The following is a 71,719-nucleotide window of genomic DNA, read 5'->3' as shown; positions in this document are numbered from 1 at the left end:
TGATCCAGCAGAGTTCTTGAGAAGCACTGCAATTAATTGATCAATGATTCACAATGATCTTTAAGTCAAAATTTGAACTTAAACATGAATTATCATTATGAGGTAGAATCCATTGCAATTGATTATTCATACCTGTGAATAAGCCATAAAATACTGCTGAGAGTAGGCCAGAAATGTCCCCAATGATAGTATGCTTTTGAGTACTTGGTAATTCCAATTTCAGAAATTGAAACAATATAAAGGGAAACATGCATTTTAACATCAACTATTAAAAAGAGAAACATATACATGTACTTGGTACATCCATTTAAACAAAAATTGTTAATTTTTTTTAAGACAAACTGATATCAACTATTTTTTTTTCCTATTATCTCAGCCTGGCAACAACTTGAATCTTTTAACATGTTAGCTAAGATGAACAAAGATGGAGGCGTTACTCAATCACTGAATAAAAGAGACTGCATAATGCCGATACAAAAGTTGCAGTATTGGTCTATTCACTATGCATATTAACAAAATTAAAGGCTAAAACTCCTCAGATAAACTGAAATTGATTTTCCTTGGGGAATTATGCATTTGTGCACTCTAATGAAGTGGACTAAAGGATTGCAGGGTTGAAGTACTGTATGAAAGAGGCTTTTTCACCTTAAAATGAAACTTTGAACTTACTCAGAGATGCTGATAAGCTCATCTGTTTCCCAAGTTTTTCCAATTGTTGTCATGGCAACTCCAGCCATGCTGATTAAAACAGCTGCTACTTTGGTCATATTTACTGAGTCCTGGCCAAGAAGGGCTCCAAAGAAAAGGGTAAAGAGACCTGACATGGAATTCAGAACCGTTGTACTAGCAACACTAGTATTTGCAAGTGCCATGTCCGAAAAGTACTGCATGATATCAATCAAGTATAGGGAACATAATGAGTGGAACATCTTCAAAAAACTCATGATCATGCATGAATATCAGAAGAATCTTTTCTCTTTCTACTTATTTACTTTTGGTGGGTAGATGAATGAGGCAGGGAGAAATATTAAGAAATGTTAAGAAATAGACTTTAAATCTAACTCAACTTCATATAACCGACTTATAAAGTGAGATATGCACTCAGTTACATACTACGGAATCACCGTAAATGTGAGATCTCCACTAAGAAACATTATCAAGATGTCATATTGGAACATGTATTCACCATTCTCTGTCAAACTTTTGGGAAAATTAAATGAGGCATGTTACCTCGTGTGCAAACCATATTGGAGTGAGGCAATTTTCCATGAGCTACTTTCATTACTCTGTGCAAGCAAGGGAGTTTCATCTTTCTCTTTCTTGAACAAAGACATCCCTTCTTCGATTTCTTTGATGTCATTGTCGGTGATCAAACTACTTTTTAGATCAGTTTCTGGTCTTTGGAGAATCCCATCTGTTCTAACAGATATATAGTCCTCATGAATTTTTCTGAACAAAATGTTTAGCAAGCTGCAAATCCACTTTTTTAAAACAAAAATGGGAAAATAGATCACCATCACATATAGACAAAGTAATTGAGTGCAAAAGGTTGTTTATACTCTTCAAAAATCCTCTGCAGTAAAGTATCGTAATAAGCTTATTATTATAAGTGTATAACAAGTCTTGCTGCATAATCAAACTATTCCAATGTTAATAGTGAAGTAAAATCAAGTTTTAAGGAATAGAAGCACAATAGAGGCTACACTACTACAGCATAATCAAACCACTCAGATGTTAATAGTCATAGCTCATTTGTCACAGATTTCTCTTTTTCTTTTCTTTATTATGCTTTGTTGTTCCATTTCTATGAATTCAATCAAAACTCTAGAGTTGTTCCTTTCCCAAATGCCTTGTCAACTTGTTATTCTAAGAATAAATAATACAGGTAATGACAGTTCCTTATACTACATCCAATTACAAACAGAAATGTTTATTAATTCATTATATGAAAGTCAGGCCAATGACCATTTCTCACTTGTGGTAATGCTCAGGCCAATGACTCAAACATTCAGCTGGTTGTTTGAGTCATTTTAATTGAATCTACATCCATAAGAAAGTTATTTTCTGGAAAGAAACATTACATTAATATTAAAACTCAGATACTACTTACAACTGATATCATGCACTTAAGAATAACAGTAAATTGGCCATAATGTTTAAGCTATTCAAACAAAATACAATCTTTGTTTTGTGTATCAATTTCACAATTATACAAAATAAGATAGATGTGTGAAGGAACAACTTGCAGTTTCAATAGGTTATAGATTCAGATTTTGTTTCCCATTGAGAAACATGAAAGGAAAAGCTGAGTTATTTCTGCACAACTAACCCAATTAAGACAAAAGCTCCAATAAGTCCCAACCCAGCATGGTACCTCCAACCCATTATAGAACTTTGTTATTCATATCTGTGAATAAGCCATAAAATACTGCTATGTTATGGACTTCTGGTTCTTCTCCTGTCTCTGGTAGCCATCTTCTGTCCATAACTCTCAAGTATGTCTACCAAATCAAACAGTCTCACCTCTCTCACCTTCTTCCCCACATCCTCAAACTGTTCTTCGTTCGAAAAGCAGTTCAAAAACTTGTTATAATCAAACCTTGGCACCTCCATTCCTTTGTTAATCACCCTCTCCACATACTTGCTAGCTTCCTTCGACTTCCCTGTCTTCACCATACCCCCAACAAAAATAGTATCAAAATTAACAAGCGGATCAGACCCCTTCCTCCTCCTCCTCCCCGAATGCCCTAGCAGCAGCATTATGTATGTATGCATATTCGGTTTGCAATCTCTTCTTACCATTTCCCCAAACACCTGCGTCACCTCACTCGCCCTTCTCAGCCTCAAAAGCCCCTTTATCAACCATGATACACGCTCAAATCCGGCGCCTCAATCTCCTCAACAACTTTATAAGCCTCTCTAACTCTACGCCTAGTCATAAGTCCATACGCAACATGCCCCAGAGTGGAGTTATCGACTCGAACACCCCTCTCGCGCATTTCCTCAAAAACTTCATGCGCCCATAAGTTGAAACCCCAAGTTCATCCATCCTCTTGAACCTCATTGTATCAAAGAGCCTCAAAGCCTCACCATACTAATTCACCTTAAAAAAGGTCTCCATCATTTTCTCAACAGCATCCACATCAGGCTCAAACCGCTCATCCCCCATCAAGGTCCAAACTTTGGAAGCCTCAACCAAATCACCCTTATCACAGTACCCTCCAACCAACCACTTGTATGTCACCCCATCAGGCCTAACCAACTCCCTCAACTTGAAAACTGATTTACAATATAATTATAATTGCAAAAGAACGTCATCAGTATAATAATTATTGCTTAAGAACTTTGTGCAACGTTCATCAATTGCAACGTTAACTTTACAACGTTTCTTTTTTTTCCAACTTTGTGATGCAAACGGTCAGTTTTGTTTGCAACATTTTATTTTTCCCTGACTCTATAAACAGAGCTCTTACCTCATTTCAAAATACACACAAAATATTAAGTTTTTTCTTCTATCTTAAACATAAATTCTTTTTAGTTCTCTTTCTTTTTTTTGTTATTTTTAACTCTATATCCTTTTGAGATCTTTGAATACTTTCAAGAAGTTCCGTATTTTAGGAGACTTGCACAGTACATTACGGATAAGTTTTTAAGGACAGTGAAACTATACGTCTCAAGATATACTATTCGTGATTTTGTCAGTCTTTCTACAACAATCTTAAGGACTCTAGTATTCCTTCAAACTCAAACTAGTTGAAGATTGAAATTACACGAACAAGGTATGTCGACACACTTTGTTTGCATTTTCTAATGAATTGTTCAATGTGTACTGTTCCTGTAAAAGACATTTGGGATTAGTTAATTTTCAAATACATTGCCGAAGATATCGTCACACAAAGATTTGTCATAGGCAACTACTACCGTTGGGAGATGATTGAAGACAAGGACATAAAAACTCAAATCAATGAATACCACAAGATGCTCGAAGATATCAAAGCAAAGAATATTCTTCTACCAGATGAATTTGTTTTAGAACTTTTGATCGAGAAATTGTCGCCATCCTGGACAGATTACAAACAACAGTTGAAAAACAGACACAAACAGATGTCTCTACGAGAACTCATTACACACATAATTATTGAAGACACCAACAAGAAGGAATCTCCTACTGCAAGGGCCAAAGCTTTATCTACAAAAGCAAATATGGTAGAAGTAAAACTTGTGCCCAAAAGGTACGAACACAACCCTGATCACAAAAAGAAAAATAATTTTCTTAAATCTCGTCTCAATGAATCTAAATCCACCTTCAAGAAGAAAGAAAATTTTTTTGTATGTAGAAAGTCGGACCATCATGCACCACTGTGTAGGGATAGAGTAAGAAACGACAATCCTCCTAGGGCCAATATAGCCGAAGAAAATGACATTATTACCGCAGTCGTTTCACAAGAAAATTTGATTACCAATGTGAGCAAGTGGGTGGTAAACTCTAGGGCTACCAGACATATCTGTGCAAACAAAAGTGTCTTTACCTCTTACATTCGTGTAAGAGATGGAGAAGGACATGTGTATCTCGGTGATTATAGGATAATTCCTATCCTAGGAAAATGAAATATTCTTCTTAAGCTCACATATGGGAAGAGTGACGTTCTACATGTGCCCTCTATCAGAGTTAATTTAATCTCTGTATCAATACTGGGAAAAGCGGGGGTTAAAATGTCATTTAAGTCTAACAAGATCATTATGACAAAAAATAATGTTTTCTTGGAGAATGAATATTGTGATCAAGGACTCTTCATACTGAATGTCTCTGAAAATATTAATGAACCAAATTCTTCTGCTTATATTGTTGACTCGTATGATATATGGTATGCTAGATTAGGACATGTGAATTCCTTGTATGTTTTGAAATTACAACAACTAGGACTAATTAATATGCATGATAAATAGAGTAGTAAATGTGATATATGTGGAGAATCTAAAATAACAAAGAAAACATGTTTTTTTTGTAGAATGCCAAACTAAACTGTTAGGGTAAATTCATATTGATCTAAATGACTTGAAACAAACCATGTTTAGAGGAGGTAAAAATTATTTTGTGACCTTTATAGATGATTATTCTAGACACACCAAAGTTTGCTTAATCAAGCATAAAGATAAAGTCATTGATGTATTTTTAACCTATAAAGCAGAAGAAGAAAATCAATTGAATAAAAAAAATAAGAGAATAGATTACATAGAGGTGATGAATATGTGTTATTTAATGACTTTTGTGTTAAAGAAGGATATATCCATGAAGTGACCCCACCATATTCACCTGATTCTAATGGAGTAGTTGAGAGAAAGAATAGAGCTCTTAAGGAAATTATGAATGTTATGCTTGTTAGTTCTGATGCACCTGATAACCTTTGGGGAGAAGCCTTGGTTACTGTATGTCTTTTACAAAATTGAATACCCAATAAGAAAACTAGTAAATATCTAAGAGTTCCATGTTTTACAACTAATATGAACAAATAGGAAAAACCTTTCATGGGGAAAACTTAGGGTTTTACAAAATTAGAGAGATAGGAAAGAAATTGGAACCAAAGAGAAGATGCACGACCTTTTCTAAGGTTCTTGGCAGCTACTCCATGCTTTAATTGCGCTTCCTCTTTGCATCTCCATCTCCAATTTGTGACCCCATCTTCCTCCTCAATTCAAAAGGGGCAAAATCACCATTGATGGAGATTGAAGCTCAAAGAGGAGAAGGGAGAGCTTCCCAGCACCCAAAACAACCTTCAAAGGCCTCTCTCAATTGCTCTATGTGAAGAATGAAGTATGGGAGGAGAAAAATCTCGAAAACCTCTACGAAAACATGACTAAATACCCATTTTTTGCGTTTCTAGACTGATAGACTCACCCAATGAGCATCAATTATCGTCCAACGAGCTGGTCAACTTGCCTAGCGAGAAAGTCATCTTGCCCAATGAGAAAGTCAACTCGCCTAGTGAGTGAATAGTGTTGGTCAATGCGTGAACAATGTCAATCAGCGTGTAAACAATGCCATGTGAATAGTGAACAGTGCCATCAAAATTATTATGTTTGCTCATTGTGTTCGTAGTACTAAACGTGACTTTTGTGGCACCTAGTGCGGATATTCAATTAAAATCCATCTTTTGTTATCCAATCATGCTTTCTTGAGTTCCAAATTGTTTTCCTCCGCCAAAATTGTTTTCTTTTTTCTTATTTAACACTCAAAGAGAGATTATAGGTAAAAGAAGCATATACTAACTACAACACAAGAAAATATGAAAACACAATAAATTTGAGAATAAAACAAGGTTAAAGCTATGAAAGAGTTAATTTATTCACCAAAATATACACACAAAAACGCATAAAATCAACTGTTATGAAATAGTAATAAGAGTTTTTTTTTTTTCAATCTTAATTGTTTTCCATAATATTTATGTATTTATATTATTGAATCTAACCTAATATCTATTGGTTTATAGTACTTTTTAGTGTTTAAAATTTTAAAGAAAAGAAAAGTTTATAAAAGTATTAGACCTAAACTATAAGATTCCATAATAGTAAATATAATATTTGATGGATGAAAAACAAAATTAGAAGGCCTTAGCCATACATGTCTAAAATGTGTAGGATGTTTATGTCAATTAGGACTAAGACATAACTGTATTAAACTATAAATTATCTATAGTATATTATACTATAAAAATTAAACTATTTTAGAAAAATGAATTATATTATTTTGCGGTTTAATTTAAAAAAGCTGAAGTTTTCTGTTAGCAATTCAGTTAACTATTTCAAACTATGAAAACATACAACGGTAACCAAAACAAACTATGGCTCTACCTAGCATTGGAAACATACAACGAAATTGTGTGTTCTTGCTTGCTTTATAACACTCAAAACTTAAATAAAATTTAATTGCATAGGTTACATTAAAAAATTATCAAGAAAAACCTTAGTCAAATCTATCCATGTATAAATTTCAATAATATAATAATTTTCAGTAAAAATAAATACTGAAATGAAAAATAATAATAAATTAGTATGATATATAATTATGGAAAGTAGGATATACAAATATAAATTAATACAAATGACTAAGTTACATATTTTATTTTATGAAAATAATAAATAATCCATACCAATTTGTAAATAGTACTAAATGTGTCTTTTCTTTTTTTCTCTTAAAACTGTTTTGTAATAAGTTTTAAAATTTAATTTAAATTCTTAGAGTATTTTTTTTTGTTAAACTAACACTTAAAACTGTTTTTTTAGAAATTCAATTTAGAATATTTTTTTATTTAAAATTGTTTTTCAATAAGTGTTATTTAATAAGAAAACAAATCTCAAGTGAAGTCGCAGTTTGCTTTGATCATTGTTATATGTTTTTGCCGTTTAAAACAGTTAATTATTAATAGAAAAGTTCAGTTTTTTTTAATTGAACTGCAAAACAATGTAATTCCGTTATAATTTAGTTTTTATGTATAATATAATATAGATAATTTATAGTTTAATATAGTTAGGTTAATTATTACCCACCTTATCTACAATATAGTGGTAAAGGCATGTTTGTTTTGTTTTTTTATTTTTGATAAGCAAATACATGTTTCTGGTTATGGAGGGAGAAGGTTTTGGTGTAAGAAAGTTTGGTTAGTATATGACAAGTGTATTAAATTATCATTCACATATATTATTTCCATTTTTTTTTATCTTCCGCAGGCATTTCTTTACATTCATAATAAATAAGGAGTAAGATTTCTTATGCACATTAAAAAAAAGCAGTTAAATGTCAGTTTATTTCATCTTCGCAATGCAATAAATTTAGCACATGTAATAAATGATAATGATTCTAAGTAAGGTTTTAAAAATGTTAAAATATTTTTAGTGTATAAATGTTTAAGTGAAATTGGAATTATTTTTTTTGGAAACTTTAATATAATTTGGTTTTCAAACTTTATAAATGAATATATATCATTCTTTTAATACAATAATGTTAAATTTTTTAAAGTATCAAATGACATTTCAGACTAATGTTGTTTATACCATTTGAGACATTCTAGTTTGTTCAAATATTAGTCTAAAACATTATTTAACATATAAAAAAATTTAACACAATTAGATTAAGAAGATTGATTATATTAATCAATCTTTAAAATTTAAAAATAAAAATATATCAAAATTTCATATATAAATGAATTTCTATTTCATTTCGGGTGTGTTTACTTGAGGGAGATGATTTTAGAGAGAGAGTATATAAATTTAAGGAGATTTGAGAGTAAATTATGTATTTGTTTTTTGGAGGGATTAGAAAATGATTAAAAATGAATTTGGAAGTAAAGTTTCTAAAAGTTTGTGTATGATTTGATCAATGTGATAAATAAAAAAATATTTTAATGAATAGAAATTGAAAATTGTCCCTTAGTGGTAATAGTAATATAAAATAATATTTATTGATATAATATTTATTGATAAAAAATATTTTAATTAGTAAAAAAATCAAAATAATATTTTATTTAAGTAAAGTCAAATTATTTTGTTTAAAATTTAATTTTTTAACAATATAATTTAATCAATGTATTTTTGTTGCATAAAAAGGAAGTTGTTCCATATACTTTTTCGATATAAAGTCAAGTGACTCAAGTGTCACTTTGGATCCAAGTTAACATTATATCCAACTCATCTTGGTTGTATTGGTTGCTACATAAAGTTGATTACACAAAGCGGGAATAGATAAGGTTTTGTAACCAAATACACAAAGCTGGAATTGGTTACTCAACCACATTGGAATCGATTACGTGGTACCTTTGCAAAGTTGGAATAGGATACGTGTGGCTTGGAATTGATTCCATTTGCAAGTGGAATCGGTTACACTTGTAGTGGAATCGGTTATTCTACTCTTCAACCTCTATTCATTCACAACATCTGCATCTTTTACATTGGACCATGTTAAAGACATAAATTTAGAATCAAATATCTTAACTTGGAATCGATTTCAACAAGTGGTTACGTTTTCGTACATACAAAGTTTGAAATTATCAAATTATAGGAGGACAAAGATAAAATTTCGTATTAAATCCCTTCAAATCTTTGCATATCACTGAAGAGTTTTTCTCCAGTTTTTCATAGTAAAGTTACCAAAAGAGAGATGTATCCCTAACATGGAAAAAAATTGATTAACAAGAAACATTCAAAACTATATCAACATAAAATTTTCAAAGGAGCATCTGAAAAATAAAGATGGAAGACAAATACTCGAATTTCTGGTAGTGATCAGAAAAATGGTTGCCTAATACATTTTTTTCTCAGAAAAAAAGGTGCAAAAAATATCCTCAGTATCAGTTAAGCTGTACAAGAATATTCTGCTAGGTAGCTTCTTTGTCTAACCAGCTCGTGAAGGTCATGAACAATCTTGAACACAGCGTCTGGCCTTGCCAGCCTCAATGCATTTTGTGACATTTGTTGTAGCTCGTAGGCCTTAGGACCAAACCAATCGGCAACAATTTTTGCTATCTGTTTAGGAGATTTAGAGAACTTTCCACATCCATTTTCAACTACATAGGGGACATTGCCAGCTTCCTGAAAATGAAAATCCACCATTTTATCAACCATGAAGAGGATTCACGTAAACTCAAGCAAAAATCCATAGTTTCTACATTTTTCATGGAACATATGCAAGTTCAGACAAGTACACAGACGCAGTAACATAATCATAATGTTTACTCCCTCTAAACTAGCTATCAAAAAAGGATTTGTTAACATACATTTGTATATTTTAGGAGTATTTTAACAAGTTATGCCTTGGATTTTTTAATATAAACTCATGGTATAGTTTGCTAAATTACTTCTTTTGAAAAACAAGCGTACCTTAGGCAAATCCTAATAGGGTTGCTAAAGTACATTCACTAGCCGGAATTTCAACAAGTTATTATCTTTCGTTAAATACACTCAGGAAATTGTTTAACTTCTGGTAGCAAACAGTGGGAACACGTTTAACAAATCCCTATATGAAAATGCATGGATAGAACAATTTAAATAAACACTTGTGAGAAAGATTCCTTCCACCTCTTTATTATTGCCAACTAAGCCCCTAGTTAGAGCTAATATATCTAATTAAGTTCTAGAACCCAGTCTCAAATTTACTCCAATAACACAATTGAATCAGCTGGATTTCTAGTACAAAAATCACAAGGTTCAGGAACCATAGCCATAACCAGAATACCTGTCCAGCAATGTAATCATTCAAAATAATAGGGAGGCCTCTGATCTGGGCTTCTGCAATCGTCCCTGGACCCGCCTACAAAAAGAGCAAAACCCATCAACTGCTGCCATAATTAGGTAAGAAAACCTTAAGTCAGGATTGAGGGATCAAACCTTTGTGATGATGCAATCACAAGCTCCCATGCATTCCTCCATTTTGGTAACAAATCCCTTGACCTAAATATGAGTAAATTAAATCAGGGGCGACTAGACAATGCTGAATAAATAATTGCTATGCTCATCAAGAAATTGAATTGCCACCGACCCCAAACAAAAAACTTAATAGGGAAGTTTCACACCTGAAGTTTTCTACATTATCTAGTGAAAAGAAAAACTAATATTACCCAGGGTCCTATGTATAAGACCCTTTTTAACTAATTCACAATAATTAAGAAAACTGCTTGTCCTCAACCAATGGCTCCCGTGCAATAATATTTCCAGAGCGACCATGGTTCAATTGGGTTGAACCGATGAATGGTAAATCAATATTTTCACTAGTTCAATCACCAGTGTAGTTTTAAAAAACATTGCATATGAACAATCTGATTCTAAGGCTAAATACCTAGCTCATCGTGCAATACACTAGCAAAAGTCAATCACCATGGAAAGGTAACAAAGTTAACATTTAAGCCTATGGAGGAAATACCAACGATGATATAGAGGGTGCAACAAAACTAGAAAATATATTGGAATTTATATTTGAATAAAAAAAAATTAACAAGGTTCTGGAAATATTTTAAGGGTAACAATACCTGCACAGGAACCTTCCAATTAATAGAAGTCAGTTTGTTAAGAAGTTTCTTATTCCGTCCACAGATCACTAGGATCTGACCTACAGGGGCCCCAATATTCTCGTCGTATAATGAATCTCCAAGTGCTCGAGCAGTAGCCTCAATGGGACCCATACCTTCCCCTCCCCCCATCAATAATACAGCAGGAAGATCCTCATCCATCCCTAGATCTCTCCTTAGTTCATCCTACAACATAAAGTAGAGAAGGCCAAAAAATTCAATACTACCTAATGCACTAACAGTGATGTAGTGTTCCTTGTGACTTCTATTTTACAGGGTTAATTATCTCAACCTTTGTTGGGTTCGTTATTAGAAGTTTTTACACCTACACCCTTCTATTTTGATAAACTCCACCTAACACATTGCTTTGTTATTTATTATAAGACTTTGTCTGTAGTTTCCATAAAAGTAGGGGAATTAGGTATAAAGTCTCAGATAGCTAATGGAATTAGAACAGAAGCACAGTAACAAGTAGGTACTCTAATTTTCCCAACAAAAAGACTGTCCAAATATTAGCCTTAACCTCATAAATAATTTTTACTAGCCCAAATTTAAAACATCCACACTTCAACAAGCAATTAACTGAAACCTGAGACCATTTGAAAATAAAGTGTACTGAATTGTATGTTTGATGAAAAAGGAATAATAAAGTGTACTGAATTGTATGTTTGATGAAAAAGGAATAATATTGAAACCAAATCAGATCCAAGTTTGTATAATTAAAGTATACATAATACATTCTTATATATGCATCAATTAGTTACAAGTATAGCTGTTATGATGTACACTAATTGAAAATTATAATACTTGACTACAGCCTGTAGTAATAGAATCAGAGAACCCACACAGAACACCAAAGCTGATAATTTTAGTTTATCATACTACACATTTGGCTGTCGCTTAAACAAAATCAAGGGAAAAACTTACACTTTACAGGCAATCATTAGAAAATGTGTGTAGCACTGTTGACATGAAAATGGCTATTATCTACTTTCAATGACTTCAAAACCCAATATAAATTACTACTCCTACTATCCTATCACAGGATTTCAAACAGTTCAGAGGCATTCATTTGGTAATAGTATATATAGCACATCATCCCGTGTCACAATTACAGAATTGTTAGTAAACTTGCCAATAATTCAAGTAATGGCTATAAGAATGACACCTTTGGCCGGACAGGCTTAACAAAGGAAGGCCGGACAGGTAGACCAAAAATCTTTATTTGGGATTGCTGCAATCCTGCTTTCAATGCCCTTTGCGCAACATCTGTCGTAGGACAATAGCATCTAGTTACGAGCTTATGAAACCTAAAGAAAACAAGAAATAGGACGTCAAAATAAAATTCTAGATAGATAATATTTTTTGAAAAGGAAATAATAAAAAAATAGAACTAACCACGTTGGATGGCATGTGCTTAAATCTGTGATAACTGTAGTAAAAACAATCTTATCTAAAAGACCCTTTGACCTCAAAATTCGAAGTGGAACGTGCTGCATCAATGGATGCACACTGATTATTATATCTGGCTGATATTTCATTAGACCTTTAGCAACCTCACTGTAAAAAGAGAATGGATGGTTTAACTATGACATGCGATGTTATACTGTATTTGAGATGAGATATAAAGGGCATTAATGAATGTGATACTGCATATGCGCAAGGAACCATATTGTGAAACAAAAGATGCAGAAAAGTTAATAAATATTGCGAGCTGTAAGTAACCAGAGGTCAATCTATCCAGATTACAGAATATCATTTACAGAACATGAATACCAAATTAGAACCACCCTGAAATACAACCATACTATCTTTTTCTTGAGAGAATCAAGTAATATAAAATTATGCTTTAACCCAAATAAATATGGAAACAGAAATAAATGAATCAAAACAAGCACAATCTATTCCCACAACTACAAAAATAATGAAACTATTATTGTATAACTTATAAATTTAATGATCAAAAGAAAACTTCCAACTAGAAAGACAGGGAGAATGCTATACCAGTATATGCATGGAGCCTGGACTAGCACATATGCATCATTTTGCATACCTATCAACTATATTCAATGAATGCATCGGTTTTCTTACTCATTGAAGTAATTTGTCAAAAAATAAGAGTAGGAATTGTAGCATGAAGGCAACCAAATCCTCACCGAGCTATGAAAGTTCCAGTTGCTGCAAAATTAGACTGGTGCACAACTCGTGGGGCAGTTCCATAGTAAGTCATCTTCCACAATGGCCCGTGCTTCACCAAAAAGCTATAGCTCCTGGGAAGTTGGTTGAACGGCCAAGGTGTGTGATCAGCCCACAAATCAGTAACGAAAACCTGTACCATGAACCCCAAACTGAGAACACAAAACCTGACAAAAAATATACATACATTCACGCATCCTTTCATGTGATTCCCCTCTAACCTCCCATCACCTTAAACAAGCAACCATTCCTAAAGTCATCATCATTAACTCGCAATTAGAGGTTATTTGGAAGAGCTTCTAGACAACATATTTGAGCTCAGTCAAATGACATAACTCAAACTCTTTTTTATGTGTGGGAAACCACAGGGATCCTCCAAGGGAGGATGTCTTGCTTAAGTTACGTAGAACCACTGTGAGCAATAAAGCTCTCTTTCAACCAGTATTTGAAGCAATTCAATACGCAGAGCTAAAAACAAGGTCACTGGTTAAGCGCAAACAACCTCCATTTCAAGTTGATATACATGTTTGGTAATCACATAAGCACTTTTTATAACCTCTCATCACCTTAGAAAGGCAAAATATCCAATTTGGTCCTAAAGCTATCATCATTAACTTACAATTACGGGTGTTTGAAAGTGCTTCTAGACAACTTATTCGAGCTTATAAAAATGACATAAAACTCATGTTAAACTCTTTCTTGTGCAAAATCCACATGTATACTTCACACAGCACAATCTTCCTCGAGCCAGGTAGAATCATTACAGGCGACAAAGTTCTCTTCTTTTTCAAGTGTTTGAATCAGTTGTATTCCCAGCACTCAAATTCTGAACTACTAAATAAGTGGAAACAACCTTAAATCACTCATGAGCTCAGTGATACTCATAAACTCTTTCTACTTTATTTCAAGAAGATTATTTTTACTTAATCTAAACAAAAACAGTCATCACAATTTCCCCCCTACTTCTTTTAATAAAGAAACATCTCATACTATTCCCATTGCATAAAAAAAGAGTATACCAAACCAAACCTGGTAATCATCTCCAAATTCTTCATAGAAAGCAGCCTTGATAGCTTCAGCGGAAGCTCGATGCCCACCACCAGTGTCACTCATCAAAATCAAAACTTTTTTGGGCCTCTCACCCCCCACGCCATTCCCACGAAGCCCCTCATTCTCCACCCCGCCACACTCATCCACTCTAACCCCACTTCCATCCCCATCCCCGTCCCCGTCACAGCCACCACCACCACCACCGTCGCCCTCCGCGACTCGCAGCGAGGCGAACCCAATCGGGATCTTCTCGCAGTGAAACCTAACTGCTCTATTAAACTCGCTCAAAATATTCCTGACCCTAACTCCAGCCGCCCCCACCCTCAGCGAAACGCCGCGTTTGGCTCCCGCTCCGCCATTGAAGCGCAGGAAACTGGATTGCACAGCGGTGTCGGTGCGAAAATGATCGAAGGCGAAGCGATTGACGTGCGATGCCAAATCGAGAAGCACACTGGATTCTTGCCTAACACCGTTGTTCATTCTGGCTTCAAACTGTTACCAATCAGTAGTAATCGTTACCAATTCTTCCTAACACTAACAACAAAATTGGTTGAGAATTTTAAGAGAGGAAGAAACATTGAGCAAAGAACGTAGACTATAGAGTATTATTGGAGTTTTGTTTGAGTCATTTTTGTTGTATGGTGTGGTGTGGGTTGTGTCATGTGGATTGGGTTGAGGACACTGGGAAGGTGCTTGTCACGTGACGAGCCAATGGAGGAGTGCCACGTCACGTGCGAGTGAAGCAACGCAAGGAACTTGGTAATGCAGGCACGGTTTCAGCGTTGAGCAAAGGTTGGTTTTTGATTGAAGGTTTGGTTTGGGTTAGCGCGGTACGAGGTTTGTTGCGACATTGTACGAGAATGATTTATAGAGTGCCCTTGGTGGTCGGTTGAAGGGTAAGGTGAGAGTAGTTAGTCCTTCAACAGATGATGACAGCTTCAAAACAAGGAAAGTTTATCCCAAATCCTTTTTGTACTTATGTACATGTGATAAATCAAAACAATTTGGTGACAACAAACAAATCAAATTATTTCTAATTATTATCTATTTTTAAATCAATTTTGACTTTTTTTTTTGTTAAAAAATAGTATAATTAGTATTGGTTGAAAGATTTTCCAATTAATAAAATTGGGTTGATGTTTTCCACTATGAATAAATAACATCTTCCGTCCAAGCCTATAACACGTGGTTCTAAGACTCTTTCTTCGGATAGATTATTGCATTGTTTTGAGAGACATGAGATTGGCATGTGTTTGTAATGCACTACGCATACGCATGAATAGTTGACCCCTCAAGCCATTGCCGTCCAAAACTTTCCACCATGGCTTATGGGTTCACACCTTCTCACTCACCACCCCCAAAATGTGGATATCATGCACTTACTCTTATTCAAAGAAAAAAAATAAAGAAGAAAATGCCACGGAAGTAAATAAGATAATTTTCTATTAAATACTTATAAAGAATTTATATGTTAGCACATGATTTTTAAAAAACAACATATATATTTAGTCAAATAAAGAATGTAAACAAGATATAGTATTTTTAGCTTGTTAACTTGTAGTACGGGTCTATCAATGGCTTGTGATTTTATACATAACATTGGACTTTCATTTTCGTCCCTTTTGGTTATACATACTTACTAACATATTACATTTTGGATCAACCTTTTTCACAGATATTTTAACGAAAATATGTAAAGTAATTTTTTTAAGAAAACTAAAGTTACCTTCTATCTAAATTGATTTATAAAATATTTCATAGTACAGAATAAGGGCTAAGATGAGTTTTTTTTTTTTTTTTAAAAATAATTTATGAAGTTTCTCTCGTATTACTTTTTTTCTAAAAGCATTTTTTATGCATAGGATATTTTAAATAAAATTCTATTATCGTCCAATTGTAAGCTATTATATATAATAAATTTGTTAAATTTTATAATAACGATGTTAAAATTTATATTAATAACGATTTATGATTAATTGACAATGTAAAAAAATTACTAATGCAGTAGGTACTATTAATTATAGTATATATATGTAGATGGAAATTTAGTTATTAAGAAAAATGAATATATTTAATTAATTTTTAAATTTTGGTTTATTATCGATAAGTTCAGATGTATTACAACATTTTTCATCGATAGTCAATTAAAATAATGTAGTTGTTAAATAAAATAAAACAGAGAAAACGAAAAAAATATTTAAAAAAACTAAGAAAAACAAAATAGTCTTTAAAAAATAACTAAAAGAAGTAATCCATTGTAAAGAAAAGTAAAATATAAATAAAATAATGCCTTCCGAGTATGTTCTAAGGTCAATATGACGTAAGTTAATTGATTAAACATTAAATGTTACTTTTATTAGTTTATATTTTGATATTTTTATGCTTTAATATATTAAAGGTTAGTTAAAAAAAATTAAAATTGAAGAAAAATTATTTACCTCTATTATAAAAAATACTGTATATCAATATTACTAAGGAAAAAGAGATACATTTTTACAAAAGTAAATTAAATTAAAAAGGTGATTATAGAGATTAATTATAAATAGAGGTTGGACTTAAATAAAACAATGATTAAATAAAAAATAGTAAATAATGCTTAAATAATAAATAGTAAGTAGTTAGTAGCGTGTTATTAAAGAATATAAATTATTTAGGTTATGTAACTATTTGAGAAACAGAAAAAATGAATGAAAGATTAAAGAAAAAATAAAATTTTAAGAGAAAAGTAATAGTTTTACGATTGTAGTTATATGAATAAAATAATAGAAAACAAAAATATATTTACTAAAACATCATAATCCATTTAATTATATGATATATAATTATAGATAGTTAGCACAAATGAAACATTCCCAAAAAATTTAGTTATATTAATACTAAACATTCATTACTAGTATTTGTTTCTTACAATATAATTTTTTTCTCTATTTTACCTCGTTATTTCAATGGTGAGTTTTTTCTCTCAAAACATCATCTTTCTGGTGTAACACGTCATTATAGTTGAAAATAACACATACAACAAAAAATGTAAGCTAAAATTCTTTTAAAAGCTTCATACACTTGAAAATATATATGAAATCATGCAACACATAATTTCATCTCTCATCCATTTAAATCTATTAGGTACCATTCACAAAATCAAGTGTCTAAATCTCTTATGTCACAAAGCACTCACATCAAATTATCACAAACATTTAACTCTACTTCTGTTAAACTCGTACATTGAACCAAACTGAAAACTTTGCCCTTGTCATACTATCTTAAGTTATTATCACAATAAAATTATATAATATTCTAAGGCTTGTCTATATAATTCAGAACACTCTAAGGACAAATCAATTGATCAAATTGACTCAGATTGCCTTTTTCTCTTCATTTATTATGTCAAAATTGATATATTTAGTTCAAAATAACATCAAATTGAACAAATTAGACTCAATTGATCATAAATTAGACGGTCCAAAATACTCAACATATCTCACACAAGTCAAATTTAATCAAACACATCATACCTGCATAAATCAACATTTAGTGACCCTGTCACTTCTACAATTAAGGTTCTTGGCTCAAGCTAAATCTCTAAATACAAAAATATACGTGAAGCGTTTAACTTGTTTATCCTTTTAGTGTAACGTTTGCATGCAATATATATCTTGAATAATGCAATTCAATTAATGATTTACTTTCACTACCCTGACTCTGTTTCTTTACATTTTAAGTAAACTGCTAGATGCATACTACATTACTATCCTGGTGATAGCAGATCAGTTACTTTGAACTATAGCAGAGAAAAGCAGTTTGTTGATATCTCCAGAATCAGCATCATGTGTCTCATTCCCTGCATTCAACACATTCGCAGAAATTCATTTTTTCCAGAATTCTAGCAGTTATTACCTAAGATCATATTATCTATTTCTGAATTCTTGCAGTGTCATGCATGGTAATTATCTAATATTACACAGTATGATAAACCAGATTTGATATTAGTCGTTCCAAATGCTTGGATAGTTCTTCCCTACAAATGAAACAAACCATCCCTTCATTGATGTACTCTTCACCTAATTAGGCCTCATAAGACTTCCAACCACAGCCACTGCCTGGCTATTTTCTAGGCACATCACCAATGGCAGAAGCATAATCTAAATAAATTACACAAGCAATCAAGACAAAGGTTCTACCAGGATACATTTTTCCACTAAGTCCTTATAGAAGAAAAAAGTATGTAAACAAATTAAATTTATTTCATAAATTAATAATTAACTTTAGCATATACTAACTTACAGATGATTTTTCACATCAACTTCTCTAAAAGATGCTTTTCAACAATTTAATTTTAACTTGTAGAGTGCTAATTTCATTTCTTTTCCTTCTCCATTTTTCTCCCTAATTGGGGTTATTGACAAATTCATTTGAGAAAGCCCACAATAGTCTCAAATGGGGAAAAAGGACTTGTGGCAAAAGGAGATAAGAGGTACAAGATGGAAAGTTGGCTCTACTGAACTGTGCTCGTACAAGCAGCAATCACTGTCGAAATAAGGAAACTTGGTTCATCCAGTATTCAGTGTTTCATTTCTAAAGGATTTTCAAAGAAGGCTTTTTTTCAACACTAAGGTCTCTACCATAAGAGCCCTCTACACAAATGATCCCACAAGTAACAACTAACCTAAGGCAGATGCAGGAGGGATTGGACAGAAGTATGCCACAAGAGGAAGCCTTATAGACTTCTTTGGTCAAGAAATCTATCTATCACTCAAAACAGTACACACACAGAATACTGGACAAAAAGTCTGTCTATTACTCTGATGAACCAGAATACAAATGTACAACATCCAACTCTCAAGAGAGCACTCTCCCTCCGCAAGAACACCCTCCTCTCTATACACTAATATCAAAAGCTCCCCTGACACAAGACCTCCCTGTCTTCTTATAAAGGCGCCCCAACCAACTAACAACTAATTACTAAACTACTAATTCTTAAACTGTTTCCTTTTGTCCTGCACCCATTATATCCTATCACATTATATCTTATCATTACACCCCGCTGTAGAACAACCTTGTCCTCAAGGTTGGAACCGTGAAGCTTGATCTCATGACTCCTCTTTATCAACGTGTTATCATATGAAGGGAACCCACTTGCTACTGCCCTCCAATTCAGGTCTGGAGGCTTGGGTGGTGGTCGATATGAGAAAATTATTGACTCCTTTTGTTCCATTAATATGAACGGCTTCTTTTCCAAGATTCCCATGGACCATATGACTGTTCTATACTGTTTTCTTACCTGGTGACCTCTTACATTGTAAAGCACAAGTATCGCAGTTTGCCCTGAAACTGTTTGCACTGCTTCCATTCCTGAAGTTTCTTTCCTACCATCTTTACCTCATTGTGAGTAATACAAGATGGCTAGTTAATAAAGATTCAGCAAGAAACCTGGAAATTCCTTTGTGGCCATTGTTAGAAGCTAGATCTGCAAGTGTTATAACATCAGTAATTTCAGGATATGGATCTGTAACAGCCCTAGTGGATGCACCCATGGACACCCAGACCACACTGGGTCACTCCTTGACACCACTGTTTTAACCCCAGGCTTCAACAATTTTTCCTCCTTCTTCACTGTTTTGACGTACACACCACACCACAACCTACCACACTATCTCCACTGAAAACAACAGCTTTTACAACTTTCTCAGCAGCCAATCCCGTTTTTCCCTCTTTCTTTTCTTTCATGACAGATTTCTCACTTCCTTTTGAGCCCCTTCCATGATTTATGCATTCCTGCAGCATGTCTTTCTTTTTTTGGACGATTTCTTTTTTTTCTCGCACACTGTCTTTTTTTTCTGTCATGGCTCTTCCTTGTTTGCTGGCCCCTTTCTCCAAAGTATTTACTCTTTCTTCCATCACCTCCTTAACCTCGTCCTTCCTTCCCCTTCTTTCCCCATTCACCGACCCTTGACTGGCCTCCAAATTCTTGTCTAAATTCTTGGAGTTTTTCATAAAATCTCTTAACACCTCCTTGAGTTCTTGATGACCCTCTTTTAGTTCTTCTAACGCCCTTTCTACTGTGTTGATTCTTCCTTCCATTCTTTTCCCTTTTCTAGATCCGGCAGGTCGGGTCAATTTGATAGACTTCTTTGGTCAAGAAATCTATCTATCACTCAAAACAATACACACACATAATACTACTGGACAAAAGGTTTGTCTATTACTCTCATGAACCATAATACAAATGTATAGCATCCAACTCTCAAGGGAGCACTCTCCCTCCACAAGAACACCCTCTTGTCTATACACTAATATCAAAAGCTCCCCTGACATAAGACCTCACTGTGTTCTTATAAAGGCCTCCCACCCAACTAACCAACTAACAATTAATTCCTAAATTGTTTCCTTTTGTCCTGCACGCATTATATCCTATCACATTATATCCTATCAAAGCCCCTTTTGAATGCGGGATTTTTCTGATTCCTAACATCAAACTTGAGGTCTAGGTGGCATTTTATCAAGGAAACTTGTTAATTAAATGAAACAAATTCTTGGGAAAAACCAAAGTTCCACGTTGACTAGAAATAGTACAAAAATATAATATTTAAGTTGGAGTAATCCTCATCTTTTAAGCCAATCTTTTAGGATTGAGTTAAGCCAAAACTCACTTTCTAATATAATATTAGAGCCTATTCTAGTCAGATTTATTGAACCTATCATACTACCTGCATATAACCATATTATAGTAAGTGTAAAATTTACCTTACAAGCTAGTTTTGTAGGGGATGAGCTAAGCCTAAATTTCACTTAACTCCCAGAGAAATTAGTAGGAGCTGCATCACTTGTGGGAATGTGACTTTTTCACGTTGAGGCATTAAAACGAGTGCAACAAAATGAGTCAATAGAAGTGAGATGACAACAGCAATAACTGTCTTAACATCTAAACTATGATAATATTTGTACAGATGGTACAAATAGGAGCTTTAGGCAATATAAAAAGGTCACTCATATATATAATTACACAACTAGCTCCATGACTCCGGTGTATAGATCAGGAAAGGAATGGCATTGTATTGAGGTTTGAGGGATCTCGAACTGGACTCTTAAGAAGAAATAACTTCTGTGCTTGTTCATTGTTATTAGATATATAAATAATAAAAAACCTTCACCTAATAGGTTAAGCTTTTGGGAGAATTAGTTCTTGACACATTGCCCGTTTTTCTAAATATAAAAGTTGAATTTTGGCACGACGGACAGTGAGTTTGAGCATTATCCATGCTTCAAGTCTGAAGGGCTCATGCATGTGACAAAATTTTAGGTATAAAACCAATCATAAACTTCAGTTAATAGGTAACAGCTTAAGTTTCTGCAAGAACTAGCTCATGACAATTGTGTTCATTGAGAATAATATTCCATATTCTTCTTCAATCCCTCGCTCTACCTCTAGCGCTATATGCAGTTGCTCCACTACAACAAGCCCAAGCTGTCCCTTCCAAGGCTCAAAAACAACTGTCTCACATTTGATGGAGCTCCACTACCTTGAGCCTGAACTGGTAGTTGGAGACTCAACAATACACTCTAACCCAAGCTCATTTTCCCCCGTTTTAGTCATTGCACTCCTCACATTTGATGTCTGTTCAACTCCATTCCCCTTTCCTCACCACATCAATCCCCGCTTCTAAGATAGTGGAACTGATCCAGACCACAACATAGTATCCTCTTTCAATAGTTCAAAGACTAAAAGATATTGAGTAAAATATATATTTAATTCAAACCAATACATTGGCATTGGGTAAATTTTGTCACTACAAGAACAATGACACAAAAATGCATTAAATAAGGTTGTTAAATTTAATGTATGGAAAACTCTCAAGATAATAAATCCCTCCAACTCCGAACCTGTTTTGGATCTTACTTGAGCTGTCCATTCTTCAATTACCTGCAAAATCAGTTAAAATTGTGTAAAACACCATAGCAAATGCACTTAGTTTCTATTTGACTGACTGGGTGAAAAGTGATGACATACAAAATTTGGGAAGAAAATACTGTACACCGGGATGGTATGACAGAAATGCAAGAAAATGTAAACAGAATGAGAATGTATAGTTTTCCTCTATCCTCCCTTTTCTACGTTCACACGTTCCACCAACTCAACCAAAAATAAACTTGGTTATGTAGGCAAAGCAACATGAAATCTACCCAATTTTGCTTGGGTAAAATTAAAAGCAAAGCCCCTAATTTGATTTATCTTGGTTGCTTGCTGGCAAACGGTGTAAACACTTGAAACACCATTTGGAAAATAGGCAACCATTGATAATAGCAAAGATATACCTCACAAATTACCATCATGCCCCATTTTGATACCTTCAAATGGAAGATACTACATTTTCTTTTTTGAACTATATATTTTTATTTCCTTATGAAATCAACAGCTAGCACAGATACTCTATCCTTTGAACTAAAACTCCTCTTGAGAGTCTACATGAACCATTATGCACTTCTCAGAAATTCATGAGAAAAATGCACATCCAATATAGGAAATTTCATTACTTGTTTAAAGACACTGAGGAGTTAACTTTAAAAAAGTAAAAAGGAAATGATACACAGTCACTCACATCTTCATTAATTTGTTTGTGTTGAATATAGTGAAAAACTAGGTATAGGGTTAATTTCCATTGTCTAGAAAATACACATAGGGTAATGTATTTATAACAAAGAGAATGTGGACTAAGCCCAAATACAAATAAATACATACAAATAACATATTCAACATATGGACATGTTTCCCTAATTAACATAAAACTAAATATATCTAACACTCCCCCTCAAGCTGGTGCATATAAATCATATGTACCAAGCTTGTTACAAATATAATCAACTCTCAGTCCTCAACTTAGTGAAAATGTATGTTAATTGATCATTTGAGTTTACAAACTTGGTCTTTAAGTCTCTAGATACAATCTTCTCTCAAATGAAATGGTTGTCATTCTCAATGTGTTTGGTCATTTCGTGAAAGACAAGATTAGAACTAATACGAAGAGTAGCCTGATTGTCATATATAAGTGTCATTTGAGTGACATCTCTCAATTGTAACTCTTTAAGCAATTGTTTAAGCCAAACAAGTTCACAACTAACTGAGGATGGATCTCTATATTTTGTTTCTGCACTAGATCTTGCCATAATACTTTGTTTCTTCCTCTTCCAATATACCAAGTCACCAAGAGCAATATCAATCACTTTTTTGAGTAAGATGATCAAGATACCCCTAACTTTAATGTTCAATGTCCAAGTCACATAATATCTTTAGTGTTGTAATTTGAGATAATATCTTTAGAATCTTCCTAATTAGAGGAAATAGATATAAAATCTTTTATTTTATTTTCCTTGTTTCCCTATTTCCCTTTTTAGGATAATTAGATTATTACAAGAGGGTATCAGAATGTATTTTTTATGATTGAGAATAATAAATTAGTCTTATTTTCAACTTGGTATCCGGGCCCGTCTGATCCGCTTCCGCTGTCTTTGCTATTTGCCGCCATGGCCGCCGGCGACTCCCTAAAAGTCTCTTCTTTAACATGTGTTTTTAATGGGCTCCAATTGCCCTAGTCAAGTTCTGCCTTAGAATTCTGGCCTTTTTTCCAGTATTACCAAATACAGAGTTTGTTTGAGTATGATCAGAATGGGATTCGAACCCATTCCCTTTCGGACCAGTAGCTGAAACTGGTGCTTTAGATCTGTTGATGCCCAATCAATTTTGGCTCCTTTTGGCATTCTTATTGACTGCCAGTTGAATCAAAGAGACCGAAAGTCTCTTCTTCGAAGAACCCAAGAAAGGCCACTGCCTTCACTTCTTGCTCCGTTGTGCACCGCCGATCACCGTCCGCTGTCGGTCACCGTCGCAGTTCCGACCGGTGACCAGCGGATCTGGATCGTCTCTTCGAGCGCGACCTAACCCTGGTGGTCGACGTCTCAGACTCCTCCGCACGCGCCGTCACACGCCTCCTCTCTCCATCAGATCTCATGTGTGTGTTTGTCACGCGCCGCTGTCGGAATCACACCGCGCCGCTTCCGGTCGACTCGCCAGACCTCCTCCTCTCTGTTCTGACCTTCCATAGCAGAATCTGTGTCTTCTTTGCTTCTCACTATTCGCCGCAAGCTTCATTCGTTTTTTGTTTCTCGAGCAACAATGCTTCTTCTCCGCTACTAATGTCGCTGATGCGCCAGCTCCTAGTACTACTTCTCCTGCTTCCGTCATCTTTTTCTCCATTGAGAAGGGTTCTCTGCCTTCACGGGCTTTTTGCCACCACCAATGGGTTTCTTCTTCCTCTTTCTTGTGCGGCACTGATTGGTGCTTCTTGTCGACGTCTCCGTCGCTTGTGTCGCCGAATGCACCGACACCTGTGACCAAGCCTGTCTCCACCATCTGGTTACAATTCCGTGATTCTCTCTTGCAAGTGTGATGTCCCCGTTGGCATGTGGCATGAAGGGGAGTCTATTTCTGTAGTTGTGATGTTCCAGTCAACAATTCATCAGCCTTGTTGGCAGGTGCTTTAATGTCGTTGTTGTTGCAGTCAGTTGTTGTAACCTCTGCAGTTTGTCGTTGCTGCTTCAATAAGCTACCGCATTTTCTTTGGTCAAGATTAAGAGTGTCTCGTGAAGTGCATTAGTCATCGTTTCCGCTGTTTGACGTGAGGGGAAATATTTTTCAGCCCTTGCAAAGAACTTTCTTCTTGGGCTGGAGTTTAGCCCATACTTTTGTGATACAACACCATTTGGGAGTAGTCCGGTAGAGAACTTAGGACCTCCAAAGTGTCTTCGATATTTGGTGTTTTTTGGTTTCTACCATCACTAATGTGAAAGACTCTCTTCACCGTCAATGCTTTGTTATAACAGCTCACTAAGAGTTGTTCTTTGAGACCGCCCACTGAATTGACTCTTTCGAAGTTATGAGATTCAGATTTGTCCCTAGTATGGATCGGTTCTCACCAGTTCTTCCACCTACCCGTTCTGTTGTTAAGTCATGAGGAGGAGAAAGTTCCAGCCACTATAGGATAGTGTAGTCCCTGCAGGTCAGTTGTTGTTAGCCTCTGCAGGACAGATGTTTCCTGAAGGCTTGTTGTTGTTCAGGGCAATTAAGTCCCTGAAGGTTTGTTGTTGTTTAGGGTAGTTAAGTCCCTACAGGTTTGTGGCTGTTAGCCTTTTAGTTCCAGCCACTGCAGGGTAGTGTAGTCCTTGTAGGTCTGTTGCTGTTAGCCTCTGCAGGATAGTTGTTTCCTGGAGGCTTGTTGCTGTTCAGGGAAGTTAAGTCCCTGAAGGTTTGTTGTTGTTTAGGGTAGTTAAGTCCCTACAGGTTTGTGGTTGTTAGCCTTTGAAGGCCTCCCATATGTTACTCATGGAAATCATGTTCTTGAAGTTTTGTTGTTGTTCGCCACTATTGATGGCAATCCAGTCCCTGCAGTTTGTTGTTGTTCGTCACTGGAGGCCCTTCATCTGTTCTTGTAGTTTGTTGTTGTTTGCTGCTGCAAGTCATCATCCATTTTTGATGGAAATCTCTCTCGCCCATTACTGTCCAAGTTGAAGTTTCATGGTGCTAGTTTGCCCTCGTCCATTGTTGTCCAAGTTGAAGTTTCATGGTGCTAGTTCGCCCTCGTCCATTGTTGTCCAAGTTGAAGTTTCATTGTGCTAGTTCGCTTTTGTCCATTGCTGTCCAATTTGGTTTATTGACGTTCTCTACAATTGAGTTTGACTATTCCAAGATTGGTTCATACAATCTTGTATGATCCAACTTGAGGGGGAGTGTTGTAAGTTGAGATAATATCTTTAGAATCTTCCTAATTAGAGGAAATAGATATATAATCTTTTATTTTATTTTATTTTCCTAGTTTCCCTATTTTCCTTTTTAGGAGAATTAGATTATTACAAATAGAGGGTATCAGAATGTATTTTTTATGATCGAGAATAATAAATCAGTCTTATTTTCAACTATCAGTGTCATCTAACTTATCAATTGACAACTGCACATTGACATAGTTAGTAAAAACTGACATGTCAGGCATATTGGTGGCAAAAGTAAAATAGGAAGAAGAGGCAAAGGAAGATGCCATGGAGGAAGAGAGATAAAAACCCTAAACATCGAAGAGGTCTAATCAAATCAATAAGACCGGATCCAGAAAGAGGATGAAGAGGCGATCTCGGCACAGGTGGTGGCTGCCAGAGAGGGGTCATGACACAACCATGCTCAGTGGCAAAACAGAAAAAGGCGCAACTTTGAATAGCACGTGAGGGCATGTGGCTGCTCCAATGACGGCAATTATTGCAGTGTGAAGGTCACCTGACCGAGATTGTCAAAACCATTTAGTTGTCGGTTTGAACTATACTCCGACAACGGTGACGGCAACCGGCGGTGACGATTGCAAGGGCAGAGGCAACGAAAAAAAATGCCAATAAACCCTACGCTCTAGATATTATGTTGAATATAGTGAAAAACTAGATATAAGGTTAATCTCCCTTATGTAGAAAATACACATAGGGTAATATATTTATAATAAAGAGAATGTTGGCTAAACCCAAATACAAATGAATATGTAAAAATAATATAATTAACATAAGGACACGTATCCTAATTAACATAAAACTCAATATATCTAACCGTTTGCACAAAGGAGTTGACAGACTAACTTAAAAAATCAATTAAAAAAGATACACGCCAATTTCCTCACTCACTCACACATAATTTCATTGGTTTATTCATTTAAATTTAGGGACCAACTTAAAAAACGAATTAAAACAAAAAGACACACACATTCACAATACCTGTTTGAAGTTAGTGAATGCAGCATCATCTTCACCAGTGGAGAAGATGCCCATGGATGGTTGCATTCGCTGCACCAAATTCCTGTTCTCCACCAGAATCCTCTGAGCCTGATCAATCAAATCCTGCACAAGTGAACAACCAACATCAAATTCAAAACACAGGTGTTGTTCATCTTTATAAGCACACATAGGTACAACAATGGTTTCAACAAAAAGTATGCAGCCGCAATTTTAGCCACATGTCAAGATTTTTGGAGACACCGCAACTGCAACATCGATCTTAATCTAAAACTTTAGGTATCAATACCAATCAAATACACCTTGCAGCAATTCAAATCTATAGAACCCAAAAGAAGGCATAACAAGGAAGAATAACTTAACAATAAAGTACCTGCTTAGCAGCCAGAAGCTCATGGCACTGCCCCTTCAAGGTTGCTATATCATCCTGAAGCTTCTTGATTCTAGAAACCAGCTTCATGGGGTTAGCCTGCAAAACCCAATTCAGTTTTAAGCATAAAGGTACCAACTTGGAGGTGCCCATGATTGGATTTAGCAAGGAATCGAAGAAATGTGAATGAGGGTACACAGAAAACTGTGAAAACAGAGATGGCTCGTTGTGCTTACATTGTCAGGGTAAACCTGCAGAAACTCCTTTTCGAGGCGATGGTGAACTGTAGAGAGATCGTGATTGGCCTTTGTGAAAAGGTTCAAAAGCCCATCTGTTGCTTGGTGGTACTGATGCTCCATTTTGGCTTCACGCTGCAGTGCTGAATTGAGATTCAAATGGTCATCGTACTTTTGAAAATACGCACAGTTTCAATCTATCTAGACACGAAAATGTAAGAAAAAATTCAAAATATCTAGACCCAAAACAAATTCAAATATCTAGACACGAGAATGTAAGAAAAAATAAAATATATTTTTTGTTTGGACGTTGCTCCCTCCACCTCCCTTTTACTATTTTATCCCTCAGTAAAATTTTATTTTTAGAGTTATTATTTTTTAATTTTACTCATTCACAACCTATTTCACAAATAATCTATTCTAGTCCCGTACATTAGTAAAATATTTTTTTAACATTATATTTCTTTCTCTCTTTCTTTCGTTGTGAGATATTACAAGTTGCAAAGGTTAGTGGTGGTGGAAAGAATTATCAAGCAGTCTCCCTCTCGTGGTGCAGTATCGCTCTCGTGGTGCAGTGCGTGGAGTGGTGCAGTGCGTGTCGTGCTTCCTCGTATTCGAATAAACCTTGAAATAAAACCCTAAAATAAAAAACTTAACCTTTAAACGGAGGTGACATCCTTCAACAGATGTCAACATCCTTCAACGGATGTCAACATCCTTCAACGGATGTCAACTCCGTTTAAAGGTTACTTTTTTTATTTTAGAGTTTGTTTTATTAGGGTTGATGTATACTTCCTCACGTTAGTTGATGCTCTGGACGCTCCTTGATGTTCCTCCACACCACGGCGGCGACGCTCCTTCACACCACGGCGGCAATGGAAGCTTTCAAACCAAAAAAAAATCATCTGGGAAGAAAAAGGAATGGAAGTGCGGGAGATGGGGAGGTGAAACGAAAATGGGGAAAGGGAAGAAAGTTACGAGGGTGGGTGCTGGGAAAGTAAAATTAGGGTTTCAAATTATTTAAAATAGGGTAAAAGTAAAAATCTTTTTAACTTAAGGATATAATTGTATTTAAAATAATGTGGGGAGGTGGAGGAAGTATAGGGTGGTGGTGGAGGGAGCAACACCCTTTTTCTTTTGTTTTTGATTTATTTTGATCTTTTATTTATATTTAAAAAAAACAATTTTAATTTATTATCTTTTAAATTTTATTCAATTTCATTTTTCCATTAGTAAAACTAAAGTTGCAAACATTTTTAACGTGTTATAAATAAAAAAATTATTAAAAAAAATAGTTACACATTTAAACATGTTTATATGTATGTAACTATCGAAGCAATAGGTTTTAACCCTCACATAATTTAAAAAATTATTTATTAAGAAAGGTTAAATTTCGTACGTGTATTCTCAGAATTTAGAAAATTCCTCTTTGAGCTGATTTCACTCAGAGTTGCCGTTCATCCGCTGAGCGCGACCTCATGTTTATATTTTTTTTCATGCACGTTTCTTCTGTTTTGTTTCTATATAAAACATTGGTTTTGCCCTTTATTAAAACAATCAAGTTGTATCATTCTTCTGTTATATGAAATACATTTTCTACTTATCTCTGTTTGCCTTCTTTTTCCTCTTCCAAAATCATATTTATTCCTCACCTTATAGTGTGTTGTCCAAGATTGCATGAAGTCACATGGGGTTTAAGATGGTATCGTTGCTCTTCAATTGAAGAGCTCTCATGCATTTTTATTCTGATTCCCTTTCTTTTGTATTAATTTCTTATTGTTGGTTTGGAAGAGAGAAACTTTCTTTCTTTTGTATTAATTTCTTATTGTTGGTTTGGAAGAGAGACAAGAGAAATAATGTGTTTGTGTATATGGTTTTACATCTACTACTGAGAAAGAGTTAATGACTCTTATTTTTACAGAGTCAGCAACACAACCCAAAACATATGTACAAACAGTTCCAAACTACTTGAATTAATACAATATTTCTCCTTAATTCAAATATTAAAACTAATTATGTTTAACTCAGTTTTTAGACTTTCAAATTTCTCCTTTCCATTGTTAACTTGCTTTGTCGAAAAATAAAATATAGTTTCTATGTATTTGTTCCTCCCATGTGATACAGAATTATTAGTAAAATTTATTGTTGATTTATTATCAATAAACAGTTAGATGAGTCTTTTAATTTCAATTTTCATTATTGTGAAGATGGAATCAGACCACGCAGTTTGACATGCAGCACAAGAGCTAGCTATATACTTTGCCTTACATGTAAATAATGTTAGAGCTTGCTTTTTGTTGCATTAAAAGATTGTTGCCCCTATAAACTTGAACAAGAATCCTATTTGTAAAACTGAAGCAAAAGGGCTATATGACACCGATTCTCAAAACAATTGAGGCCATGACATCCTTTCAGTCTTTGCATGGAGAATGTCAAGACCCTATGGCATCTGTTTTGAGAAGAATTGAGGCTTTAAACTTGTTCATAAACTAAAAAGTATGACATAATCTCTTTGCTTTAGGGAATGTCAGGATCCTCTGACATCGATTATGAGAATAACCGAAGCCATAAGTCTTGATCAGTATATACTGATGTGAAAAGTTTAAATTTGTGTAGATGTGGTTCACCTTTTATGTTTTGGTTGTTCGTTAAATGATGCCAAAAGATGTTATATGACCTTGGTTTTTTCATAATGAGACCTATAAATTTGCAAAAATTACAAAAAAAAAATGACATTGCACATTTTTATGCTTTGTTTTTATCAAAATCAGAGCCTAAATTGTTGAATAAACAAATAAAATGGACCCACCACTTGCTCAACAAAGTGAGAAATAATGCACCAAAAGATAGTGCACCGAAAGTTGGAGAAAATGTCTCCCATTTCTCCTTGTTTCACGGAACATGAGTGCACCTTACCAACCATGTTCCTTGTTTTCTTCTTCTTTACTCTACTATAAAATGGAGGCCATTCATGGAGAAGATACACCAACAAAAGAAGAAGAGAAACCTACCGTGAAGAAAAGAAAGCCACGGTGAAGGAGAGAAATAGAGAGTTTTTTGTGTGAGAGAAATACCGAGAGGTGTAGACACAGTGCAATAGAAGATACTGTGAGTGTGAAAGTGAGAGTTTTGTATACCATCCGAGAGGGTGAGATTTACTGTGAGATCCTCAGAGAGTGAGAGAAACACTGTAATCCTACTTTTATAGTGGAGATATTTTTCTGGACTAGGTCCCATGGTTTTTCCCGAGAGGGTTTTCCACGTTAAAATTTCCGGTGTTATTTTTCTTACGCATACACTCTATTTCTACGCTTCCGCACAATGCCCATTTTGGGGTTCATAGAGGAGGGAACAAATACCATTGTTTCCCAATAGTGGTATCAGAGTTACCGATTTGAAAAGTCACGGTCTTGTGAAACTCAAGATGGAAGGAGATATGTTCAAGCTAACTGCGGATAATTATTCCTACTGAAGCCGATGATGGAAGATCATCTATACTGCAAGGATTTGTATGAGCCGATCACAAATCCGGAAATTCCGGAAGGGAAGACCGAAAAAGACTGGGAGATTCTGAATCGTAAAACAGTGGCTATGATTCGAAAATACATCGAAAAAAGCTTGTTTGAGCATGTATCGACTTATACCGATGCGTATGAGTTATGGACAAAGCTTGAATCTATGATTCAAAAGAAGACTCCGAGAAATAAAGCTCACCTTGTTAGGCGACTCGTAAAGTTGGAGTATTCTGACTACCAGAATATGATCGAGCATCTCAACACCTTCAAAGGTATTGTGAACCAATTAATGAAGGCAGATATGAAGATAGATGACGAGTTACAAGCTCTTCTACTCCTTAGTTCTCTACCGGAGAGTTGGGACACGTTGGTGGTCACTCTCAGTAACTCAGCACCAGATGGAAAGCTCAGTCTAGATAACATCACAGACAATTTACTGAATGAAGAATCCAGAAGGAAAGAAAGGGGATCGAGTAGTTACTCAGAAACCAATGTTGTTGAAAATAGAGGAAGGAGTGAACACAGAAGCAAAGGAAAACGTGAAAAGTCACGAGGAAGATTCAAGTCTCGTTCCAAAGGTTTGACATGCTTTTATTGTGGAAAAGATGGTCACAAGAAGCCAGAATGTAGATTCCTGAAGAGAGATCAGAAGAATGGAACTGTACACCCTGAAGAGAGATCCCAAAAAGAAGTTGGAAGAAAAGACCACAACGGCGGTGGTATCAAATGATGAGAATGTGTTCCTTATCACTAAGGTAAACTATCTAAATATTGCTTTTGATGACTGCACTTGGATAGTAGATACCGGAGCATCTTTCCATGTTACTCCTCATGAGGGATTCTTCTCATCCTATCAAAAAGGAGACTTTGGAACAGTGAAGATGGGTAATCATGTCACAAGCAAAATTGTGGGCATAGGAGAAGTGACTTTGACGACAGAAAATGGAAACAAACTTATGCTGAAGGAGGTAAGACATGTGCCAGAAATGCGACTAAACCTTATCTCAGTCGGTAAGCTAGATGATGCTGGAATGAACAACCAGTTTGGAGATGGAAAATGGAAACTTAGCCGAGGAAGCATGATTGTTGCTCGTGGCAAAAAGGAAGGCTCTTTGTATGTCATACAAGGAAAGATATGCAAAGGAGAGACAAATGTTGCTCAAGAAGAAAGTAAGGAGTTATGGCACAAAAGACTGGGCCACATGAGCGAGAAAGGATTAGAGATCATTGCGAAAGATCATCTCTAGAGTATAAAAGGACAACCACTTGAATTATGTAAAGACTGCCTAGCAGGTAAGCATCACAGAGTATCTTTCCATAAACATGATAATAAAAAAAGAAGAAAGCATATTTTGGATCTTGTGTATTCAGATGTCTGTTCAACATCCAAAAGGTCCCTTGGTGGTGCTCAATATTTTGTTACCTTCATTGATGACTACTCTAGAAAATTGTGGGTCTATCCTTTGAAGAGAAAAGATGAAGTTCTACGAATCTTCAAGGAGTTTCACGCCTCAGTTGAACGTGAAACTGGTAGAAAGTTGAAATGTTTGAGAAGTGGTAATGGTAGAGAGTATAGAGGTCCGTTCGAGCATTGTTGCAAGACTCATGGGATCAAACATGAGAAAGTACCTCCCAAGACACCTCAGATGAATGGTGTAGCTGAAAGATTCAACAGAACAATTGCCGAGAAGGTCAGGAGCATGTTGTCTCATGCAAAACTTCCCAAGTCATTCTGGGGGGAGGCAGTGGTGACAGCAGCTGATTTAATCAACTTATCACCTTCAAGACCATTAAATGGAAAGATTCCAGAAGAAATATGGTCCGGTAAAAAGGCCTCATATTGCAACTTGAGAGTCTTCAGATGTAAGGCATCCGTTCACATTTCGAAAGATGAAAGAGCAAAGCTTGATGCTAAGGCGAAAGAATGTGTATACATTGGTTCTCCGAAAAATGAATTTGGTTTCAGATTATGGGATCCTACAAACAGAAAGATTGTTCGAAGCAGAGATGTGGTGTTCTTTGAAGATCAGACAATCCAAGACATCAAGAAAGTGGAGAAACCAACATTTAAGGTGATAAGAGATCAAAGCCCTATTGTGATAAACAACTAAGGGGGAGAGACTCATCAAGCCGAACCAGAGTTACAACTTGATGAAATGGCTGAAGAAGCAGATCAACCTAATATGACGGAAGAAGATCAACCAATTGAGGATGCTCCGTAAGAACCCCAATTGAGACGATCAACAAGGCAAAAGCAACCGTCAAGAAGGTATTTTTCAAAGCTTTGTAGAAGCAATGGAAATGAAATACAAAGACAAATGGTTGCAAGCCATGGAAGAGGAGATGTAATCCTTAAAGGAAAATCAGACTTATGATTTGGTAGAATTACCAAAAGAAAGAAGAGCATTGTAGAATAAATGGGTGTTCAAGCTCAAGAATGAAGAGAACAACCCAAACCCAAGGTACAAAGCACGAATTGTCGTGAAGGGGTGCAACCAGAAGAAAGGAATAGACTTTGATGAAATATTCTCACCAGTGGTGGAGATGACATCCATTAGAGCAATTCTCTGTGTAGCAGCAAAATTAGACCTGGAGATTGAACAACTAGACGTCAAAACAACATTCTTACATGGAGACCTAGAAGAAGAAATTTACATGAAGCAACCAGAGGGTTTTGAAGAACCAGGCAAAGAACACTTAGTGTGTCGTTTGAAGAAAAGCCTTTATGGTCTGAAGCAAGCTCCAAGACAATGGTACAAGAAATTTGATTCCTTCATGATCAAACATAATTTCAAGAAGACCTCCGCAGACCATTGCGTGTTTGTGAAGCATTATGAAAATGGTGAGTCCATCATACTTCTCTTGTATGTTGATGATATGTTGATTGTAGGGAAGGACAAAATTAAAATAGCTGCTCTCAAGAAGGCATTGAGCAAGTCTTTTGCCATGAAAGACTTGGGTGCAGTAAAGAAGATACTTGGAATGAAAATCCCTAGAGATCGTTCTAGAAGAATGCTATGGGTATCTCAAGAAGATTACATTAAGAATGAAGAAGAAGAAATGTCCAAAGGTTCAACATGCACAATGCCAAATCTGCTCATGTTCCAATTGCTGGACATTTCAAACTTAACAAGTCGCAATGTCCAAAGAATGAAGAAGAAAAAGAAGAAATGAGCAAGATACCCTACTCTTCTGTCGTGGGTAACCTTATGTATGCAATGGTTTGTACAAGGCCAGATATTGGCTATGCTGTAGTAGTTGTGAGCAGATTCCTATCAAATCCAGGAAAGGAGCATTGGGAAGCTGTTAAGTGGATACTAAGGTATCTAAGAGGATCTGTCAAAAGAAGCTTGTGTTTTGGCAATGGAGACCTAAAGCTAATCGGATATTCAGACTCAGACATGGCTGAAGATGTCGATTCAAGGAAGTCAACATAAGGTTATCTGATTACTTTTGCAGGGGGAGCTGTTTCTTGGTAGTCAAAGCTACAAAAATGTGTGACATTGTCTACTACTGAAGTAGAGTATGTTGCGGTGACTGAAGCCTCTAAAGAGATGCTATGGATGAAGAATTTCCTAAGTGAATTAGGACATAATCAAGACGATTATGTGGTGAACTGTGATAATCAAAGTACCATCCATCTAATCAAGAACTCCATGTTCCATTCACGCTCGAAGCATATAAACGTGCGGTATCACTAGATACGAGAAGCGTTGGATGAGAAGAAATTGAAGATAGAGAAAATCCATACAGACTTGAATTCGTCTGACATGATGACTAAGTCAATACCAACCAAGAAGGTTGAAGACTGTTGCCAAGGTGCTGGTATATTGGTACCTTCTGACTAAGTCAGAAAGATAAAAAGGTCCATTTAATGTTTATGGGGGAGATTTGTTGAATAAACAAATAAAATGGACCCACCACTTTGCTCAACAAAGTGAGAAATAATGCACCAAAAGATAGTGCACCAAAAGTTGGAGAAAATGTCTCCCATTTCTCCTTGTTTCACGGAACATGAGTGCACCTCACCAACCATGTTCCTTGTTTTTTTCTTCTTTACTCTACTATAAAATGGAGGCCATCCATGGAGAAGATACACCAACAAAAGAAGAAGAGAAACCTACCGTGAAGAAAAGAGAGCCACGATGAAGGAGAGAAATAGAGAGTTTTTTGTGTGAGAGAAATATCGAGAGGTGTAGACACAGTGCAATAGAAGATACTGTGAGTGTGAAAGTGAGAGTTTTGTATACCATCCGAGAGGGTGAAATTTACTGTGAGATCCTCAGAGAGTGAGAGAAACACTGTAATCCTACTTTTATAGTGGAGATATTTTTTTGGACTAGGTCCCGTGATTTTTCCCGGGAGGGTTTTCCACGTTAAAATTTCCGGTGTTATTTTTCTTACACATACACTTCTATTTTTACGCTTCCGCACAGTGCTCATTTTGGGGTTCATAGAGGAGGGAACAAATAGCGCTGTTTCCCAACATAAATCAGACACGTTAAAAGCTTATTTTTATACTAGTGATTGCAACAAATGGAAAAGCTCTATGAAACACTATGTTTCTTTTTGATGTCGAAAATGGTTGTGATTGATCCAATTACTGCATAGATTTTACTCTATCGATTTGTGAGAATAAGCATAACTTTGCCTTCTTGCTTTTGTTGTTTGGTCCAATCAAATAATGCTTATGATGAGAACCAGATACACAAATGAATTTGTTAAAGTTGTACAATATGAAAAAACCATATATGGATTAATGGATAGTATGAAGTTCGCCGGCGGGGAAATTTTCCATGTGTCCTATTTGACCTCTCCAAAAAGTGTTTGTTATTTCTTCCATGGCTGCAGGAAGCCAATTTGGGTGGGTCCTGCAACTCTCGTGTATGGTTTGTCTAAAAAGTGATGTTATTGCATTAATGGATGTCCAATGGAATATTGCCTCAACTTATTCATTTAATTCTTTGCCAAACAATATTTTGTCCACATATTTTTTTTTATCTTGCATAATCGATACAATAATTCCGACTTGCAACGTAAAAGTCGCAATGCCATAAACAATGGAACTGTGTCTACTAAACATTCAAATTTACAATGAAATTCTTAGGTGAAATTCAAATACTCAAATTTACCAGGAAATTCAAACATTGTTTCATCAAATAATCTATTTCGTGAATGATCATCACATTATTAACTTTTAAAAAAAATTATTGAGACTGCCACCTATATTTAGTGCTTTGATATTATAAGAAAAGCTAATACGGAAAGATCCACTTTTGCCATATAAAACATACAACATATTTCACTTAAATGCTACAAAGATCAACACCCTTATATATATAACAGTTTTGCATAACCCATAACAAACGAAAACAAAGAATAAAGTTGAAAAGCATCACTGTAACTTAAAGAGAAAACAAAATACAGCAACTATTAATAATAACCAAATTTAAATATTAAGTTCATCACTGCTGACATTGCTTGTAAGAATTACACCACCATGTTCTCTTCTCCTAAGCTTCATGACTCCTTTCCTTTTTGATGAATGAAAAATACCTACGATATAATAATGAAAGAATTTTATAAGAATAACTAAATTAATAGGAAAGGCTTCATTATCATTATCATATAAGTTAGCAACTTAAAAATTTTAATACACCATAAAACATCTTAAATTCATATTTCTTCTTTCCATTATTCTAATATATTTTCACTTTTAAAACCATTGTTTTTCATCGACCCAATTTTGATAAGAAAATAAATTGAACTAAAATAAAGAAAATTGATTTACTCACTCACTCTAGTTTAACCAATTAAAAGATAATAGAATTTACCAAAAAAAAACCCTTAAAAGTTAAGATACCGCTATGACATGTGAGTTGAGAAAAACTAATATATGGTTTTCATTCTAAACTCAATTCACTTTTATTAATATATGTTTTCAAATAAGTTAGATATAAATATTACTATAATTTAAAAATATATAAAGAATAATCAATAATTAAAAAATAAATGAAGAACTTAAGTATATTTTAGTAATGGTGAAGAACAAACTATTATTAAAGATAAATTCAAATAAAATTTGTATAATTTTTTTTACTGACCTGTATTATTGTGCAATTTCTTTGAATTTAATGAAAGGGATTCATGTTGACGACCACCACGACCTGAACTTTTTGTTTAAGAAAATAACACAACAAATTCCCAAAAAGCCTGTGACAAATCCGGATTCCATTCCGATATAAAACCATGGCAAAAATTCAGATTGATTTTCGTCTTTGTCTAAAAGCTTTGTGTTATTATCATCCTGAAAGCAGAATTTGGTAAGTGGGGGTCCACAAAGATCATGATTGCCCATGTAACTAAGTGCACTGAATCCCTGAAGTTGTGTGCCTGATGGTATTTTGCCTGTTAAATCATTGAATGACAGGTTCAAGTAACTCAAAAAGGACAATGTGGATAAGCTTTGAGGAATTTCTCCCCCAAGTTGGTTTGTAGAAAAATCGAGGGATTCCAAGTTTTTCATATTTCCAATCTCATTTGGTATTTCTCCTGCTAACTTATTGTTGGATAAATTCAAGGAATGCAATCCAGTGAGACTAAACATCTGTGGAGGTATTGTTCCGGACAAATTGTTACTTGACATATCAATTAAGGTCATAAAATGTAGGTTTTTTCCATATTCTAATATTTGACCTTTAGTAACCAATTCTAGATTGTCATCATTGATAAAGTAACGACCAGGAACTGATGAAGGAAATTCAAAAGAAAGTTTGTAGCGTGAAACATTGTTGAAAAGTAGGGTTTTGATATTACCAAAGCAACTGGGTATATCACCGGAGATTGTGTTTTGTGCTATATCCAACACAATGAGGGAAGACATTTCACATATTTGTGTTGAGATTTTACCTCTAAAATGATTGGACCTTAATTGGAGAGCCAATACACCATGAGATATCCAATCTGGTATGTTTCCTGATAATTGGTTATTGCGAACATTAAAGACCAACAGAGAGCGACAATTATGCAATGAGAGAGGAATGTCACCATGTAGTTTATTCTCATGCAAATGGAGCGAGGTGAGATTAGATAAGAAGCCTAGTGATGAAGGTATCTTTCCTGATAGATTATTGCTTCCCAAGTGAACAGCAACCAAAGATTTCCAATTCTTCCAACAATTCGTAAGTCCTCCAGATAGATTATTAAATGATATGTCCAAATACAACAAATTGTTTTTGCCATTCGACACATTATGACCACATAAGAGGGGAGACAATTCTCCTGATAATGAATTATTAGATAATGAGACAATGGTCACCTGTGGTGATAATCGAGGTAAGGAACTTTTTAGACCATTCGATGACAGAACAATGACGGTAGAGTTCAACAATACATTTGACATGTTCGCATCTATCGAATTGTCTTGTAATTCGAGTTCAATCACTGATGATAACAAATTCCAAAATTTGTCTGGAGCCTCAAATGATGAATCCCATATAGTTAATCTTTCAAGTGATCGCTGTGTATAGAACCACGCAGGAAGGTTGGGATTTGAAAACCCAAGTACTAATTCCTCAAGTTGAAAAGGTGGAATCCAATCCGAGTCAAAATCAAAGGTTAACCCGACATATGAATATATGCCCAGTTCCTTTAACTTTGACAATTTGGCAAAATTTCTTTCAGACACAACTCCTGTCAATGGATTTGAGCCAACAACCAAGGTAATCAAGGTTGATAGATTTCCCAAATTTGTGGGAATAGATCCTGAAAATTTGTTTACTCCAAGAATAAGAGTTTCTAAATGTTTGAAATGACCTAACCAATCTGGAATAGGTCCATCAAAGTTATTGTCTTCCATGTTCAGGAAATCTAGTTCTCGAAGATTTAACAAGTCCTTGGGTAGATGTCCTATTAGAGAACTTGAGCTAAGGTCTAACTCATAAATACCACAACTAAGATTGAATAACCACTTAGGCAACTCTGAATTAAATTCATTTGCAGAAAGACTAAGAAATTCGAGTTTAGTAAAATTAGCATACTGGAGAGACAAGCTCAAGTCTTTAAGTTGACAAGCACGCATACTGAGGAATGAAAGTGATGGAAGCATAGTCACTAATTGAAGCCAATTACTTTCCATGCTAAGATCATTATCACGGAGGTTAAGATATTCCAGTGAGGAAATGTTGGGAAGCCATTGAAGGCTATTGATAACAAGATTCCAGTTAAGTGATAAATCAAGATGACGAAGGGTTGAAGAGTTGACACACAAACGAGGAGAAGTAGGTATAGATAGATTATGACAATTATGATTATGCAGATAATCAAATTGTAATGCTAAGAAGTCATTGTTTCTCAAATTCAAGTATTCTAAAAATTCCAACTCCACTAACAACAAGGAGAGACGAATGGAACCTGTAAGGCAATGTGATTTATCGTCTTCGTCCCTGTAAATTGGAAGAGTTGTAGAACATAGGAGAGAGATTCCAATGACTCTATTAGTGATGTTGCTACATATGACTCCTTTCCAATGACAACAATCTAGTTGAGTTGTCCATGAGGAAAGGACACCTGAGGGGTCTGTAACTCCTTGCTTGAAGTTTAAGAGACCATGCATGTCCTGTTGGTTGCAATGAATATTGAAGCTGCAAAAGGCAGTGTTGAACATGATTCCGCATAGCAACCATACAAATATGATTGCATTTTGAGAGGGAGATGTATTCATGATTGCAAGAGAAATGAAGGGCTGATGGCTTCTAATGGAGAGAAACTCTATTTATAATAATTGGGGCGGTTTACCCAGTAATTATCAGATTAAGAGTTATTATATATCTTTCATAATTTTAATAAGATGTCTTTTAAAAATAAAAGCATAATGAAAATATTCATTTTAAAAATAAATAATAATTATTTTTAATCCGAAATAATTATACTTTCAGAGGGTAAGATTATTATTATAAAAGATGCTTTTTTGTTTTAAATCTTTAATGTAATGCCATATTTACAACTTTAATATTAAACTGAAATAATTTGTTACGATTTAGTTATTTGCATTTAACGATGTTGGAGTTTGTCATCTGATAATATAATGAAATATTGTGTTATACAAGAAAATATAGAATTTTGTGTTAAAGATCGTGACTAGAGAAACCGATCGTGACATTGCTTGACCAAATGTGAGCCCTATCCTACGGAATCCATTTTGGAAACACATATTCAAATCAAAGATTAATTATGCATCGATCGTGTTCACTCCTTACTTAAAATATTACTAAATATTTTAATATTTAATAATTTCATTTAGGTATAAATATTTTTAAACTAAAAATATTTAATTTATAGAAACACGTGCAACGGTTTGAAATGAAACAGAAATTTTTTATGTTCTTATTAAGAGATAAGATTTAAACTTTTTATATATTTTTTTTGTTTTCGTGGTTTAAAAACATTATAAGTTGTAATTTTTGTAATTTCCTTATTTTGACTAATAACACCTACACAGAGGGTTAATAAATAATTTTTAAAATTAAAAAGATAAGGAATTAAAAATGAAGTAACCAAAATAAAGTAACTTGAAATATATTTAACTATAAATATAATTTTAGTTAACTTAATTAGTAATTGAATATTTTAATATATAATTTATATTGTGGTGAAAATTTGTAAAAATTAATTCTAATATATAAGTCATATTTCAAACTTATAATAAATAAATTTTATTGTTATAAAAACTTATTTAAATTATTTAAAATTTTTATATTGACAAATGATTTAAGAACTTATTAAGCTCCTAAATACACATAAAATATCTCAAAACACAAAAAAGAAAATTAAATAATACTCTTAATCTTATTATGAGAAATATTATTGCTTTCACTGTTAATATCGTGCTGATAATCATGAATACAACATAAAATATCACTAATGCAAATATACAATTTTACCATCTAGAGAAACTATAATTATTAAAAGAATGTAGCTTATGTTGATGTGGGGACAATTTTTAAAATAATTTCAAAAATATATAACGATTAAAATAAAAGCGTATCATATATTAATATAGGCTGTGGTTTGTATAAGGTTTCCTGTCCTGTGGTTTTCTTTCTCTTCTCTTCTTCGTTGGTGCTCTTCTCTCGTTTTGTTGAAATTTTCAGAGTAGCATTACTATATTCTTATGCAAATTTCATAAATGATAATATATTTTTATTATTTGAATTATTAGGTTTTATCAGTATTATTTATTTTATGGATATTTTGTTTAGTGTAACTTTAGTTTGTACTTTACTTTTCCGTTTCTTGAATAGGTTTTGGCTTTAAAAATTTTGTTAATGATAATATGTTTTTATTATAGGGATCATTTATTTTTTAATAGGTATATTTAGTGTAACACTAGTGCAGCGAGGGGATTTTACCGCGGTTATTTTTCACTATACGTCTCGGTTTACGAACCGCAACATATTCAGCCGCGGTAGTAAGTCAGAGACTTAAGGCCGCGGTTATGACCGCGGTATATAGGTTGCGGAATATGCCGCGGTTGTCCAAGGAACCGCTGCCTAAATTCATTTTTTTTAAAAAAAAAAAATTTGTCCACTATATGCCGCGGTTCAACCGCGGCAAAAGACTGTAGTATATGCCGCGGTTAGTGCTAAAACCGCGGCCATATGTCTCATTTTAAAAAAAAACGAAACACTATATGCCGCGGTTGTGGTTACAACCGCGGCATATTCCCCTGCAGTTTTTTAAAATTGCAGGTCTGTTTTTGTGATATCCACTACCACAAAAACAGACCTGCATATAAAAACATGTACACAAATTCAATTTGAACATAACAAACACATGTTCAAATGTATTTCAACATCAAATAAAGTACAAAGTCTAAGAAAATTCAATCTAATCAAATGCAATGTTTAAATCTAAGAGCTATTGTATAATCTAATTATATACTTCGCAGCAGCGTTCCTAATGAATAATAGTGACTTCTCAGGAACTAGTGTAGTAGTCTTGAATCTCTGCAAAAGACAATTCATATTAATTAGTGTATATGAATTCAACATTTGGGAAAAAAATCAAAATTTGTTAAAGTTAAATATTACCGTTTCCCAGCGACTTGTGATGTGAGAACGAACAATATGGGTCATCCAATACATTACATAGTATCCGCACTCATATGACCCATTTTGTCTGTTACACTACAATATATCATCACAGTTGATAATAGTTAGTGAATAACATTAAAATAAAACAATTATAACAAAGTATGACTTTAGCATATGTCAAACCTTGAGAGAAATCCAAGCAATCTTTCTACTATTAACAATTGATCTCCCACCCATCATCATACTTGCTGGAATAGAACTATATATAAAAAAAGGTTTTAGCATTCATTTATATAACAAAGAAAGTCCAAACATTGAGGTTCTTACTAATCAATTGCTTGTTTGAGTTGTGTGGGAGGAGGCCTGTGCAATGAGCAGAACCACAAAGCATAGTTGTCTTGCATAGACATAACAAGAAGTTGCCAATGGCGCCTGAAATTCATAATAACGTAACTATTAAATATTAAAATCACATATGGAACATTATTATGTTAACAAAGTTCACTTACCCGGATATATAAGGCAAAAAGTATATTTTCTTGCCCCTTCCAAAACTTCTTATCAGACTCATGTTGATCTGCTCAAAATCATTTGATTCATGAATTGATTGGGGATCAATGAATCCATAATCATCAGAACGCCCCAACTTATTACTGACCCCAGACATATACCTGAAATCAAAAATTAACTTTGATATAAGGATACTTGATATATAAATCAATTTTATATATAAATAATTGGTCATAGACTTACATCGTCCATAGTTGAATAATTGAAATATTCAACTCTTGTGTTCCCGACGCAAGCTCACGGACATCTTGGCTATTAAGGTATATTGGGACCTCAGAGCCTGTCCCAAATACATTAGCATCATACTCAACCTCCAAAGGCTTATCATCAAGGATGTCAGCAAGTAGATGCAATGAAGAAAGAGGGTCATCCTCAGATAGAGGAATCTTCTCTTGTGCCTGCGTCTGTTGTTACATGAAAAGATAAGATAAGTTTTGACATCAAAAACCTTTAAAATTGAGAAGTGTAAAGAAGAATTTCATACCGAGGGGTCAGAAAATGGTTTAACCAAAAATTTAGGCCAAGTGATAAACGACTTATATGCTTGTTCCACAGTGAAAATCTCTTCCGTGGACAGAGGAACCGAGGCATCTGGTATGATCATTTCTTCCACTGAGACCTTCACCTCATCCTCTAATAGTTGCATACCATGACATACAGTCGCTGACCTAAACTCTGTTCCACGAGCTACCAGCACCATCTCAGTATCCTCTAAAATGTATAGCAGACATGGACTACCATCGTCCATGTCATCCTCTGGGATGGCTGATGCGGAACAACTTCCTTTCCCGCTTCTCCCTGTCAGAGTAAATGTTAGATTATACAAAAGATAGAAATAATTGCACATAAATGTTTATTAAGTTTACCTGTGGGAGGGGGAGGGATAACATGTTCCTCTATAGGAGACGGCACCGGGCGCATGCTCTGAAACTGCTGCTGGTATAGCATCTGGAATTCAGCCCTCACCTCGGCCCTGATCTCCTCTCTAAGGTCTTGTTGGACCTTTTTTGTGATCTCTTCTGTCATCCTTTGTGTATCGCTGTATGAATATGAAGGCTGACGAGAAGAGCTCCCAAAATAATCTGTAATTCCTACTCCAGAACCTGCAGCACGTACACGTCCAGGGTGCTCAGGTCGTCCAATCGCAGCAGCAAGAATATCCTGGCGACCCTCTGGAGTGAATTGGCCTTGGGAGCTCTACTCAACCAAGGCGTCCTGTAACATTACAAAACACCATTATTCTTTAAATAGTTTAATGTAGTATGTATAATGACAATATTTATTATTTTAGGAACAGTGATAGCTTACAATTCTTTCAGAAATCTCTCGTGCAGTGTCGGAAGAGTAGGTGCCCGATGGTCGCATACGGGCCAACTTCCATTTCTCATGTCTAGACGGTGGAGAAGGAGGCTGAGGAGGGCTACCACCCTGAGATGGTGGTATATCATCTGCCTTTTGCTTGAGGATTTTCTCCTCAAGCTTCCTATACCCACCACGAGATAATAGGTGGGGGTTTTTGTTGTGAGCACTTGTTCCTTGTGCTTTGCTTCTAATTGCCTGTCACATACACATTAATTAATTAGTTCATATGATATATATTTGTTAATGAGGAATTGAATAATATGAACTACACTAACCTGCCATTCCTCTGACATCCGACTCTCTTTAAAAAGCCGCCAAGTCTCCTCATCAATGGACTTATATGAACTACATGGACTTTTATGTTTAAGGTGTCCAAAGATGTATCTTGATGTCAACTTGCTTTTAAAGTTTCTGAAATTTTCTGCAACAGTTGACAAACACTTATTTCTAAGTGTTGTGACATTTGGAATGTCAAATGTCATCTGAAAAAAATATAATAAAGTTGTATTAGTACAAAATTATCAATATAAATAAATTTTAATTCAAATGCTATCAACTAACTTACCAATATATCTTTCCAAATAATGTTCCGATCAACCTCGGACACATGATCAAAAGATGGAACGAGAATGCTAATCTTATCACGTGTCACTACTCCAAGGTATGATCGGAAGTCATCTGCATGGGGGCCAGTTGCCACACCCGTGGTGACATTCACATTCACCGAAGTTCTTTCACCACTATTTTTCCTGATCAATAGTTGTTTCATCCTAGTGGGTCCTCTAGTGGATCTGGTTGGGGGATCCTCATCCCCTGAAGAATGTGGATGATCAGCCATATATCTGTCAAAATAAATAACAACATTAAATTTTATTTCAAGACTTATGTAATATCATATAAATTAACAAAACATGTAATAGTAATCATAGGAAATGTATAAAAGGAAAACTTATGTTATATTAATAAAATACTTATACAGAAATTGAAAATTCATACATAAAGATATGGATTCATCATATGTATATTCCCTCATCATGATCTGACCGAATTGCATGTACATCATCGTCAACTAGAGATTGGTCATCCAAATTTGTTGTAGTTTGAAATGAATGGTTGTCAGCAATATAAATATTAATCAGATTGTCTTCGTTAACTTCAATTTGTTTTTTGCCTTGAAGAGCAACATACCAATGGTCAGACGCAGGATCTTTGACATAAAAAACTTGAGATGCTTGATGTACCATGATAAACGGTTCGTCTCGGTAACCCACCTTGCGAAAATCAACCAGTGTCATACCCGAGTCATCTATTTTCACACCACTCTTATTGTCAAACCACTTACACTTGAACAATGGAACAAAAAACTTGGTGTAATCAACCTCCCATATCTCTTCTATTATACCATAATATCTCATTGATCCAAGTACAGGAGATTGATATTTTGATGTGGAAAATTGAAGTGACTCAGCTTCTAAACTAACTCCACTATTTTGTACTGTGCTTTTATCATCCAAAGTCTTCGTATAGAATGTGCAATTATTGACTTTATAACCTGTACAACACACGACATCAAACTTCAAACCATTTGCAAGCCACAATAAAGTTTCAGAAGAATGTGGCTCTTTGTCAATTTCAGATTTGAACCAAGACATAAATGTTTTGTTATGCTCCATCAATTGCCATTTCTCTGATTGTCTTGGATTTTTATTCTTAACAATGGCTTTGTGTGCTTCCAAAAAAGGGATCACCTCATCTATGTTGTTCAATATATAAAGATGCGCTTGCAACAATTCTTCGCGATCTTTTGTCACCACATTGACACCTCGGATGCTTTTACTTGTAGAAAATTTATTCAACCATGCTGTGCGAGGAACTCCTATTGGATTCGTTGATGTCATGTAATCTGAACAAAACTCGATACTTTCTTCAGCAATATACCTTTCAATCATCGAACCTTCAGGACGATATGGATTTTTAACGTACCCTTTCAAAATCTTCATATAACGCTCAATAGGATACATCCATCTTAAGTATACCGGTCCGCACAACTTGATTTCTCTAACCAAATGAACAAGTAAATGTACCATGATGTCAAAAAAAGATGGAGGGAAAAACATCTCTAGTTGACACAAGATGATAACAATCTCACCTTGAAGTTCATCTAACTTTGTAGGATCGATGGCTTTACTACATATTGACGAGAAAAATGAACACAACCTGTTTATGGTGTGCCTAACATTTTTGGGCAAAATTCCACGAATAGCCACCGGTAACAACTGTTGCATTAAGATGTGACAATCGTGAGACTTCATGCCAACAAGCTTTAAGTCCTGCATTGACACTAAACTCTTCATATTTGAAGAGTATCCTTGTGGTACTTTGATACTCTTTAAACATACACAAAAACTTATCTTCTCTTGTCTAGACATTGTGTAACATGCAGGGGGCAAATAAGTACGTTTACCAATCTCCTTGGGTGCCAACTCTTCTCGGATATTCATGTCAACCAAATCCAAACGAGCATTCACTCCATCTTTTGTCTTTCCCTGAATGTTGAGTAATGTACCAATCAAGCTATCACACACATTCTTTTCTACATGCATCACATCTATGCAATATCGAACATCTAACTTTGACCAATATGGAAGATCAAAGAATATTGATTTCTTCTTCCAAGGGGTCGTTACAGATGACTTCTTCGATGTTTTCCCAAATACATGATGTATTTTATTAACTTTTTCAAGAACTTGAAGGCCAGTAAGTGGATTTGGTGCTTCGTCCCTCTCTTGATCTCCATTGAATGCTTTTTTTAACCTTCAATATGGATGATTACGTTTTAGAAATCTCCGATGACGCAGATACACCGTCTTTCTTTCATGTTTCAATTGATGAGCTGCAGTGTTTTCTTCACATATAGGACACGCTTTATGACCCTTGACACTGTATCCTGACAAATTACCATAAGCAGGAAAGTCATTAATGGTGCAAAATAACATTGCACGCATCATAAAAGTCTCTGAAGCGAATGCATCAAATATTTCAACCCCATCAACCCACAAAACCTTCAAGTCTTCAACTAGTGGGCTTAGATAAACATCTATGTCATTTCCAGGTTGCTTTGGACCAGATATCATCATAGACAACATCATGTACTTCCTCTTCATGCACAATGCAGGAGATAAGTTGTAAACTATCAATATAACTGGCCAACAACTGTGATTGGTACTCAGATTACCAAATGGGTTCATTCCATCAGTGGCTAAACCAAGCCTAAGATTTCTACACTCTTTACCAAATTCGGGGAATTGTCGATCAATATTTTTCCATTGCTTTGAATCAGCTGGATGACGAAGCAGCCCGTCAATTTTTCTCTCATCTGCATGCCATCTAAGGTTTTTAGCATCTTTGGGATTCGCAAACAAACGCTTAAGTCTGGGCACTATTGGAAGGTACCAAACTACTTTCAAAGCAGATCCATTTTTTTCTATCTGACCATTATCTTCACTATTGTTTTTTGACTTGTATCGTGATAAGCCACATTTTGGACACTTTGTCAAAAATTCAAACTCTTTCCTATACAAAATGCAGTCATTGGGACAAGCATGTATCCTTTTATACTCCATACCCATTGGACAAAGAATTTTCTTCGCATCATAATTACGAGTGGGCAGTGTATTTCCATCTGGCAACATTTCATTCAACAACGTCAACAGTTCTGTAAAACTCTTATCAGTCCATCCATTGCTCGCCTTCAAATTCATGAGCCTTAACACCGCTGACAAACGTGTGAACTTAGTTGAACCGACATACAAAGATGTTTCCGCATCAGTCAACATCGTCTCATACACATGAGCTTTGGCAAAATTTTCTGCTCCAACATCGCGGATCATGTCCTCCAATTTGTCTTCATCCGGTCGATATTCTTCCATGGTGGAATCAGTAACATTTACAGTTTGAGAGTCAGTGGGAAAATGCATTTCTTCGCCGTGCCATATCCATGTTGTATAACATCTTAGAAAACCATCACATATAAGATGTTCTCTAATTTTAGTTGCGTTGAACTTTCTCCCATTCAAACAGTTCACACAAGGACATCTAAACTTCACTTCATCATCACTTCTCCCCTCATTACGTTGCGCAAATTGTATAAATTCCTCTACACCTCTCTCGTACTCAGCACTAATACGTGGTAAATTAATCCAATTTCGATCCATATTCCTAAATATTACATAAAAAGATAAGCTACTAAAAATCAAACTTGCAATTTCATACATATCATTGAAACTTAGTGAATAATATTTTAAGGTTTATAAATAATACAAGAACTACAACACACATTACCAAAACTATAGCAAAAACTATACCATACATTACCAAAACTATAGCAATTTCATGCATTACCAAAATTTTAGCAAAAACTATACCATACATTACCAAAACTATAGTAATTTCATACATTACCAAAACTATAGCAGTTGTTATTATGCAAAAACTAATGAAGAAATCATGTTAAGAATGCAAAAGGGCATAAATACCTGGAACAGGGGCGGCGAAAAAGCTTGGTGCAACAAAGGGAAATGGCAGCGGAGAGGAATGACAGGCGTTTCAAACGATTTTGATCGGCTAAAACTGTTTCTTATCGTCAAAAACGAGAAATGACCGAACAATTTTGAGTTTAAACGGTGCAGAAACGACGGACGGACTGAGATGGGTGGTCGCGGGAGAAGAAAACGCGAAACTGCGCGAACAAGAAGACGACACTGTTCCAAAGTTTTATTTTTTAACTCTGAACTGGGGAATCTACCGCAGTTCACTACTTAACCGCGGTATAAGATAGTTATATGCCGCGGTTTCACAACCAACCACGGCCTATACTGATTAAAAAAATTAACCTAAATGGCATTTTTGAAATTATTTTTAAACTATATGCAGCGGTTCAGCGGGCAACCGCGGTATATTCCTCTAAATATTTCAAATTCATTTTAAATTTATTTCAGGTAGGAGAATAGGTCGCGGTTACTCTTAGAACCGCGGCCTATACCCCTGTAACGTGCTGAACACAATTGTCTCCCCAACTGCCTTTTGGGGAATTTCAGTAGATGACAGGGGGTATATGCCGCGGTTGCTCTGAGAAACCGCGGCACATACCCCTGTAACTTCTGAAATTCTCTGACTGGCGGAGAAGTTCAGAAGTTACTGCGGTATATGCCGCGGTTCCTCAGAGCAACCGCGGCATATACGCTTGTAACTTCTGAAATTCTCTGACTCAGTCAGCCCCTGCAATAAATTGGCAGGGGTATATGCCGCGGTTCTCTGGACAACCGCGACATATACTCTGTTATTTAATTTTTTATTCAGACGTGGCGTCAAAGGGGATGGTTGACTGGAGTATATGCCGCGGTTCAGAGCGGAACCGCGGCATATGTTTTCGATTTATTTACAAAACTGCCACCGCGCACCATTATGTTGCGGTTTCCAGTGAACCGTGGCATAATGTGCGCTGTAAAAACCCAATTTTTTACTAATGTAACTATATTGTATGATCGGACGATCGCACCATTAAAGAGGGGCAGTTGGTTATGATAGCTTGAAGCCTCAAATTTAGGCAAGATAGGACGAAGACTGTTCGGTTGGGCAAGGTTGGAGGCTGAGCAAAACGATGGTCGAGATAGATTCATTTTATAGAATCATCGAGGAGTTTTTTGTCTGTTTGTGATCGAGATGGATTCAATTTATAGAATCACTGAGGAGCTTCGTGTGCAGGGTCCTGTCACTTGCACTAAAGAGAAAATAACAATTTGAATTCGAAGATCAGAAAAATGTAGCCAATCAAATTAATATTAAATTAATTTAGGTTATCAAGCCGGATGGCTGAGCAGGCAAGTCCATTCGGTCTTTGGTCCTCGGTTGAACTTTTGCAGGCCAAAAATGAGGAATTCGTATTAGGATGTGTCACGGATGAGCTATATGTGCTTACTATTTTGTGACCTGCAAAATATATAAGGACATTGAAGTAAACGCTTCAATATATTATAATTTATAAATTCTAATGAAAAGTCATTGGAACCTGATAAGGTTGAATGTAGGACTGGACCTTCCTGTGTAGGGTATTTTTACTCACAAAAATATGAATTAAACAAAATAAAGTAAATGCTTCAATATATTATAATTTATAAAATATAATGAAAAGCCATTGAACCTGATAAGGTGGTAGAACGTAAATATTTTTACCTGATAAGGTAGAACGTATGACTGAATCTTCCAGTGCAAAATATTTTTACTCACAACAATATGAGTTAAACAAAGTAAAGTAAACGCTTCAATATATTATAATTATAAATTATAATAAAAAGCCATTGGAACATGATAAGTTAGAACATATGACTGAACCTTCCTGTGTGCGATGTAACACCCCTTACGGAGTGCCACTAAAAAAAATAACAAAATCCATAATTTTATGCCAAATTTTTTTTTTATTATTATTAACATCGCGGAACTAAACCATCAAAAGTTAAAGCGTCTTACAACATAAGGTTAAAACCTTACAAATATCAAATTCATTATTCACATAAAATTACTTTAAAACATGATAAGTTCCCCATAATTATTCCCATAACTCTCGTCGTGCTACTACATCTCTGCCTCATCTGCAACGCCATCTACTCCCGTACAAGTACGATCATCGTAGGTGGAAACCACAACCACAACATTTCAGGGTGAGTAACGAGGAACCTAACATAGCATATAATTTCAATATCAAAATATCACAACGTAGACTATCCTATTCACAACCTTACAATACAACATAATACTCAACTCGTAACTCAAATCATCACTACTCAGACTATCAAGTCACACTATTAGAATACATCACAGTATTAAACTCACGACTCAATCATTGACACAAGCTTCTGTTGTTTCCTTGAATTTTTGTCGTACCAAACTGTTTCGCAAAACAGGGCGATCCGAGCCGTCTTCCATCGCAACTTCAGACCTATCTCTCCGACTCCTCAAGGAATTACGAGTAAAAACTTTGGTTAGGCGCACCCACCGAGCACTATACTCACACGAGCCGAAGTCATTGGGCGAGACATCCAACCCTCTCTAGTCCCCACGCATGAGGAAAGGGTGACACTCGAATCTCAGTCTCCGCAGAGACTCAACACACTATCGTATCGCAATACGAACACCATCGATTCGACAAAAATTCTAAGGAAATGACATACCGCTTGTTCTCACAATTTTACCATCACAATCATCACCCAACATCTCTTTCACTCCTCTCATTCTCATAATTCATTCTTTCCTCTTCCAACAATGGAAGAAAATTCTCAAAACCCTCTTACCCACACTCTTGGCCAAAGAGTGTAGATAAGTGCTCCCAACGAGTAAAAATTGAATGTTGTCCACACTGACATTGGCTTGTTATTTTAAACATTAATCTCTCTACCGAACTCCAATTGAGTTTATTTCCTTTTTCATTGGAAAAAAGACTCAAATATCTTTCTTTGGACATAAAAATCTAAATTTTTGGACTACAGGGCTAGCTGTAGTAAAATTATTAAAAAGCGGAAAAGTTAACCGCGCTCTGGTCTTCTCAGTTTTGACCTTTGCTCACTGTTTTACTCATTACTCTCTCTACCGAACTCCAATTGAGTTGATTCTTGATTTTTTGGAAACTAGACTCCAATATCTTTCTTTGGACATATAAATCTAAATTTTTTTACTACAGGGCTAGCTGCAGTAAAATTATTAAAAAGCGGAAAAGTTAACCGCGCTCTGGTCTTTCCAGTTTTGACCTTTTCTCACTCTTTTGCTCATTACTCTCTCTACCAAACTCCAATTGACTTGATTCTTGATTTTTTGGAAACTAGACTCAAATATATTTCTTTGGACATATAAATCTTAATTTTTGAACTATAGGGCTAGCTGCAGTAAAATTATTAAAAAGCGGAAAAGTTAACCGCGCTCTGGTCTTCTCAGTTTTGACCTTTGCTCACTCATTTGCTCATTACTCTCTCTACCCAACTCCAAATGAGTTGATTCTTTCTTTGTTGGAAACTAGACTCAATTAAATTTAATTTGCATACTCATACGACTATTTTGGACTTCGGGAAGGGTCTCAAATAAATATGGGAAAAATCGCAACAGTTTAGTTTTTTAACTTCAGCGTGAAAAACTCATAAAACTTACAACCAAAAAGAAAGGAACATACCTCAACATGTTAAATTTAATCTCAACACACAAGGAAGAAAGCATGCAACAACATTATAACTTTACCTTCTATCCATCATACACTATGTTATATCCCAAGTTAAGCCCCCTTACCTCAATTCCAAGCTATCTTCCAAGGCTCTTAGGTTTCCTACAAGTGATGTTCAAAACTCCAAGGCTAGGGTGACTCTTCCTTTCTCTCACCAACTTGGTTGCTCTCCAAAATCTCTTCTCCCCTCTCCAAGCTTTTACCTCCCCAAGGTCACTTACAAGCCTCTTAAGTCTAGAAGACATGTGCCCAAAAAAATTGTGTCCACTCAAGCAAAGTGGAGAAAAAAAAAGAAGACAATGATTCTAGCACTCACAAAAATGAGGGAGTAATGAGAATAAAAGTTCCCTCTTGAAATCAATTAATGGAAGCATTAACCTAAGTGCTTCCCTCAATTATTCAAGCACTCATATACTCTTTCATCATTTAATGGATGAAAAGCAAAGTGAAATAAAGCTTTGGAGCCACTTCTACGGCCATCAACATTTCAAAAAGAGCTAGGAGCATTTTTGGACTTAGGAGGGTTTGAACTTGAGACCAAGCACACATACCCTCCATGCATACTCACATCATACACTATGTTATATCCCAAGTTAAGCCCCCTTACCTCAATTCCAAGCTTGCTTCCAAGGCTCTTAGGTTTCCTACAAGTGATGTTCAAAAACTCCAAGGCTAGGGTGACTCTTCCTTTCTCTCACCAACTTGGTTGCTCTCCAAAATCTCTTCTCCCCTCTCCAAGCTTTTACCTCCTCAAGGTCACTTACAAGCCTCTTAAGTTTAGAAGACATGTGCCCAAAAAAATTGTGTCCACTCAAGCAAAGTGGAGAAAAAAAAAAGAAGACAATGATTCTAGCACTCACAAAAATGAGGGAGTAATGGGAATAAAAGTTCTCTCTTGAAATCAATTAATGGAAGCATTAACCTAAGTGAGCATTTTTGGACTTAGGAGGGTTTGAACTTGAGACCAAGCACACATACCCTTCATGCACTCACATCAACCACTAGACCAGACTCCATTCACTGATATAATAGCGCAAACAATTATACTAAAACACTCTTTCAAACTTTTCCAAAAATTTATATAAAACCAATATTAATTTAATTTTCTTCCCTTCCTTAAATATTTTTCAACATTGATTCTCATAAAAATTTATTATATAATACCACAAAGTAAAATAGTTAAGGTAAGAAATCATTTTATTTAGACGGGTCTTACATGCGACATATTTTTAGTCACAAAAATATAAGTTAAACAAAATGAAGTAAACGCTTCAATATATTATAATTTAATATATTATAATTTATAAATTATAATACAAAGTCATTGGAACCTAACAAGGTTGAACGTAGGTCTAAACCTTTCTGTAAGTTCTCAAAACAAAAGACACGCCTTTAGAAATTATTACGAAATTTTTTGCTCTTGTTGCAAAACCTGATATTGATCTGAATTAGCGATGCCAAGACCATGCACACGTCTGGTTCCTCGTGGTTTCATGAGGATGCCGCTCGGCCCCATGGTGGGCGCCAAAAATGTTTCTGTTGAAATTCTGAGGGTCGGTCGTCCTTCCTTGCTCTGCTCTCTTTCGACCATCCAATCCTCTCCGAGAACGCAATCTACTCCGATGGGTTGTTGACCTGGACATCAATTGTTTGCAAATCAACGTTAAGAGTAAGTAGTAATTAATGTATAATGGGTCGAGATTGGGCCATGATTAGGTTTCACTGATCCTAGGTCTATCTCAAAAACTAAAAATGGAGATCAAAGATAAGAGGTAGGAGATTGCATTCATTGTGAATTTAAGATTTTGCTCTGAACTCGTCCGAATTAATTACTGACTTAAGCATCAGAGTACCTTTGGCAAGTACCCTTGAGACAAGTGTTGGAATAAACTTATATTTTAGGGTTTTATTAATAATTTTGTTTAAATATTATTTTATTAGTTTCTAGGTATAGTAATATTTAGTTTGATTTGATAGAGATAAAATAGGGATAAGTAGTTATGATTTTCGGTTTATCTAGGTACAATATTATTTTATGATATATTAAGCATATTTTATTTTTAAGATAGTTGATATTTTATTTTTATTCCTCGTAATATTGTAAGTGTTATAGCTATTTAAAGCCCTTCAATTATAATGAATAATAAGACTCAATTTTAGGAAAATATTTGAATTGTGTATCGTGAGATTTTCCCAACAATAGGTACCCCGATCGGTTTGGAGCGTTGACAAAGGAAAACTTAGACAAAAAACGAACATAGTTACCCATACGACTAAAGAGTATAAGTGTGAATATGTGTTCAGTTAAGTTACTCGACCTTATACCAGAAGCAACAACCTTAGTTTGTTATTATAATTTGTTGTTACACAGTAAATATTAGTTTTTCATTTGAAATTCAATATCTTTTAATTTAAAAAATTTGTATATCTTTTTTACTAATGAAAACAAATGTATTATTTAAAAAAATTTTATATCAATTTCAAAATCGATATAAAAATTGCTACTTTTTATATCAATTAAACCTACAAAACCAGTATTGAAAGTATTGCTTTCTCTCCTCCATTTTTCTTCATCTCGCTCTTATTACTCTCGTTTGACATGCATAAACACCCACCGATACAGATTTAACTCATCCATTTATTATTCTTCTTCCGCCACAATTCTTGATTCTTTTCTTTATTATTTACATCCCTCTATTTACATCCCTCAATTTGATTCTTTTCTTTATTATTTAAATAAAAACTAATGTAGTTCCCTCCATGATTGATGGTAAAGACGTTTCCAAAGTGACAAATACCATTTGTTGTTTCTGCTATATGTTACATTCATGAACAAGTCAAGTATCCTAAATCAAATACAACTCACCAATCTTACTCCCTTAACAAAGACATAACATATTAACATATAAATGTTATAATTAAAAAATAGTTCATTAAAATTATTTTATTTAAAAATATTAATACAACAAATAATTAGTTCTATGAAAGCATAATCAAGCATAAAAAAAGGATGATAATAGGTAAAAGAAAAATATTATAGATGAAAAAAAGGTTAGAAGTAGAATATATTTAATGTAAGAGAACTAAAATAGAAAAATAAAGTTAAAGATAGCCAATTACTTTTTCCTCAATATTTATAGGTAACATAAAAATTGAATTATTTTGTCTTACACTAATAAAATATATTATCCATATATTTTGTTAATATTTTTTTACACTAAGAAATAGATTATTCACACTCTTAGAAAATAGTAATATTTTTTGCAAAGAGTTTTATTTTCCTTTTCATCTGATTTTAAAAGTATAAGACCGATATCATTTTTCTTTTCTAGTATTTTTTTTATTATATATGTTGGATTTAATTGCTGTGATAAGAGATAATATCATAAATTTTTCGTTCACAAATTTCCGTCCGTTGAATTAATTAATTGTTTGTCCGGATGAATGAAAACAAAAATAAAGAAAATGAAATTAGTTTAATTATGTGGTAAAAAGAAGAGGGAAATATTTTTCAGAAAGGGAGGTTTGTGGAGGATGTAAACATAACAAAATAATAGTCAGATTCGTGCACATCACGGTGGAAAAAACAGAAGGAACAAACTCCAATTTCGAAAGGAAAGTTTGTGGAGGACGTAAATAAATATATTGAAACTCTCTTTGCGAATTTTAGATATATGATATTTAATAAAAGAATTATATTATGTTCTTTTATAAAAGTTGTATTTGGTTTTTCGTACTACTTTTACTTGTATTCGTCAAATGATAAAATGTCTATAAGACCTAATTTATTTAGGTTAAATGACGTACCTTTAAATTAAATGAAGAATGGAAATATCTTTAAGAAATATATAAATTTAGATAATTTGTATACTTTCTCCAAGATTGAACACACCTCACGGTCATATTTACGAGTGAGAGTAGATAAAGATACTTGTTCAGAATATGGATTTTAGTTGAAGTTTTGGAGATTATATCAAAATATTTGGAAATCCTGAAGTTGCTTTTCTTATAAGACAAGCAATTGATATCCCCCCTTCTCTGCATCACAGACATATACAATTTGATCTCTTTTTCCCGTGTGGTTGGAAGTCTACTGCCACATTTATCATAGCCACCAATTCATGTTATATATTCCTATTAATTCCTCCACTCCGTTGATCCTTTCACTAATCACTTTCCTATCCTTCGACTTCGACGGCGACGGGACAAAGAATTGTGATTAGTGACGGTACTGATTGGGAAACAAATATTAAGAAACAAAGTAACAAATTGTTAGAATATATTGTAAAAACCTTCTTCATCCTTCGTTTGGAGAAGTTTAACAATTTGTTGACTTGAATGAATTTTACAGAGAATAATTATATAGATTTAAAGAGATTTAAAAGTAAATTTTTTATTATTTATTTGAGTAGATTTTGGAAATAAGTGAGAATGAATTTGGAAGTAAATTTTTTTTAATGTGTCACATCAATCAAATCCTACACTAATTCTCACAAATTTTACTTCTAAATTCAATCACACATATCTCCAAAATTCACTCAAATAAACAATAAAAAATTTATCTTCAAATTCATTCGATCACTCTATCCTAAATCTATTCAAGTAAAAAAACCTAAAGCTTAGATGATTTTAACTGTATGTCCAGAGATGCTTGCCCTTTTGTAACCATTAGAATATGCAAACAAAATATATCAGTAAATCAGAACGAAACAGATGCCACAAACATCTGTTTTCGAAAGTGGATAATAACAAACCACGCACACTCAGTAACAAAGGACAAAGGAGAAAGAACCATTCGATTTCTGAAAACTGAAGTGAACAATAGGTGAACTCAAGAAGAATGACCTCTGAAATGAAAAAGAGCTGAATGGAAGAAGAAGCACAATGAAAATGAATGCGCTGTTTTACGGAAGAGAGAAGAAATATTTAACACTTACCGGCGTTTTCTTCAAAAATTTATTTCAAAAAATAAAAAATCCAAATTTATCTTAAATTTTAATAAAATCTTCAGTAGAGCCTTTTGAAATCATGAAAAATAAATTATTTTTATTTTACATTATTTTTGTAGTGATTGATTCACATACCAACTCTAGTTTCATCGAATCTGAATAATAGCGAGATTTATCAATAAAAAGACTACGTTTTTTCCCTATAAATGCTAACTTTGTTTTTAGGAAAGTTTGTATTTAATTAGATATGTTTAATTACATATTACAAAATGAATATTAAATATTACTAAACTATAAATTAGTATAAACAGAATATATATATATATATATATATATATATATATATATATATATATATATATATATATATATATATATATATATTTGTGTTATTTTCTAATTAAAATAATCATTTACAGTTTTTCAAAACCATTCTTATAAAATTATTATTTGAAGTTATTTTATTAATGTGGATATCATAATGACTTGATTTCCTTTCCCAATAAAATAAAGAAGCATTGCGTGAAGAAACATTATGTTGTTTACCGGATTTCAACCCAGGGATTTCACTTTTTCTTTTTCTTACTAGATATTGAAATTTTGTTAAGTTTTTCTTATTGAATTTCAAAATTTGAAAGATTCTAAAACTAGATATCAAAATTTAGGAAATTCCAAAATTATATTTTAAAATTAAACTATATACATGCTTCGACCAAAATAAACGATGATGAATTCTGTTAAGATGAAATTGATTGAAGAAGAAAAACGTGGTTGAGTCTGTTTGGTGAAAATAACTTGGGAAAAGTAAATATAGCAATAAATCAGTAAATATAAGTGGGTAAATAGTAATTACAACATACCTAATTAATTTAATAATTTATATATATAATATATAGGTTTAAGTGAAATTTGGGGATGTAGGAAAAAAAGTGGGTAGGAAGAAGCCCCCTTCTTAATTTGTTATATGTGAATGTAATATTTATGTACAATAGGCTTAAGTAAGGGAGAGGAGCCCATTAAGTTTCAATACACTTTTTTTTTTCATAAATATTTTGTGTAAGGTTGGGACAGTTCAATTGTTCCATTTAAATATATTTGTTTTTATGGATAAAGCAAAAGCAACATTTTAATACAAAAAGTTAGGTTCGCATTAATTTTTCATCAAATATTATATATATTTCGTGAATGATGATCATATTATTAGCTTTTAAAAAATATTTATTGAAACTGCCACCTATATTTAGTGCTTTCATACTAAGAAAAGCTAATATGGAAAGATCCAGTTTTGCCATATAAAATACAACATATACTTCCACTTAAGTTGAAAACCATCACTGTAGCTCAGAGAAAACAAAATACACCAACTATTAATAACAACCAAATTTAAATATAAAGTTCATCACTGCTGACATTGCTTGTAAGAACTTCACCACCATGTTCTCTTCCCCTAAGCTTGGTCACTCCTCCCCTTTCTTATGAGTGAAAAATACCTAAGATATAATAATGAAAGAATTTTATAAGAATAATTAAATTAATAGGAAAGGCTTCATTATCACTTATTTTAATATATGTTCTCAAATAAGTTCGATAGATATATATTACTATAATTTAAAAATATATAAAGAATAATCAATAATTAAAAAATAAATGAAGAACTAAAGTATATTTTAGTAATGGTGAAGAACAAACTATTATTAAAGATAAATTCAAATCAAATTCATATAAAAAAATTTATACTAACCAGTATTGTTATGCAACTTGTTTGATCTTAACGAAAAGGATTCATGTTGATGACCACCACGAATGAAGTCGATATCTCAAGTCATAAAGAAACTTGAAGAAAGCATGTCTCAACTTTTTGTTTAAGAAAATAGCGCAACAAACTCCTAAAAAGCCTGTCACAAATCCGGATTCCATTCCGATATAAAACCATGTCAAAAATTCAGATTGCTTTCGGTCTTCGTGTTCTGTGTCTTTATGTTTATTATCCTGAAAGCAGAATTTGGTAAGTGGGGGTCCACAAAGATCATAATTGCCCATGTAACTAAGTGCACTGAATCCCTGAAGTTGTGTGCCGGATGGTATTTTGCCTGTCAAATTGTTGAATGACAGGTTTAAGAAACCCAAAAAGGACAATCTGGATAAGCTCTCAGGAATTTCTCCCCCAAGTTGGTTTGTTGAAAAATCGAGGGACTCCAAGTTTTTCATGTTTCCTATCTCATTTGGTATTTCTCCTGCTAACTTATTGTTGGATAAATTCAAGGAATGCAATCCAGTGAGACTAAACATCTGTGGAGGTATTGTTCAGGACAAATTGTTACTTGACATATCAATTAAGGTCATAAAATGTAGGTTTTTTCCATATTCTAATATTTGACCTTTAGTAACCAATTCTAGATTGTCATCATTGATAAAGTAACGACCAGGAACTGATGAAGGAAATTCAAAAGAAAGTTTGTAGCGTGAAACATTGTTGAAAAGTAGGGTTTTGATATTACCAAAGCAACTGGGTATATCACCGGAGATTGTGTTTTGTGCTATATCCAACACAATGAGGGAAGACATTTCACATATTTGTGTTGAGATTTTACCTCTAAAATGATTGGACCTTAATTGGAGAGCCAATACACCATGAGATATCCAATCTGGTATGTTTCCTGATAATTGGTTATTGCGAACATTAAAGACCAACAGAGAGCGACAATTATGCAATGAGAGAGGAATGTCACCATGTAGTTTATTCTCATGCAAATGGAGCGAGGTGAGATTAGATAAGAAGCCTAGTGATGAAGGTATCTTTCCTGATAGATTATTGCTTCCCAAGTGAACAGCAACCAAAGATTTCCAATTCTTCCAACAATTCGTAAGTCCTCCAGATAGATTATTAAATGATATGTCCAAATACAACAAATTGTTTTTGCCATTCGACACATTATGACCACATAAGAGGGGAGACAATTCTCCTGATAATGAATTATTAGATAATGAGACAATGGTCACCTGTGGTGATAATCGAGGTAAGGAACTTTTTAGACCATTCGATGACAGAACAATGACAGTAGAGTTCAACAATACATTTGACATGTTCGCATCTATCGAATTGTCTTGTAATTCGAGTTCAATCACTGATGATAACAAATTCCAAAATTTGTCTGGAGCCTCAAATGATGAATCCCATATAGTTAATCTTTCAAGTGATCGCTGTGTATAGAACCACGCAGGAAGGTTGGGATTTGAAAACCCAAGTACTAATTCCTCAAGTTGAAAAGGTGGAATCCAATCCGAGTCAAAATCAAAGGTTAACCCGACATATGAATATATGCCCAGTTCCTTTAACTTTGACAATTTGGCAAAATTTCTTTCAGACACAACTCCTGTCAATGGATTTGAGCCAACAACCAAGGTAATCAAGGTTGATAGATTTCCCAAATTTGTGGGAATAGATCCTGAAAATTTGTTTACTCCAAGAATAAGAGTTTCTAAATGTTTGAAATGACCTAACCAATCTGGAATAGGTCCATCAAAGTTATTGTCTTCCATGTTCAGGAAATCTAGTTCTCGAAGATTTAACAAGTCCTTGGGTAGATGTCCTATTAGAGAACTTGAGCTAAGGTCTAACTCATAAATACCACAACTAAGATTGAATAACCACTTAGGCAACTCTGAATTAAATTCATTTGCAGAAAGACTAAGAAATTCGAGTTTAGTAAAATTAGCATACTGGAGAGACAAGCTCAAGTCTTTAAGTTGACAAGCACGCATACTGAGGAATGAAAGTGATGGAAGCATAGTCACTAATTGAAGCCAATTACTTTCCATGCTAAGATCATTATCACGGAGGTTAAGATATTCCAGTGAGGAAATGTTGGGAAGCCATTGAAGGCTATTGATAACAAGATTCCAGTTAAGTGATAAATCAAGATGACGAAGGGTTGAAGAGTTGACACACAAACGAGGAGAAGTAGGTATAGATAGATTATGACAATTATGATTATGCAGATAATCAAATTGTAATGCTAAGAAGTCATTGTTTCTCAAATTCAAGTATTCTAAAAATTCCAACTCCACTAACAACAAGGAGAGACGAATGGAACCTGTAAGGCAATGTGATTTATCGTCTTCGTCCCTGTAAATTGGAAGAGTTGTAGAACATAGGAGAGAGATTCCAATGACTCTATTAGTGATGTTGCTACATATGACTCCTTTCCAATGACAACAATCTAGTTGAGTTGTCCATGAGGAAAGGACACCTGAGGGGTCTGTAACTCCTTGCTTGAAGTTTAAGAGACCATGCATGTCCTGTTGGTTGCAATGAATATTGAAGCTGCAAAAGGCAGTGTTGAACATGATTCCGCATAGCAACCATACAAATATGATTGCATTTTGAGAGGGAGATGTATTCATGATTGCAAGAGAAATGAAGGGGACGATGGATGATGAATATAATGGAGAGAAACTCTATTTATAGTAATTGGAGTCTATACAAAAGTTTCACATCCCGTAATAATAGATTAAGATTTAATGAAATTTTGTGTTCAACAAAAAATTATAGTTAATTGGCATTGCAACGACTTGACTAGAGAAACCGATTGTAACATAATGCTTGACAAATGTGTCCCCTACCCGACGAAAACGATTTTTGAAAGACGCATTCAAGTCAAACATAAATTATACATCAAGTCAAACATAAATTATACATCGATCGTATCATTCGTTTTTTTTTACTCAAGATTAATTTCTTATTTCAAGTTTTCATACTCCTTAGTTAATGATACCTCGGATAAACTAATATCATTGATTATTGTTTATATAAATGATCGGAGAGAGAAAAACAATCACACGGGAGAGAATGAGTTTTAGGAATACGTATTCATGTTTTAAATATATTTATTAGGCTAAATAGGTACAAAACTGTTTGAAATTGTAAAGTGAATATGTTTTTGATTTTTTTTTCAGGATTGTTGAATATGTATATTTCAGATACAATTTAGTTTTTTGAAAAAAGTTATATCTTTCAACGATAATTCATATTAGAATCATCGCGACTTATTAGTAGTTAAAATTATCGTTGTATAGTGAACTTTTGAATACAATTTTGAACCATCATTTATTCTTTCAACTTTTAAAGATGTTTAATATAACAATGATTAAAAAGTGTTTTTAAAAGTTTTATTTGACTGTCGTTGAAAACCCTTTCATCAGTAGTAAGAAATTGTTCTCACTCTTAAAAATATTGGGAATTCAAGTGTGAGTCTAAGTCTCACATTGGAAAGAAATGAGAAAGTAGAGTGGTTTATAAATGGGAAGACCCATTAACTCATTGCCTTAAGGTATTAGTTGAAGGGTGGTGTCAACTACTTATAAGGTTGGTCTCACATCTCATTGCTTATTGACTTTCCAGTCAAAAACCTTTCCCTTGATACTCCTAACAAAAAAATAGTTTTATTTTATTTTCAACTTATTTTAAAAAGTATAAAGCTTATATATTTTAATTTTTTCTATTATTTGATTTTATTTTTCATTTATTTCATATATATATCTTATTATTGGATCGCATCAACATTTCACCGACGAATGTAACAATAATATTGGAGCATTTTTATTAATTGTCATGAAAAGAGATAAGATGATGTTAAAGTTTTCGTTCACAAATTTCCGTCCGTTGAAATGTCAAATCCGTGTAATACACAAAATTAATTATTTGTTTGACCGCGAGATATGAAAATAATAATAAAGAAAATGAATTTAATTAGATTTATTTGGCAAAAAGAAGAAAGTGATATTTACTTTTGAAGAAGGAAAGTTTGTGGAAGATGAAAAATAACAAAAGTAGAGTCTGATCCGTGGAAAATAAGTGTGGAAAAAAGAGAAGACATTAACTCCAATTTAGATATAATTTCTTTCGAAAGGAAAGTTTGTGAAGGATGTCAAGAGATCAATAACTCCACTTCTTTTATTACAAAATTCAATAAGACTTTCGACGTACCTATATATATTCATTAAGTTTAACAACTCTTCTCATCTACTTTAGTACAACTTTTTAATTTTTTTTTTTAAATGTAAAATTTATACGTTTTCAAAATTTCTAGATACTTAAGTCAAAACTATTCGGAAAAATAATAATTTCACATGCTATTTCAATTTTACATTCGAATGACACTGCCACAACTTTACGGTCAAATCTTTAATGCAATTTCTTTACTAGTGCTCTTCTCATATCCATGTGAAACAGTCATATCTCTATCGATCAATTTTTCATGTAATTTTCTCTTGGAGTGTACTTTTATACCCTCCTACTAGTCAAAATTTAGAAATCAATTCACCACTCAATTATAATTTTTTATTTATAATTAAAATTATTTTAAATATCAATAATCTTTAGTTTATTGTTAATTATATATATTGTTAATTTCTTTTTAAACCTATTGAAATTTATAGTGCTTTGAATAATAAGAAAATTAGTTAATATGGAACTATCCCTTTTACTATATAAAACATACCACATATACTTATCTCACTTAAATGGTACAAAGATCAAAACGCTTACATAGCTGTTTTGCATAACCGAGAGCAAAGGAAAAACGAAAAGATACAGTAGGCCACCATGGAAGAACTACACCACCATGTTCTCTTCTCCCATATACTCGTCCCCTTTTGATGAATAAAAAAAACCTAAGATATGATAATGAAAGAATCTTATAAGAATAGTTAAATTAATAGGCAAGGATTCATTATCGTATAACTTTGCAACTTAAAAAAAAAAATACTTTAATACACCATAAATCATCTTAAAATGATATTTCTTTTTTACATATTATTCTAATATATTTTCATCTTACAATTGTTTTTCATCGACCCAATTTTGGTATAAAAAATAAGATTAGACAAAAATAAAGCAAAATGATTTACTAAGTCACTCTACTTTAATCACTTAAATGATAATGATATTTGAAAAAAAAAAAAGTTAAGATACCAGTTATGACATATGGGACTTGACACTAGTCAAAATTTCCGATTTAAACGCGTCATATATGCTTCGGTTATGAGAAAACCGAAGCATATAAGAGTGTATACCTCGGTTGCAACAAAGCCCGCAGCGGAATGCCCATACTGCCTCGGTTAATACAAGAGCCGAAGCATATACCTCTGCACAGCGCCCTGCAGAAAAGACATTTGACATTTCTGTCTGACAGCTTTTTGAGAAAGCTCTATTGCCTCGGTTCTGCCACGCAACCGAGGCCTAAAACTCTGTTCCTTCCACCTGCTACGGCATCGGTTCAGAAGGGACCGAAGTCGTTGGTCATAGCTACGACATCGGTTTATTAAGCAACCGAAGCCTAAACCCCTCCCTACACACCTCTGCTGGTAACTGCTGGTAACTGAAAAGTCTGAACGCCTACCTACTGCCTCGGTTTGGTAGGCAACCGGTGCCTAAACCAACACCTATTGCATCGGTCTTTAGGGGAACCGAGGCCGAAACCAGTGCTACACCTGCTCCAACTGCTGCTACGCCTGCTCCAACTGCTGCTACGCCTGCTCCAACTACTGCTACGCCTGCTCCTTGATTGCCACGCTAGACCTAGGGCATCGGTTTATTCCTGAACCGAGGTCTATTAGTGACACGTTCTACACCGTTTGTGCTGTGAACCGATGTTGTATTTCTGTATTACCTCGCGTGTTTGAGTAACCGAGGTAGTAGCTCTAATTCATAAACCGAAACAGACAGCTTCTTCTTCCTCGTATTCATTTGTGCTTTCGTCGCCGCTCCACCGCTTTGCTTCCAGTTCTCTCGCCTGCGTCCTCCCTTCGCCGTCACGCCATTGGTGCCTCGCCGGTCTCCGCCACTGCTGCTGTCATTGGTGCCTTGCCGGTCTCCGCCATTACTGCTGCCATTGGTGCGTTGCCGGTCTCCACCACTGCTGCTGCCAGTGGTCTCGCCTGCCGGTGCTTCCTCTGCCACTGCTGCCTCCGCCGATACTGCCTCCAACGCTGTTTCATTCTTCCGGTCTACATTGAGGTTATTTCATTGTGTTTTTGCTGATAATAATTGTTGTTTCTTGCTGATAATAATTGTTGTTTCTAGAGGAGAATCAAATTGTATGTATTAGTTGTTTTGATTTTTTTAATTTTGTTGGTAGTGTATGTATTGGTTGTATGTATTTGCCGTTTGTTGTTGGCAGTGTATTGGCTGTTTGGGAGTTGGATTGTTAGGATAAGTAGTGTGTTACACACTATTCCAAGTTAATTTAGAAATGTATAGTGTAGTGATTGGCACGCTGAATTGTAGATTGTTTAGTTTAGATAAATAAAAGTTGAGTTTCAACAAACTTTGAAGGCTGGAAATTTGGGATGATTAATTGGTTCTAAGCCTAACACTTATTTATTTTTCAAGGAATTGATTCAAAGAGTGTAACTCAAGGTAGTTAACAAAATATAAGACATAAAAAAATAACAAGATTGATAGATTTTGAGACCAATTGAACGCATTTGGTGTAGATAAAAATTATGAAAAGTAGACAAAAAAGAGAGTTAAGGTTTGGTAAGTTTAGTTTAGAATAAATAACAAGAAAGAAATTTAAAAAAAAAGACTTGTTGGGTTTTAGATGGAAGGAAGGGAGATACGTTAATTTAAACAATATTCAAATAAGGTTTGAGAAACATGTTGTAAACAAGTGAAATAAACTCAAGTATCTAAACCCTAAAGTTAATTGAAATGACATTATTTACTCTTGGTTGAATATATTGTTTGGTTGAATATATTACATGTTGCGTATGTAATTATTTGTTTGCTTGAATATATATTGTTGTTGTGAATTAGCCTTAGTTTCCCGTTTAAGATTCAGTACAAAAATTATTTACTATCTCCATATTTTTTTAACAAACGTACTTTTTACAAATGAAAATAGAGGAGATGGTAATAATAATTTACAGTATTGAATCTTGAATTGTCCGGTTGGACAGTTTAAGAAGAGTAATAACTTTTTCATAGTTTATTATAACATATCAATTTTAATATACATTTCTTAAATTTCACGAAAATTTGTCGGTGTGTTTTGTATTGATCTTCGGGTGCATATTTGATTGTGATTTATAATCACTTTCATTTCGTGTAACCTGAAGACCAATGCGAAATGCTGGCAAAATTTCGTGAAATATGAGATATGTTGTTTAAAATTGATATGTTTAATAAACTAAAAAAAGTGAATCTTCTTGAATGGGATAGGGTCACACCTTGAATACAAACACGATCAAAGTGATCATTCAAGATTATTGAAATTGTGTAAACAATTTCAGTAAACATGCGTACGGGTAGAGGGTGGATTAATTTACCACGCATCAGCACTGAGTACGAGAGAGGGGTAGAAGAATTTATAGAGTTTGCGCAACGTAATGCGAGTACAAGTGGTGATAATGAAGTGAAGTTCAGATGTCCCTGTGTGAACTGTTTGAATGGGAGGAAGTTGAACGCAAGTGATATTAGGGAACATCTTATCTGTGATGGTTTCATACGAAGTTATACAACATGGATATGGCATGGCGAATTAACAGACTTTCCAACTGTCTCTCCAACTGAAAATGTTTATGATTCCACAATGGATATGGAAGATCAAGCAGAAGAAGACAACTTAGAGGACATGATCTGCGATGTTGGTGCAGAAGCTTTTGCCAAAGCGCATGTGTATGAAACGATGTCCACTGATGCGGAGACTCCTTTGTATGCGGGTTCAACTAAGTTCACACGGTTGTCAGCGGTGTTAAGGCTCATGAATTTAAAGGCGAGCAATGGATGGAGTGATAAGAGTTTTACAGAATTGTTGTCGTTGTTGAATGAAATGCTGCCAGATGGAAATACGTTACCCAATCGTAATTATGATGCAAAAAAAATTCTTTGTCCGATGGGTATGGAATATAAACGGATACATGCATGTCCGAATGATTGCATATTATATAGGAATGAGAATGAAGTTTTGATAAAGTGTCCAAAGTGTGGGTTATCACGATACAAGTCAAAAAACAACGGTGAAGATGGTGGTCACACAGAAAAGAATGGTTCTGCTTTGAAAGTAGTTTGGTACCTTCCACTAGTTGCCAGACTTAAGTGTTTGTTCGCGAATCCTAAAGACGTTAAAAACCTAAGATGACATGCAGATGAGAGAACAACTGATGGGCTGCTTCGTCATCCAGCTGATTCAAAGCAATGGAAAATTATTGATCAAGAATTCCCCCAATTTGGTGAAGAATGTAGAAATCTTAGGTTTGGCTTAGCTACTGATGGAATGAATCCATTTGGTAATTTAAGTACCAATCATAGTTGTTGGCCCGTTATACTGATAATTTACAACTTATCTCCTGGATTGTGCATGAAAAGAAAGTACATGATGTTGTCAATGTTGATATCTAGTCCAAAGCAGCCTGGAAATGACATCGATGTTTATCTAAGGCCACTAGTTGAAGACTTGAAGTTGTTGTGGGTTGATGGGGTTGAAATATTTGATGCCTTTGCTTCAGAAACTTTCATGATGCATGCCATGTTATTTTGCACCATTAATGACTTCCCAGCTTACGGTAATTTGTCGGGGTACAGTGTGAAGGGTCATAAAGCATGTCCTATATGTGAAGAAAACACTGCAGCTCAACAATTAAAACACGGAAGGAAGACAATGTATATGCGTCATCGACGATTTTTACAATCTAATCATCCGTATCGAAGGTTAAAGAAAGCATTCAATGGAGAACAAGAGAAAGACAATGCACCCATTCCACTTACTGGACTTGAAGTTGCTGAGAAAGTTAATAGAGTACATCATATATTTGGGAAAACGTCGAAGAAGTCTTCTGTAACGACCACTTGGAAGAAGAAATCAATATTCTTCGATCTTCCATATTGGTCAAAGTTAGATGTTAGACATTGCATAGATGTCATGCATGTTGAGAAAAATGTCTGTGATAGCTTGATTGGTACACTACTAAACATCTAGGGAAAAACAAAAGATGGAGTGAATGCGCGTTTGGATTTGGTTGACATGAAGATCCGAGAAGAGTTGGCACCAAGAGAGATTGGTAAACGTACTTATTTGCCCCCTGCATGTTACACAATGTCCAAACAAGAGAAGATAAGTTTTTGTCTTTGTTTAAAGAGTATCAAGGTACCACAAGGATACTCTTCAAATTTCAAGAGCTTAGTGTCAATGCAGGACTTAAAGCTTGTTGGACTGAAGTCTCACGATTGCCACGTCTTAATGCAACAGTTGTTACCAGTGGCAATTCGTGGAATTTTGCCCAAAAAAGTTAGGCTGACCATAACTCGATTGTGCTTATTTTTCTCGTCAATTTGTAGTAAAGTCATCGATCCTACAAAGTTAGATGAACTTCAAAGCGAAATTATCATCATCTTGTGCCAACTAGAAATGTTTTTCCCTCCATCCTTTTTTGACATCATGGTGCATTTACTTGTTCATTTGGTCAGAGAAATAAAGTTGTGTGGACCAGTATACTTAAGATGGATGTACCCTATTGAGCGTTATATGAAGATTTTGAAAGGGTACGTCAAAAATCAATATCGTCCAGAAGGTTCGATGATTGAAAGATATATTGCTGAAGAAAGTATTGAGTTTTGCTCTGAGTATATGACTAAAGCAAATCCGACAGGAGTCCCTCGGACATCATGGTTGAGTAGATATTCTACAAGTAAAAGCATCTGAGGTGTGAATGTGGTGACAAAAAGTCGTGAAGAATTGATGCAAGCACATCTGTACATATTAAACAACACAGATGAAGTGATCCCATTTTTGGAAGCACACAAAGCCGTTGTAAGGGACAACTATCCACGACAATCAGAGAAATGGCAGTTGATGGAGCATAACAGAACATTCTTGTCTTGGTTCAAATCTGAAGTTTCGAAAGAATCACGGTCCTCTGAGACTTTGTTGTGGTTAGCAAATGGCTTGAAGTTTGATGTTTTATGTTGTACAGGCTACGAAATTAATAATTTCACATTCTATACAAAGACTTTGGATGATAAAAGCACAGTACAAAATAGTGGCGTCAGTCTAGAAGCTGAGTCGCTACAGTTTTCCACATCCAAAGATCAAAATCCTATAGTTGGATCCATGAGATACTATGGTAGAATTGAAGAGATATTTGAAGTTGATTACACTAAGTTTTCCGTTGCACTCTTCAAATGTAAGTGGGTAGACAATAAGAGTGGTGTCAAAATAGATGAATCTGGTATGACACTTGTTGATTTTCGAAAGGTTGGTTATGGAGACGAACCGTTCATCATGGCATATCAAGCAAGTCAGGTTTTTTATGTCAAAGATCCTGCGTCTGACCATTGGTATGTTGCTCTCCAAGGAAAAAGGCAAATTGAAGATAAAGAAGAGAATCTAAGTAATCTTCATATCGCTGACAACCATCCATTTAAAACGACAATAAATTTGGATGACGACCCTCTAATTGATGATATATAAGCAATACGAGAAGATCACGATGAGGGAATATATATATGACCAATCCATATGATTATGTATGAAATTCATGTTTGTGTAAATATTTATGGCTTTTGTTAAATAATATATGTTATTTTATAAGTGTTTTATTTATATTTCATCTTATTTATTGTGACAGATACATGGCTGAGTCACCTCATTCGTCAGGCGATGAAGTCCCCACCACTTCTAGACGGACGAGAGGAGCAACGAGGTTACGACAACTTATACTTAGAAGAAATGCAGGTGAGAGGACACCTATCATTATTGACATGGTCACTAGAGTTGCATCTGGCCCAAATGAAGATGTATTTAGGTCTTACCTTGGAGTATTGGCACGTGATCGTATCTCTATACTTACTCCATCCTTTGACCATGTTTATGAGGCTGATCGGAATCTCATCTGGCAAGATCTATTGGTAAGTTAAGCAATATTGCTCCATCTTCTATATTCATTATATTGATAAATCTGTATTGATATAAGGTTATTACTTTCTTTGTTGTAGATAACATTTGATATGCCAAACGTTGAGAGCTTAAGGAATAAGTGTTTATCTGCAATTGCAGAAAGATTTCGAGGGTTTAAGACAAAATTGACGTCTAGATATATATTTAGACCAAAAAGTAATGAAAATCCATGTTCCAAATATTCAGCAATTGACGAAGCAACATGGCGTCAGTTTTTAGAGCTTCGTTCATCCGAGGCGTGGCAGGTAAGTACAGTAAAATCATTCTATTCATCATTCATAATTCTCTACTATGACAATTGTTTCATATTGTCACAGGAAAAAAGGTCAAAAGCACAGGGAATAAGCGCTCAGAATAAAAATCCACACCTATTGTCTCGTGGTGGATATAGGAAGCTTGAAGAAAAAATAATGAAGCAGAAGTCAGATAGCAGACTTCCACTTTCTGAGGGTGGTGACCCTCCTCCTCCTTCACCACCATCTCGGCACGAGAAGTGGAAGTTAGCCCGTATAAGACCATCGGGCTCCTACACTTCCGAGTCTGCCAGAGAAATATCTGAAAGAATTGTAAGATGTCATTTCTTATATTTTTACATTAATTTTGTTATATATATTACATAGATTTTTCTAATGATTTTGAATTTTTGTTATGTGACAGGACTCCTTGGTTGAGCAGAGCTCCCAAGGTCAATTCACACAAGAAGGTCGTCAAGATATTCTTGCCACAGCTATTGGACGACTTGAGCACCCAGGACGGGTGCGTGGTGCTGGGACTGGCATAGGCATACGACAGTTTTTTGGGTCTTCCTCGCATCCATATTCATACGAAAAGATGAAGGAGGAAAGAAGAAAAGAGATGACGCAGGAGATCACAAAGAAGGTTCGGGCAGAGTTGTATGATAAAGTTGCTGAAATGGTTGCGCGCCAGTTCCAGCAGCATTATGAGGATTATGGCAATCGTCCTCCGCCATCTCCTGTAGCGGAACATGTTGTGCCCCCTATAGGTAAACTTATTTATTTTTGGTAACTAATTTACTTTTTGCATAACCTAACATTTAATTTGACAGGTAGAAGTGGTAAAGGAAGTTGTTCAGCTTCCGGTGCCCCAGGGGACGACATGGATGAAACTCGTCCATGTCAGTTATATATTCTTTCTGATACTGGGACCGTGCTAGTGGCTCGTGGTACAGTTTATGAGACAGCCACTGTAGTGCATGGAGTACAACTTTCAGAAGATGAGTTCAAGGTCACGGTGGATGAAGTTGTCATAGCGGATGCCGTTCTTCCTGTGCCTAC

At 34.7% G+C, this 71,719-nt stretch overlaps 8 protein-coding genes across 9 annotated transcripts in view; all 8 read right to left on the bottom strand.

The window, feature by feature from the left end:
- The window catches only part of LOC108337300 (uncharacterized transporter C405.03c-like), a 3,548-nt gene extending 144 nt beyond the window's left edge, over positions 1 to 3,404 (bottom strand). Inside the window, exons 1-4 of one of the 2 annotated variants that reach the window (XM_052881107.1) lie at positions 2,330 to 3,404; positions 1,231 to 1,481; positions 670 to 884; positions 1 to 132 (exon numbers count right to left, since the gene is read on the bottom strand). The exon at positions 1 to 132 is cut by the window's left edge and continues 144 nt beyond it. In XM_052881107.1, the coding sequence (XP_052737067.1) occupies positions 123 to 132; positions 670 to 884; positions 1,231 to 1,269 (264 nt within the window). In that variant the 5' untranslated portion in view covers positions 1,270 to 1,481; positions 2,330 to 3,404 and the 3' untranslated portion in view covers positions 1 to 122. Of the gene's footprint in view, positions 885 to 1,230; positions 1,482 to 2,329 lie in introns of both variants that reach the window. The other variant, XR_008250778.1, reaches the window with a different exon arrangement.
- A 5,827-nt stretch (positions 3,405 to 9,231) lies between these two features.
- LOC108338531 (probable monogalactosyldiacylglycerol synthase, chloroplastic) lies at positions 9,232 to 15,207 on the bottom strand. The gene is made up of 8 exons (XM_017575455.2): positions 14,280 to 15,207; positions 13,211 to 13,383; positions 12,453 to 12,614; positions 12,223 to 12,364; positions 11,016 to 11,240; positions 10,378 to 10,440; positions 10,226 to 10,300; positions 9,232 to 9,582 (listed from the first exon to the last, which is right to left on the bottom strand). The coding sequence occupies exons 1-8, from the start codon at positions 14,778 to 14,780 to the stop codon at positions 9,346 to 9,348; spliced, it is 1,578 nt and encodes a 525-aa protein (XP_017430944.1). The 5' UTR covers positions 14,781 to 15,207; the 3' UTR covers positions 9,232 to 9,345.
- Positions 15,208 to 17,792: 2,585 nt separating this feature from the next.
- Positions 17,793 to 27,941, bottom strand: LOC108336387 (uncharacterized). The gene is made up of 5 exons (XM_017572824.2): positions 27,717 to 27,941; positions 27,484 to 27,579; positions 27,093 to 27,215; positions 22,179 to 22,218; positions 17,793 to 18,138 (listed from the first exon to the last, which is right to left on the bottom strand). The coding sequence occupies exons 1-5, from the start codon at positions 27,837 to 27,839 to the stop codon at positions 18,065 to 18,067; spliced, it is 456 nt and encodes a 151-aa protein (XP_017428313.1). The 5' UTR covers positions 27,840 to 27,941; the 3' UTR covers positions 17,793 to 18,064.
- Positions 27,942 to 36,563: 8,622 nt separating this feature from the next.
- LOC128197679 (receptor-like protein EIX2) lies at positions 36,564 to 39,967 on the bottom strand. Its single transcript, XM_052879917.1, has 2 exons — positions 37,336 to 39,967; positions 36,564 to 36,787 (listed from the first exon to the last, which is right to left on the bottom strand). The coding sequence occupies exon 1, from the start codon at positions 39,951 to 39,953 to the stop codon at positions 37,377 to 37,379; it is 2,577 nt and encodes an 858-aa protein (XP_052735877.1). The 5' UTR covers positions 39,954 to 39,967; the 3' UTR covers positions 36,564 to 36,787; positions 37,336 to 37,376.
- Positions 39,968 to 42,086: 2,119 nt separating this feature from the next.
- On the bottom strand, positions 42,087 to 44,090 carry LOC128197682 (uncharacterized). The gene is made up of 8 exons (XM_052879922.1): positions 43,761 to 44,090; positions 43,379 to 43,692; positions 43,078 to 43,298; positions 42,834 to 42,995; positions 42,652 to 42,756; positions 42,508 to 42,583; positions 42,322 to 42,417; positions 42,087 to 42,237 (listed from the first exon to the last, which is right to left on the bottom strand). The coding sequence occupies exons 1-8, from the start codon at positions 43,918 to 43,920 to the stop codon at positions 42,142 to 42,144; spliced, it is 1,230 nt and encodes a 409-aa protein (XP_052735882.1). The 5' UTR covers positions 43,921 to 44,090; the 3' UTR covers positions 42,087 to 42,141.
- Positions 43,997 to 50,363, bottom strand: LOC128197683 (uncharacterized). Its single transcript, XM_052879923.1, has 5 exons — positions 48,792 to 50,363; positions 44,822 to 45,098; positions 44,532 to 44,738; positions 44,203 to 44,451; positions 43,997 to 44,109 (listed from the first exon to the last, which is right to left on the bottom strand). Exons 2-5 carry the CDS (start codon positions 45,092 to 45,094, stop codon positions 44,092 to 44,094), a joined length of 747 nt encoding a protein of 248 aa, XP_052735883.1. The 5' UTR covers positions 45,095 to 45,098; positions 48,792 to 50,363; the 3' UTR covers positions 43,997 to 44,091.
- Positions 50,364 to 58,645: 8,282 nt separating this feature from the next.
- Positions 58,646 to 61,815, bottom strand: LOC108318682 (receptor-like protein EIX2). Its single transcript, XM_052880633.1, has 2 exons — positions 59,210 to 61,815; positions 58,646 to 58,958 (listed from the first exon to the last, which is right to left on the bottom strand). Exon 1 carries the CDS (start codon positions 61,813 to 61,815, stop codon positions 59,773 to 59,775), a length of 2,043 nt encoding a protein of 680 aa, XP_052736593.1. The 3' UTR covers positions 58,646 to 58,958; positions 59,210 to 59,772.
- On the bottom strand, positions 59,251 to 59,757 carry LOC128197821 (receptor-like protein EIX2). The gene has a single exon (XM_052880634.1). The coding sequence runs from the start codon at positions 59,755 to 59,757 to the stop codon at positions 59,251 to 59,253; it is 507 nt and encodes a 168-aa protein (XP_052736594.1).
- Positions 61,816 to 71,719: the final 9,904 nt, after the last annotated feature.

The sequence above is a fragment of the Vigna angularis genome, chromosome 7, assembly GCF_016808095.1.
Source record: "Vigna angularis cultivar LongXiaoDou No.4 chromosome 7, ASM1680809v1, whole genome shotgun sequence".
Lineage (NCBI taxonomy): Eukaryota > Viridiplantae > Streptophyta > Magnoliopsida > Fabales > Fabaceae > Vigna > Vigna angularis.
This window is presented reverse-complemented; position numbering and strand designations above follow the sequence as displayed.

Bases quoted from the DNA above. Each gene is read 5' to 3' on its own strand.
- LOC108338531 (XM_017575455.2), bottom strand. From the start codon at position 14,780: ATGAACAACGGTGTTAGGCAAGAATCCAGTGTGCTTCTCGATTTGGCA. The intron at 12,615-13,210 runs GTGAGGATTTGG...CTCTTTTTACAG, and splicing joins ACTGGAACTTTCATAGCTCG to TGAGGTTGCTAAAGGTCTAA. The intron at 10,441-11,015 runs GTATTGTTACCC...ACTCATATTTAG, and splicing joins ATTGGAAGGTTCCTGTGCAG to GTCAAGGGATTTGTTACCAA.
- LOC128197679 (XM_052879917.1), bottom strand. From the start codon at position 39,953: ATGAATACATCTCCCTCTCAAAATGCAATCATATTTGTATGGTTGCTA.
- LOC108336387 (XM_017572824.2), bottom strand. From the start codon at position 27,839: ATGGAGCATCAGTACCACCAAGCAACAGATGGGCTTTTGAACCTTTTC. The intron at 22,219-27,092 runs GTATTGTGAATG...CTGATTTTGCAG, and splicing joins CATTCACTAACTTCAAACAG to GTAATTGAAGAATGGACAGC. The intron at 18,139-22,178 runs GTTCGGAGTTGG...TGTTGAATGCAG, and splicing joins TCAAGTAAGATCCAAAACAG to GGAATGAGACACATGATGCT.
- LOC128197821 (XM_052880634.1), bottom strand. From the start codon at position 59,757: ATGTTTAGTCTCACTGGATTGCATTCCTTGAATTTATCCAACAATAAG.
- LOC128197683 (XM_052879923.1), bottom strand. From the start codon at position 45,094: ATGGCTGATCATCCACATTCTTCAGGGGATGAGGATCCCCCAACCAGA. The intron at 44,739-44,821 runs GTAAGTTAGTTG...TATTTTTTTCAG, and splicing joins TTATTTGGAAAGATATATTG to ATGACATTTGACATTCCAAA. The intron at 44,452-44,531 runs GTTAGTGTAGTT...TGTATGTGACAG, and splicing joins GGATGTCAGAGGAATGGCAG to GCAATTAGAAGCAAAGCACA.
- LOC108318682 (XM_052880633.1), bottom strand. From the start codon at position 61,815: ATGTTCAACACTGCCTTTTGCAGCTTCAATATTCATTGCAACCAACAG.
- LOC128197682 (XM_052879922.1), bottom strand. From the start codon at position 43,920: ATGACAGAAGAGATCACAAAAAAGGTCCAACAAGACCTTAGAGAGGAG. The intron at 43,693-43,760 runs GTAAACTTAATA...TTACTCTGACAG, and splicing joins TATCCCTCCCCCTCCCACAG to GGAGAAGCGGGAAAGGAAGT. The intron at 43,299-43,378 runs GTATGAAATTCT...ATGTAACAACAG, and splicing joins AACCATTTTCTGACCCCTCG to ACGCAGGCACAAGAGAAGAT.